The following is a 72,089-nucleotide window of genomic DNA, read 5'->3' as shown; positions in this document are numbered from 1 at the left end:
TGCCGGGCTGGTGCGGACACAAATGGCGTTCTGAGTAGGGGATGCCATTTGCATCCCTATGGTAGCCCTTGATAGGCTACGTAAATATTTATGTAGCCTATCACGGCTAAAGCAGGGATGCAAATGGCATCCCCTATGCCATTTGTGTCCCTGCTTTAGCCATGATAGGTTATGTAAATATATACATAGCCTATCACGGAGCCTGCGTAGGGAGGCAAATGGCGGCTGCTACAATGGCCGCCATTTGCGGCCGCAGCAGCCCGGCATCAACCAGAGCCGCTGCTGCCACCGGAGCTGAAGCTGCAGCCAGAGCCGCAGCCAGGTAGGCTGTGTTTCGTGGGGCTTTCGCGGGGTGGAGGGATGGGGGGCTACGTTCCATCACGGATTTCGGGGGACCGAATGTGCTGGCATTCAGCCTCACTGAGATCCGTGGCGGAATACTCCGCCATGCCTAGAATGGGGTAAATGATCTGCCCATCCCTAGGTGGAGGGCCAATTAAGATGTTCCACCCCAGGAAGCAGATGGATCCGAATCATTTCCTGACAGCTCTTGGGGATTTTCCTGTTGCTTCAACAGGTGATTCTGTCGAAGCCCTGGCCGATCTCTGGAATGGAGAAATGACCAGGGCCATGGACACAATCGCTCCTGAGTGTCCTCCCTCACAAAGTGAAGCCACACCAGCACCCTGGTTTTCTAGGGAGCTTGTGGCGATGAAATGAGCAAGAAGACATGTAGAGCGACGTTGGCAGAAAATTCAGAGTAGAGCCAACTAAACACAGGCTAGAGCATATTTGAAGACCTACTCTGTGGCAATACAGGCAGCAATTTTTTTTCCTGCCACTATTGGGTCTGCAAAGAGACATCTAGTGGAGCTGTTTTGAGTGGTCAGGGGTCTTTTATATACTAGCCCACAAAAGGATAATTTAAACCTCTCAATAGGCCTCTGTGAACAATTTGGTCAGCCCTTTGCAGACAAAATCACTGGGATCCACTCTGATTTGGATGCTGTGGTTGATACAGACCCCGTGGATGTAACTTTGGCTCCTGTTTGTCCAGTGTTATGGGATACTTTTCAGTAGGGATGGTGGAGAATTTCTCCATGAATCTCCGGGAGGCCGAATGCCAATGCATTCGGCCCCCCGAAATTAGTGAAGAAACGGTCTGCCCCCCCCCCCCGGGATGGGACTTACCTTTGGCGAATGTCCCTGGCGCTGGCGGCTCCCGGCGGTGGTTCCCCCCCCAAAGTCAGCCGTGATAGGCTACGTAAGGATTTACTTAGCCTATCACTGCTGACTGCAGGGACGCAAACGGCGGCGGCTATGGCTGCCGCCATTTGCGTCCTGGCAGAAGACAAGATTCGTGGCCAGAGGGACAGGGCGCCTCCCCCCGGCCAGAATTTTGGCCGGAGGGATGGGGTGCCTCCCCCCTGGCCAGAATTTCGGCGGGGAGTGATGGGGTGCCTCCCCCTGCCAAGAATTTTGGGGGGAGGAATGGAGCGCCTCCTCCCCACCGTGAAGCAAGCTGCGGGACCAGGTAAGGGACTTTCGTCCATCCCTACTTTTCAGTTTGTACAGCCTGAGGATGAGGACAGGATCCTGGGAGCGTTGAGAGCCATCACATGTGTTCTAGATCCCTGCCCCTCCTGGCTCATAAAAGCAGCCACAGGTGGACTGGACAAGTGGGTAGTGGGGTGGTTAATGCCTCCCTTGGTCAAGGCAGAGTTCCAGCCTGCCTGAAGGAGGTGGTGTTGAGACCTCTGTTAAAAAGGCCCTCCCTGAACCTCACCATGTTGGATAATTATCAGCCAGTCTCCAATATTCCATTTCTGGGCAAGATATTGGAGCATGTGGTGGCCTCCCAACTCCAGTGATTCCTGGATGAGACAGATTATCTAGATCCATTTCTATCTGGCTTCAGACCTGGTTATGGGACAGAAACAGCTTTGGTCACCTTGGTGGATGACCTACACTGGGAACTAGACAGGGGGAGTGTGTCCCTGTTCATTCTGCTGGACCTCTCAGTGGCTTTAGATACCATCGACCATGGTATCCTTCTGGATGCCTTGCTAGGATGGGACTTGGAGGGACTGTTTTACAGTGGCTCCATTCCTTCTGGGAGGGGCAGACCCAGGACTGGGGGACTTCTGTTCAACTCCCTGGCCACTGGCCTGTGGAGTTCTTCAGGGATCTGTATTCTCTCCCATGCTATTTAACATATACATGAAACTGTTGGGAGAGGTTGTCTGGAGTTTGGGGGTTCAGTGTCACCAGTACGCTGATGACACCCAACTCTACTTTTCCTTTCCATCTAATTCCCAGGAAGCTGTCGCAGTGCTAAACCGGTATCTGTCGGCAGTAATGGACTGGATGTAGGGATGGCGGAGAATTCTGCCACGGATTTCAGTGAGGCCGAATGCACTGGCATTTGGCCCCCCGAAACCCATGGTGGAACAGCCTCCCCCCCCGCCACCCCGTGGAATCCCCCGGGAATGAAACTTACCTGGGTCAGAGGTGGTGGCGGCTTTGGTGGTGGCGGCTGGTTTTTTGGCCGGCTGCTAGGGCCGCCATTTGCATCCTGCCAGGCTGTCATGATAGGCTATGTAAGTATTTACATAGCCTATCACGGCAAAGAGCAGGGACGCAAACGGCGGCTGCTATGCTGTTTGTGCTGCTGCTTTTTCTGTGATAGGCTACGTAAGTATTTATGTAGCCTATCACAGTAAAGGCAGCCATGCAAATGGCAGCCACTACGCAAATGGTGGCCACTACGCAAATGGTGGCACCATTTGCGTTCCTGCTCTTTGCCGTGATAGGCTACGTAAATACTTATGTAGCCTGTCATGGCAGCCTGGCAGGATGCAAATGGCAGCCGCTATGGTGGCTGCCATTTGCGTCCTCAGCAGCCCTGCCACGGCTGGAACTCCAGCTGCGGATGGCCCTGGCCGGTGGCTCCGCGGAGCCGCCACAGAGCAGAGCCAGCCAGGAAGGATTCTGGGGGGAGGGACGGAGCGCCTCCCCCCACCGCGAATCACACCTGCGAAAAGGTAAGTGATGTTCGTACATCCTAACTGGATGAGGGCTTAATCCAGAAGCTTAATTCAGAAAAGACAGAGGTGCTCCTGGTCAGTCAAAAGGTAGATCAGGGAATATGGATTCAGCTTCTGCTGGATGGAGTTACATGCCCCCTGAAGACAGAGGTTCGTAGCTTGGGTGTACTTCTGGATTGAGCCCTGAGCCTGGATGCACAGGTTTCAGTGGTGGCCAGGAGTGCATTTGCACAGTTAAAGCTAGTGCACCAGCTAAGCCCATTCCTTGAGATGTCTGATTTGGCCATAGTAACACATGCCTTAGTTACATCCCATTTGGATTACTGTAATGCTCTCTATGTGGGGCTGCCTCTGAAGAGTACTCGGAAACTTCAGCTGGTTCAAAAAGTTGCTGCCAGACTGTTGATTGGAGCTGGCTAAAGGGTGCATACAACTCCCCTGCTAAAACCACTTCACTGGTTCAAGCACAATTCAAAGTGCTGGTCATGACCTATAAAGCCCTATACAGCTTGGGTCCAGGTTATCTGAAAAGCCATATTCTCCCCTATGAGCCTGCTCATGCCCTGATATCTCCAGGGGAGGCCCTTCTCACATTCCCATCACCATCACAGGCTCGCCTGGGGGGAACGCAGGAGAGGGATGCCTTGGTGGCTGCCCCAAGGCTCTGGAACTCCCTTCCCAGGGAGGTGAGAGTGTCACCCTCCTCGGTATGTTTCTGCAGGCCGGTAAAAACTTCCTTGTTCTGGCAGGCCTTTGGGTATAGCTAGTCTGGACCTGTAAGAATATGATGGATTGATACTATGGTTTATGTTGTTTGTTGTCTTTTAAATTTCTGATATTTTATACAATGTTAATATTATTGATGATTTAATTATATTTTAACTTTTGTATATTTCTACTTATATGTTTTAACTATACAAGTTTTAATGTTGTGAAGCTGCCTTGAGTCCCAGTACTGGGGAAAAGGCACAATACTACTGCTACTACCACCACTAATAGTGGTGGTGGTGGTGATGATGATGTTAAAAGCCAGAGCAAGCAGATAAAAATGGGGATAACAATGCTATAAAACTGGCACCTACCAGTTTCTCGCTGAAGGCCTTTCGGAATAAGAAAGTCAGCACCTGTGTCCTAAATCAGGAGCAGACAGAAAGTAGATCTCCAGATGTTTTGGACTTCCACTCCCAGCATTCCTGACCATTAGCCATGCTGGCAGGGGCTTGTGGGAGTTGAAGGCCAAAGCATCTGATCTACATTCTGCCCACCGCTGGTCTATATGATAATTATAGGGATGGGGGAGAATTTCTCCCTGAAACTTCGGGGGGCTGAGCGCCAACGCATTCGGCCCCCCGAAATCGGCAGTGAAATTCTCTGCCCCCCCCCGAGATGGGACTTAGCTTTCACGAATGTCCCTCCCGGCGGTGGGTCCCGGCGGCGGTTTGTCGGGTCTTCGTCAGGGGCGGGGGCGGCAGCCGGTCTTTCGACCGGCTGCCGCCGCCGCCATTACAAGGAAAGTTAAAAAAAAAAAAAAACCACCCCCGTGATAGGCTACGTGACGATTAACGTAGCCTATCACGGCTAGATTTGCAAAGTCAGCCGTGATAGGCTATGTTAATCGTCACGTAGCCTATCATGGGGGTGTTTTTTTTTTCTTTTTTTTTCACGGCCGGGTAGACGGGGCGCTTCTACCCGGCCTGACTTTCGCCAGCGAGGGATGGGGCGCCTCCCGCCCAGCCTGAATTTCGGCCAGGTGAGGCAGGAAGCCTCCCCCCCCTCGCATGAACTTCGGGGGGAGAAGCGAAGCGCCTCCCCCCCACCGCGAAAAAAGCTGCGGGACAAATAAGTCCCATTCGTACATCCCTAATGATAAAGAGTATGTTCCTCCAGCTGAAATACAGAAATGAATACAGAAATAAATATGTTTTCCCATGCCTGCTTCCATGTTTCTTGTTATTTCTAATTGGGGATGTACAAAAGTCACTTACCTTTCTGTGGATTATGTTGATGGTGGGGGGGGGAGGTGATCCATTCCTCCCCCCTGGAATCCTCCACTGCTGGCTGTGCTCCACGGCAGCTCCGCGGAGCAGCTAGCCAGGCCCAGCCAGGCCAGAGCCATCCGCAGCCGGATTTCCGGCTGCGGAGGCCTCTGGGAAAAAAACCAAACAAACCCGCGTATGCAAATGGTGGTGGCTATGGCCGCCGCCATTTGCGTTCCTTATTTTTGCCGTCTTAATCTACATAAATATTTACATAGACTATGATGGTGAAAAGAAAGGGGAACACAAATAGCGTAGCGGGCGCTATTTGCGCCCCTTTTTGATTCACCGTTTTAGCCTACATAAATATTTACGTAGGCTAAAACGTGGAATCAAAAAGGGATGCAAATAGCGCCCGCTATACTATTTGTCTTCCTCTTTCTTTTTGCCATCATAGTCTACATAAATATTTACATAGACTAAGATGTCCAAAAATAAGGAACGCAAATGGTGGCGGGCATAGCCGCCGCCAGTTGCATACGTGGTTTTTTTTTTTTTAAACCCAGCCCTGATAGGCTACATAAATCTTTACGTAGCCTATCACGTCTTTTTTTTTTTTACAAGACCGCAAATGGCTGCGGCGGCAGCTGGTCAGAAGACCAGCCGCCGCTGCCGCCGCCGCCGTCAAAGCTGCCGCCGGAGCCGCTGCCGCCTGGAACATCCGCCTCAGGTAAGTCTCGTCCTGGGGGGGATCCGTGGGGGGGCGCGGGGTGACAGGCCGTTCCTCCACGGAGTTCAGGGGGCCGAATGCACTAGCATTCAGCCTCACCAAGATCTGTGGCGGAATTCTCTGACATCCCTATTTCTAACCTGATCCCACTGGTTTGAATAAATCCTTTGGAGTGATGGAATGATTCTGTTTCATTTCATACTTTCTACATTCTAAGTGTCTCTGGTACTTAATCTGATTACACACACACAGAAAAAGAAAAGGAAAAATAAACTTTCCAAAATGTTTTTTGTCCCCATCACACCTTGTTTCTCATATGCCTCAGTGTGCAAAGAATTCCAAGAAATTCCAAGTAACATGAATCATATTAACTGGTGAGAGACACCTTTTTAATTTTTTCCCTAGTTTATCACCTGTTTTTGTTTTGTTTTCATTAATGCATCAGAGGTGCCATGGGAAAAAAATTCTCATCCTCATTAGAACTACTCTGAGGATTAACTTGTTAAAGCAACAACTTGAAGAATTGATAATATGTCCTACGCTCAAATGCATTGAGGTGCACAAGGATTCAGTGGATTTTAAGGCTAATGTAGCACCCAGCAAGAGCATTTCCCCCCTCTGATATTGTAGTTAGAGCTGTCCCCACCTGATTTGTGGGTACAAAATTTGGGAGGTTCCAATTTCACTGATTTTCTCTATGGGGAGGAGAAAGTATTGGGTGTAGCGCAACTTCTCCCCCCCCACTTAAAGATCTTGTTTGATAAGCAGCATGGTGGCCATTTTGAATTCTCTACAATGACCTGGACCTGGCATTGTTCTGGGGGCATCGTGGGGAGAAAATGGCAGCTGACACAAAAGAAAATATGAAAAGTATTTGCAGAAAAATCTGAGAAGCGGCCTTCTTTTTCTAGGGGGTTGAGAAAAAGGAAAATCTCTGAGATTTCTAAAAAAAGGTATGTATTTTGAGAAATATACAGATATTGGGCTCAGCTCTAGTTGTGCATTGCAGGGCTTTAAAATAATGATGGAACATGGGTTATACCCAATACAGAAGTTTTTAAAAGAGCAATGGCTCCTTAAAAGCAAGGGGTGAGATCCAACTGAAGTTAGTAGTGCTTTAATACCATTGAAATCAATTGTACACGTTGCTTTCAATGGGACACGTTGCTTTCAATGGGACACGTTGCTTTCAATGGGGTGAAAATGTGATAAACTGTATTTAAACTGTGGCCTAACTACAGCATTGTGGCATTGTGCCCCACAGAGCACATGTTTTGCATGCAAGAAATCTCACATTCAATCCACAGCACTTCTGGTTAAAAGAATCAGATAGGAGGTGATGTGAAAGACCTCTTCCTAAGACCCTGAAGAGCTGCTGCCAGTCAGAGTAGACAATACTGTGCTTAAAGGATCACTGGTTAGACTCTGTGTAAGTTCATGTTACATATGAGCATGACTTTTTATAGCCAACATCCAACTTTATCAGACACAGAAAGTGAAGTGAGATGGCGACGGAAATATATTCACTTCAGTTGGGGGGCATGGAAGGATTTAATGAGGCAAGAGCTAAAGAAAATCCGAATGTGAAATGTCTATTATAATTCAGGCCAGTGCTAGCTCTGGGTTTTTGAGGGAGCGGGCAAGACTCCTTCAATGGTCCCCCTCCCTCAGTGAGGCTCTCTTCACACCATCATTGTTACCAGTGGCTCTTGCTCCTACTCATCCTTCTCATCACTGCTACCACCTCCTTGCTTCATGGGAAAAGGGACAGTGAGCAAGTAGGCCATGGCATCTGCTCCTCCTCCTTCTCACCACCTCCGTTGTCTGGGCCAGAGTAAGAGACAGGTGAACAAGCACATTGCAATGCTGAAGAGGAGGAGCATGTCCAGGGGACTCATCAGTGGGTCCCTGGTGGAGTGTGATTATACCTGATTATGCCTACCCTTGACACTAGACCTGACTCAGGCCAGTAAATCTTATGACCACCCCCCGTTCTGAATGCAACAGACATATGTTGTTGTTTGCTAGGTATTTGTCTAAGAGTTTGCTGAGGAATGTCTTAAGAACATAAGAGCCATGCTGGATAAGACCAAGGACCCATCTAGTCTAGGGATGTCAGAGAATTCTGCCACGGATCTCAGGGAGGCCGAAAGCCAGCACATTCGGCCCCCCGAAATCCGTGGCGGAACGGTCTGCCCCCCCGCTGCCCCCAGGATGAGACTTACCTGGGGCGGATCTTCCTGGCGGCGGCGGTGGCTCCGGCGGTGGTTCGGTGGCGGCGGCTGCGGTGGCTGGTCTTCTGACCGGCTGCCGCCGCTGCCATTTCCAGTTAAAAAAAACACACAACATGATAGGCTATGTAAAGATTTACGTAGCCTATCACAGCTAAGTTTAAAAAAAACCTGTGATAGGCTACGTAAATGTTACGTAGCCTATCACGGCTGACTTAAAAAAAAATAAAAAACAATGTGCGTACACAAATGGCGGCGGCCACGGCCACCGCCACTTGTGTACGCGCCTTTTTTTTTTTAAGTCAGCTGTGATAGGCTATGTAAACATTTATGTAGCCTATCACGGCTGACTGCAGGGACGCAAACGGCAGCAGCTACGGCCGCCGCCATTTGCATCCCTGCTAGCCAGCGGCCGGATGTCCGGCTGCTGGCGGATCTAGCTGGCAGCTCCGCAGAATCGCCGCGGAGCACAGCCGGCTGGCCAGGATTCCGGGGGGGGGGAGGAACGGAGCGCCTCTCCCCCATCCAGGATTCCGGGGGGAGGGACAGTGCGCCTCCCCCCCACCATCAACATAATCCGCAAAAGGTAAGTGCCTTTCCTACATCCCTTATCTTGTCCAGCGTTCTGTTCACACAGTGGCCAACCAGCTGTTGACCAGGACCCCACAAGCAGGTCATGAGTACAAGAGCACCCTCCTGCCCATGTTCCCTAGCAACTGGTGTACATAGGCTCACTGCCTCTGGTTCTGGAGATAGCAAATAACCCTCAAGACTAGTAGCCACTGAGAGCCTTTTCCTCCAGGAATTTGTCCAACCGCGTTTTAAAGCCATCCAAATTGATGGCCATCACTATATCCTGTGGCAACAAGTTCCATAGTTTAACTATGCTCTGTGTGAAGAAGTACTTCCTTTTATCTGTCTTGAATCTCCCACCAATCAGCTTCATAGGATGACCCCGGGTTCTAGTATTTTGAGAGAGGGAGAAAAAAAATCTCCCTATCCACATTCTCCATGCCATGCATAATTTTGTAGACCTCTATCGTGTCTCCCCTTACCCTCCTTTTTTCCAAGCTAAACAATCCCAGCTGCTGTAATGGTGAGGAATGAATCTGAGCATGTGGAGATAGCTAGCAGCTCAGATTCAGAATGGGAACAGCCAGAACAGGGGGTGGCTCCCTGCTTAGTGAGCTCAGATATGGCAAGGCCTTCTTCTCAAGACTTTGGCACACAGATGGCTGGGCCTGGAAGGCCCCCCCCCCTTTCCTCGTCCATGAGAACCCAGGTCTCGGGGGAGGAGGGGAGTGAGGGGCATGACTTGAGGGATGCTAGGGTCCATCTCAGAGCAAAGTGGGAAAAGTTAGAGGCAGAGTTCAGACCAGGAGCTCCAGATTGGCTATGTGTGATAGCCTATGTAGGAGGTAGCAACTGTAAGGGAGGGGCATCCCCCTTAGGGGATGCTAGTCTGGCTGGGAAGTTCTTGTTCAAACTGCTGGCAACTTCTCTAACTTCCACTTTGGCTCCTCTATTGGTATTCATAATTGTGTGGAGTAGCTGTTTCCTTTGTAGCCTGAGTTTCCTAGAATTTGCATTTGTCAGGAACCTGTTCATTAACTAATAGAGTAGTGAGCCTGGAGCCTGGTATCTTGAAGAGTGCTGATTGCAAAGGAGGATGATGAAGGAATGTGACAGTAACTTTCTCTCATAGAGGAGATGCTCCAGCCCCTAGATCATTTTAGTTGCCCTTTTCTGCGCTTTCTCCAGCTCTACAATATATTTTTTTAGATGTGATGACCAGAACTATACACAGTATACCAAGTGTGGTAGCACCATTGATTTTTATATGGGCAGAGTTTGATACTGGCAGTTTTATTCTAAATTCCTTATTCATTCATTCATTTCATTTGATTTCATTTCTATACCACCCAATAGCCGAAGCTCTTGTTAATTATGTTAATTATGCCTAACATGGAGTTTGCCTTTTTTTTTTTTTTACAGCAGCTGCCCACTGGGTTGACATCTTCATTGAGCTGTCCACCACAACCCCAAGATATCTTTTCTGGTTGGTTGCTGCTAGTTCAGATCCCATCAGGCCATACTTGAAGTTGGGATTTTTTTGCCCAAACGTGCAGCACTTTACACTTGCTTACATTGACCTGCATTTGCCATTTATATTTCCATTCTCCAAGTCTGGAGTGATCCTTTTGGAGCTCTTCACAATCCCTTTTTGTTTTAACCATCCTAAATAATTTGGTGTTATCCGCAAACTTGGCTACTTCACGAAAAAGGTGTCCCCAACCAGTCGTGTCCGACTCTAGGGTGTGGTGCTCATCTCCATTTCTAAGCCAAAGAGCCAGCGCTGTCCGAAGACACTTCCGTGGTCATGTGGCCGGCATGACTGAGCACCGAGGTGCACGGAACGCTACTTCACTGCTCACTCCTAATTACAGATCATTTATGAACAGGTTGAAAAGCATTGGTCCTAATACAGATCCCTGTGGGACGCCACTATTGGGAGAATTTACCATTTATTCTGACTCTTTGCTTTCTGATCTTTGCCCAGTTACTGATCCATAAGAGGACCGGTCCTCTTATTCCATGACTGCTAAGTTTGCTCAGGAGTCTTTGGTGGGGGACTTTGGCAAAAGCCTTTTGGAAGCTGAAGTAAACAATGTCTACTGGATCACCTCTGTCTACATGTTTGTCAAAGAACTCTAAAAGGTTAGTGAGACAGGACTTACCTTTCTAGAAGCCATGTTTATTCTTTTTCAGCAGGGCTTGTCCTTCTATATGCTTACTAATTTTAGATTTAAGCCTATAGGCCTGTAGTCCAGCCTTCCTCAACCTTGTACCCTCCTGCAAGGCCTCAGGCCTGAATCAAGCTATCAGTAGTTTTAGAGGGGTTTAGATTATCCATAAAGCTCACTGATTTTGGTCAGTTGGCTGCTGTTTTCCCTAGCAGGCCTCTTGATTTACCAGGATGAGTCAAAGGTCGATGATGCAGCCTCAGCGCATTCCATACTAACAAGCTGGAGTGTCTTATCAGGACGGGCCTGGGAAGTGAGGCTCTTTTGCCTTAAAGCTGAAGTGTCTGTGGTGGGAAAGTTCTGGTTGTTTTCCTTCTGAACAAGCACTGTTAGTCTATGCTGGGAATGTACGCTAATTAACGCTTGCTGTTGTCATGCTGCCTCACTGCTAACATGTATGGTATAAAACCCATTTTACCCCATAGCTCTGGGTTCAGAGAAGCTGTCTGATCCAACCATTGGATCCAGCCTGTGTGCTGATGATACTCAACAAAGTACTCCTTGTAAGTAAACCTGGATCTAATTTATCACTATCTTGGCACCTCTAAATTAAGAGTTCGAAGCCTACTGCAGAGGCAATACACCTCCAGATGATTTTGACTGGGGTCTACAATGGGGACTACAGTTCCCATTGCCCTAGCCAGCAAAATCAATGGGAAGGATGATGGGAGTTGTAATGAGGGATGTATTGATTTTGTAAAGTCCATTTTGTCTGTGTTTTACCGATTGTCAGGTGTCTTTTTGTTCCATTGTTTCTCATTGATGGAATCAGATTTTTTCCCAATTTCCCAAATTTGTGCAAATGCAAATGTACACAAATATGTACTTGTGCTAATTTGCATGTGCAAAAATGTTCAAATCCCCCCAAATGCACATTTCCATGCTTTAGCCAATGGGGGAAAATGTGCATTTTTGGCTGGTGTTCATTTACTTATTCTTCAATGTCTAAATCTGTGTACACTTCCAGAAAGTAAATGAACTGGTCTGCACGTCCACAGAATCTATGTGGCTCAGGAAAAGCTGGTCGGCTGCCGAATCCATGGGTTGGATTCATAGAAATCTGAACTCATTTGATTCTGATGTGGATTTCTCTGACATCCCTAGTTGTAATCCAAAACATCTGGAAGGTACCAGGTTGGGGAAGACTGGGCTGTAAACACAGAGGTGGCTCTTGTGCTATAGATCAAGAGTAGGCAACCTTTCTGGATCCATGGACACACCTGAGAATTAGAGAAACTGTTCTGGGCACCACCACAAATGGACTCACTGCAGATGAAAACATTGGCCTGCAGCCACCTGCCATCTTCATTTCCTAAGAATGTATCCACATGTGGGGAAATAAGAGGGGAGCACCCAGATGCCCTCACTTTGTTTTGAAGCAATCCCAGTAAGACAGTAGGATGAGAAGGGCACCTCAGCAAGTGGTCTTAGGAACACAGGAACATAAGTAGCTGCCTTATACTGAGTCAGACCCTGGGTCCATCTAGTCCAGTATTGTCAACATGGCGGTCAGCAATGGCTTTCCAGGGCTTCAGGCAGGAGTTTTTCCAGCCCTACCTGGAGATCCCGGGCACTGAGCCTGGGACCTCCTGCATGCAAAGCAGGGGCTCAGCCAGTGAGCCACAACCACTTCTTGTCAGCACTCCTTCAGTCTTTCCTCATAGGAAAGGTGCTCCAGCATCTCCCAGTTAAAGCCTGTAGAACCATAAAAAAATGTATGCATGATTTTTACAGCTGTATTATTCACAACGTCTTTGGTGGCTCCTTTACTTTTACATTTCCCCCCAGTAAAATACATGAAGTTTTCTTTTTAAAAGAATCTGCAGTAACACCAAACATTGCTAAATATAGATTCACCCATCCAGTCATTTCCACCTTTGCTCTATAAAAAGAGTTCAGACAAATAGATGTGAAAAATAATCTGGGGGCTATAAAACCCTTAAATGCACTAAAGGTCTATGTAATATAATTACCAATTTTATTGAGCATATCCACATTTTATAAGAGGGAAGGTGGTTCCTGGGCAGCATTTAATAAACTCCCCAAAGATCTGTTCCATTGTATCTTGTGCTCTGCACTGCAGCTCCTCCGTTTTTCTTGATATTTGATTTTTAAGGCATTACTTTCATTTTTCATGGGGGTACACTGGACCAAGCAAAGTAACATCTATGGGTGAATACAGATGGAGCAATTCTGAAATGGTACCTTGCCATATGTGCATGCACCCACTGAATGAGTGGGTCATATATATAATCTTTCCAAGTGGTAAACATTTTTATTGTTCCCCTGCTTTCCTGGATTTCTGATTGGTCATAGAAGTATGGCAAATGTAGGCAGCTGGAGAGCCTACATAGATAAAATTAGATAACTCTTTCTCCCATCCACCTAAGTGATCAAGGCTCCATAACAGACTGCCCCTAGTGGACTATTACCTTGACAAAATATTTTAGTGAAATTATTTTTAAGATATCCCTTACTCCTTAAAACTAGAGATGGGAAATCTACCAAGTCTGGTTTCTCTCTGTTGCACATTTTTCGAATCTTAAATTCAGTTCATCCCAAATATAGTTTTTTAAAAAAAAGTTTGCAAAAATTCATTACGCATTTTTGTTCATATTTCAACAAATAAGTGCTGTTTTGTATGCAATTTTTCCTACTATACAATTTTTCAAGCAATTTTCCTAATTTATTGCATAGTTGAACATTATTTTCACTAATACACATAATTTATTTGCACTTTCCTTTCATGCACTCATTTCTGTATGCATATTTTGATTGGAGAACTCCATTTCAAACCTCAGATAAGTGTAAATTTCGAAGAATAATTGAGTTTCCATGTGTGTATTGGTTTGAAAGTGCAAAATAAGATAAGTTGCATTAAAATGCAAACTAAACAAATTTCTTACCCATCCCTATTTAAAATACCCAGTTTTGTTTGTATTACTGGCAATCTTTTCTAAAAATTAATTTTATCCTTAGAGGAGGGATGAAATGCAGTACCCCTGAGTGAATAACATTTCTTTGAGATACTCTTTGATTACTTCCAGCAGCTGCCAAACTCTCCACTTCACAAACAGATTCATCAACCTCTTTTTCACCCTGGCTTGTCTCCTCAAAGCTATATCGCCTTTCACAATAATCCTTTATTTTTATTTTTGGTCATTCCCTCACCAAAGTCTGACTAGTCCTGTAATTTCATCACCACTTCCAAGAGTTTGCATGCTGTCAGTTCTCCAAGCTTTACTACTAAGCTTCTTCCATTTGTATATAAGCACTTTAGTAACCCATTCCTTTTTATCTTTTCCACATTTTATATTAGTATTTCTAAATCCTAAAGTTAATCTGAGCTTTCTTGAACTCATTCATGCTGAAAGTGGTAGTCTTTCTGATGATCCATTCCTCAGTTCCCTTTTTGTTCCACTTTTAAAAATTATTATTATTGTTGTTGTTCTGAAAACTGAAGTCCTATTCTCCCCTCCTACCCCTCCCCCCCAATCTTTCAGGTCTGTAAATTAACATGATCAATCCCAGAATAGTAGGTTGCTACAAAGTTTCCATTCCCAATTTGCTAATCCAAATCCTTTCCTCTTTGGCACTATCAACAAGAAGTCTGTCTTTTGGGGATGTCTGATAACCTGCTTTAAATGTGCTATGAATGGACTAAGTCCAACTTCTAATGAAGATATAAGATGACAGTCCTTTTTCATGTTTATTAATATTAATATTATCCAACAATAACATCCCCTCTTCAGTAATACCAAACACAGGGTTGGATCCAGATTTAGTCATTCTTAGAGTATACCCATTTAAATCAATGGGACTGAAATTAATCGTAACTAATGTCTCATTGATTCAAATGGGTCTTCTCTACATATGACTAAATCTGGATCCAACCCCATAACTTCCCCTTCGCGGTGATAGTGACTTTCTCCAAGCAGAGATGGCATTTAATGTAATGTGTAATTCGGCCATGTTTGTGTGTTTAATTTATAAATAGCAGCCATGGGGTTGGGGAACAATCAGGATTAGAAGCACAGTGAGTGGGAAGGGTTTTATTTAACACTTTCCCATCTTATTGTGGTACCAAGTAACCCCCCCCCCCCAAAAAAAAACCCCTGCCAATTTGTGTTGGGAGGAAAGCTACCATTGGTGCCTACTGCCTAGCGATGTGCAGGAGGAGGGGAGGAATTGTAAAATTTGTGGTGCAGGAGTAAAAGGCTAAAAAACAAACAATCCCCCCTTTACCTGTGTCATGATCCCAGTCCTGAAGAGGATGTTTTTAGCCCTTTATTCCTGGACTACAGATTTTAAAACTCCTCTTCTTACAGCTGCTATTTAAAGATGACAAAAACAACAGCAGCACATATGAGGCCAAACTATGAGTTGCATCCACACTTAGTCCTTCTTGGAGTAGACCCACTAAAATCAATATGGCTTATTTTAATCAGTTAACTTGTCCCATTGATTTCAATGGGTCTACTCTAAGAAGGACTAAGTCTACATCTAACTCTGTAGTTTGGCCCTCTGTAGTTCTCTCTCTCTTTACATGAGGAAAATGAGACCATAAAAGGTTCAGCAATGTAAATATCAATAATGTAATTCTATACTTCAAATGCGCACACACCATATACTTCTCTGTACAGAAACTGAATTAAGTGGGGATCCATCCTTCCATGGCAGACAAAATGCATAAAATCTAAGATTTGAGCACTTTCCTTATATTATTAGCACCTACTACAAAGGAAAACTTGTGGGAGCAACAACATCATGATGCATACATTGTAAGATCAGAAAAGGCCTCTGCTGTGACAGCTGTATGCCTTGTGAAACCCTCTGTGCTTACACATGGGGGTCTTTTCAGAGCTTGTAATGAATGCACAGAGACGGTGGAGCACATGGCTTGCAATTTGCATGCAAAAAGTTCCTAGGCTAGGGATGTCCATCATGTGCAAATCTAGCCCCTTTCGGGCCCGACAGATTCCTGTTGCCTGCCCAGCTTAGCTTGCATTCGCTAGCTGAGCCATGGGTTTTTCCCAGAAACTGGGAACTTTTTTCATTGTTGTTTTTTCATAAATAGAAATTTGGGCAAATGGCAGCTGAAATTTGCATAATTTGTACAAATTGTAGTTGTAATTTGCTTAATTTGCACAAAGGTCCCCAGGTAAGATATGTCCATCATTTGCAAATCCAGCCCCTTTGGGGCCTGATGGATTCCCACTGCCCGCATGGCTTGGCTTGTGTTCACTAGCTGAGCTATGGATTTCCCCCCAAAACTGGGATTTTTTTTTCATAAATAGATATTTGGGCAAAATGCAGCTGAAATTTGTGTAATTCGTACAAATTTCAGCAGTAATTTGGACACATTTCTATTTACGAAAAAAAAAAACCCTGGGAAATCTTTGAGTTGTCCTGACTTGATGCAGATCAAGTCAGACCAGCTCATGGGTAAATGAGTCAAAGTCGAGGTGGCTGAGCCGATAAAATATTGGTGAGCTTTACCCCGCAAACGGATTACTCCAACATCTCTATCCCAGGTTCAGTCCCTGAAATCTCAAGGTAGGGATGTCAGAGAAATCTAAAACAAATTTGAATGCCTTGAATTTCTGTAAATTCAACCCATGGATTCCTCAGCAGATCAGCATCTGCAGAGTCCATGAACTTGCAGGCCATTTTGTTTTACATTCTGGAATTCTATGCAAATTTAGTCATATGGCAATACAAAAGTTACTGGACAATATACAATTTTATGGCATTTTTCAGAAAAACACACACAAGGCATTTTATACATATCTGATCTCTCTTCAGTGTCTGCCATGTTGCACTATTTTTGTGTGCACTCTGCTCATTGATTGTATGCTGAGCTAAGAAAAATGTGCAAACTGTTACATGCCAGCAAAAGTTATGTAAATAGTGGCAGACCTTGTCTATGTACTTTTCCAAATGGGGTGAAAAAATCCAATTCTGTCAATGACTGGATGATGGAATGAAAGACACTTGACAATCAGCAAAACATGAATGGAATGGATTAAATAACATCTGTACATCCCTATAGGTCTGAGAAAGATACCTGCCTGGATTCCTGGAGAGTTGCTGCCAGTCAGTCTAGATCAGGGGTGTGCAATACTTGGGTCATGGGCCACATGTGTCCCGCCATGGCTATTTGTGCAGCCCCCACCTGGTCCCTGCTGCTGCCGCTGTTGCTACTATCATCACTCACAAAATCCTGGTAATTCTGCTGGAAAACAAGGCACACAGTTTGTTCACACAATCATGGTGAAGTGGCCCTAGGGATCAACTAAAGCTGAAGATGTGGAAGTCATCAATTGTACTGCTGAATATTATGCTTTGAAAGCATCATCCCATTTCCTGGGAATATCTTCTCTCCATTTTAATTTTGTTTGAGACAGCTCAGTTCTGGTGTCTGTGTCTCCTCCTGTGGTCCAAAATGGGTGTATGTACTTCCTTAGTTAATCCTTAGAGGTCTGTCCAGATAATCATATCTGCTAGCTCCATTTCAAAAGTTGAAAGTAGGTGAGTCGCCTAAGAGGATTATGCACTGAATAAATGGGATGACGCTGCAGAAACCAGCTGATTGACACTATTTGAGTAGTAGGGATATTTACCAAACTATCCTCACCTAAATTTCTCTACAGATTTTGTGGTCCCAGGTTACATCATCTGGTTTGTGGAGCAGCACCAATGTTGAATACCATTCTCCCATTTTGATTTCTGATCTTTGTAGGGACAGTTGTGCATGCACTGTTTGTGGCAGCTGTCATTTGCTTCAGCTTGTTCTCTTTTCTCCCTCCCCACCTGCAAAAGAGAACCTTGGTTCACTCATGTGCCTGTGGGATTGTACCATCATGCTGTATATCATCAATGATCACCTGTACACATGAGTCATTTTGAAACAAAAAGAGGTGAGAGCAAATAAAAGGAAATGGAAACGGGGGCAAACTATGCAAGTGCCAGTCTCAGAATTAATTTTAGAAACTGTCCATAGTAAATTGAAAGGATATCTAAGGGCACAATCCCAGGCATGTTCAAACAGAAAAAAAGTTCTACAACTCCCAGCATTCCGTAGCCAGCATGGCTGCTTGGGGAATGCTGGGAGTTGTAGGACTTTTTTCTGTCTAAACATGCACAGGATTGCAGCCTAAGAACACAATGTTTTGGCCCCTAAGTGGTGATGGAGGGTGACATGTTCCTGAGCTCAAAGCTCTAACCTCAGGAAGGAGAAGTGGCTGGGGCAAGGACATGCTGTTGGACAGGGATGGGAGAAATCCACAATGGATTCAAATGAGTTTGGATTTCTATGAATCTGACATGCAGATTCTTCAGAGGACCAACCTTTTCCACACAGATTCCACAGACTTGTGGACTGGGTTTTCACTTTGGGGAGGGATTTGCACTAATTTGCATTACCGCTAATGCACATTAGCACAAGTGCAATGAAACTGTGGTCCCCCCCCCCAATTCTATCAATGAGCAGACAATGGAACAAAAGATGCCTGACAATAACGGAAAACGGACAGAAAGGATTTAATAACATCTGCACATCCCTAAGTGTTTCTCTCCTCAGTCATGCCATGGAAGACTATCCCTTTCTAGCAGAGCACCCCTTATCTCCTACAAAGGGACAGAATACTATGCTGCCATTGCGTTCCTGTCGAGCAGAGTGGGGAGATCAGATCTTAAAAATGGTCTAGAAAGGAAGAAAGTCTAAATCAGCCTCCTCCAACCTGGTGCCTTCCAGTTGTGCTGGACAACTCCCATCTTTTCCAGCCAGCAAGGCAATGGGCATGCCAGCTGGGGAGAATGGGAGTTGTAGTCCAACACATCTGGAGGGCACTAGGTTTGGGGAGGATGCTCTAAACCTATGAGGCAATGTCCCTTCTGCTAAGCACTCTGTCGGGTTTGCGGCACTTAGATGAACAGCAATACTCTCTGAAAAATTATTGCAGCTTAGAACAATTTTTCTTCTATATGAGGGCAAGGATAGGAACAGCTCTTTTACATAAATAGAATGCTGCAGGCACAACTTGTTCCATTTCTCTCTTCCCATTTTACATTATTGATGGCATACTTTTTCATTAGGTATTTTTCTCTACTTATTAGGTATTCGGAAACAAGTCCCTTGTTTAGAAGAAACAATGTGGCCTCAGCAATAGTCCCACATCAACCCCCTCCCTTTCTATATAACTAAGTTCCTGGACAATTCCTTCTTGTCATGCAGAGCCCCTTCACCATGTAGACCATGCCATTCTCTCCATTCCTTAATGGGGGCTGGCAGTGCGTCTTCTCTTCTTTCTGCCAAATCCATTTTTGGCCCCAGTAGGGAAGGAAGATCTAGAAGTATGGGAAACAATTTCCATACCCAGACCTTCCTTATTTGCAAATCCACACTTCCGAGGTTGGATCCAGATTTATACTGGATCAACTGCATTAATGGAGTGGACTTTGATGCCTTCTCCTCCCCACAGCAGCCCCTTCAGCACCCTGAAAATGCTACACAGAGAGTCAGAAGACCCTGCTGAATGGGGTGATACTTGGGGTGGGGGGTGGGAGGAAAGGCTGGATGGAGGGACCTTCTGCAAACAGAGCCCCTCTCATGGAATGTCCCTTCCTCACCTAGAAAGTGGATCCTGGATCTAACCATCACTGTTTATTATTTCACACAGGTTCCAAACGGTCTTGTGCCCCTCACTGGACTAGGCATTTTGGGTTCTACATGAAATAATAAAGAAGGAAAGTTTCCCAATTTTCCCCTAAAGGTACAGGTTTGTAGCTTGGGGGTGGGGGGCTCTTGGATTCAGCATTGTCACTGGAGGGACATGTGGCCTCAGTGGCACAGAGCACCTTTTATCAACTTTTGCTGATATACCAAATATGACCATATCTGGACAGGGATTACTGCAATATGTTCTCCATGGAACTGCCTTTTGTAATGGTCTGGAAACTTCAGCTGTTCCAAAATAAGGCAGCAAAATTGTTAACAGGGACTGGCTGATATGACAGATTTGTCCATCTGGGCTCTGGGCTCTGAGTAAAGATGTTTGAATTTTGTTAAACCTGTTCCATCTTTGTTTCGTGGATTGTCATTGATGGAATCAATTTTTTTTTTGTACGAGAAAATGAGAATTCCATTTGCAAATGTGCACTTGTGCTAATTCATACTTGTGCTAATGCACATTAGTACAAGTACACATTCACGCTAATGCACATTAGCACAAGACTGCATTTGCAAACAAGTGAAATTGCTCAAATCCCTAGTGAAAAAACACTAGTTTTTTCAAATTGCTCAAATCCCTAGTGAAAATATGCAGAATCCATGCAACTCAGAAAAGCCAGTTCACCAGAGAATGTGCAGGTCAGATTCATAGAAATCATTTGAATCTGTTGCAGATTTCTTTGACATCCCTAGCTCTGAGTGCTTAGCTCTTAAAAGTCTGGGTTTGAATCTTCATGTATTCAGCCATGTTTGTGGTTCTGAATTAGGGTTGCTACCTCTTTTTCCTGCCAGCTCCTTGTCTTTCACAGCTATATAGCCGGCATGGTTCTCCCCGTGCTGGAAGGAGTTGTATGTATTGAATTTGGCTTGTACAGACAGCTGAGAATTCCATTTCAGTTAATTTTTGATAAGAATTTTACAAACTTCACAAACTTCTTCATATCATACTTGGGATGGAAAGCACTTGAGACTTGGAAAAACTGAATGTGGGAGAAAGCCAAACTGACAGAATCACCCATCCCTAATTCACGTGCATTCTCTGATACTTTTGTCTCCTTCTTTCCTCCCATCCCTCTCCTTCTCTTTCCATCTCTTGAAATGTAGATCTCTGTCTTTTTTTTTTTTTGCATATGTTTCTCTAAATTAATGCCAAAATATCAATAATAACATCCCTGAGCATGGAAGTGCATCTTTCCAACCCTGTAACATATTTAGACTAGAATCTAGGAGCAGAACCCATTTCTGTTAGGCTGGCCAATTGTACACCACCAAAACAGAGGCCAAAAGAGGACATTGATTTTGTCATGCCCCCAGCTGGAGGATGAACCCTCCTCGGGGGAATTGCTGGAGCTCCCAGAAACTGAGGGTACCCCAGGTCAGTCATTGTCACCAGACCAGGAGGAGCCTGGGGCATTGGCAGGGATGGCTGCAGGTCCATCCCTGTCAGGGGGAGGGGACTCTGCCACTGAGCAAGCCCCTGGGTTCCAGGACCATCATCACCTCGGGTGACAGACCATTAGGGCTCCCATGAGAAGGAGTGATCACATGCAAAGAAGGGCTCCTCAGGAGACAGTGACTCCTCATGAATAGAGATGTCTATTTCTGTGGAATTCAGGTCTTTGGGGGCTTGACAGATTCCCAGTGAGCACTGATTCAGCTCAAACTTGTGGGGTTTTTCCTTAAATCAGGGAACTTTTTCCAGTTGTTTTCATTTACCTAAATAGAAATGTGCACAAATTATGGGGTGCTATTGGCATGACTTACACAAGTTTTGGCTGCAAATTGCACAAAGTACACAAATTATGGCTGGAATTTGCATAAATCATGCAAATTCCAGCCGACAGTATGCATACATTTCTATTTACAAACATTTAAAAAATCCTGGGAAAATCTGCAAGCTGGCCCAACTCAATGCAAATCGAGTTGGGCCAGCTCATGGGGAAATGAGCCAAAGTCCAGGAGGCTGAGCTGATGAAAACTCAGCGAGTTCCACCCCCAGATGGATTCCTCTGACATCCCTACTCATGAGTAGGGCTCTGACCAGAGAGCTCTAATTTACTGCAGTTGAGCCCTGGGTGGGGCTCAGCAGGCTTTGGTGTTAAAGCCTTCAGTGTCTGCCTAGCCATTGTTGGAAACAACACCATTCTTCCAGCTCCTATGCCAGCTACCTTTCCTCCAGGACCTTGTCCTGTGACTGATGTTCTGTGCTTCTGACCCTTGTACTTCTTCTTGATCTTGTCCCTGCTTCTGGACTGTGTAATGTATAGGGATAGACAAAAGTCCCTTACCTGTCCTCAAAGCTTGCTTCACGGTGGGGGGGGAGGTGCTTCGCTTCTCCCCCTGAAGTTCATGCGAGGGGGGGGGAGGCGCCCCACCTCGCCCGGCTGAAATTCAGGCTGGGCGGGAGGCACCCCATCCCTCGCCGGCGAAATTCAGGCCGGGTAGAAGCGCCCCGTCTACTTGGCTGCGAAAAAAACAAAAACAAAAAAAACCACCCCCGTGATAGGCTACGTAACGATTAACATAGCCTATCACGGCTAGATTTCCAAAGTCAGCCGTGATAGGCTATGTAAATTGTCACGTAGCCTATCACGGGTGACTTTGGGGGAAAAAAAAAAGCGCGTATGCAAATGGCGGCTCCCATAGGGAGCCGCCATTTGTGTTCCTTATTTGGTCCCTGTAGTCTACGTAAAGATTTACGTAGACTACGGCGAAAATAAGGGCAACGCAAATAGCGTTGCCCTTATTTTCGCCGTAGTCTACGTAAATCTTTACGTAGACTTCCCGTGCCCAAATAAGGAACGCAAATGGCGGCTCCCTAAGGGGGCCGCCATTTGCGTACGTGCTTTTTTTTCCCCCCAAAGTCACCAGTGATAGGCTACGTGATGATTTACGTAGCCTATCACAGCTGACTTTGGAGATCTAGCTGTGATAGGCTACGTTAATCGTTACGTAGCCTATCACGGGGTGGTGTTGTTTTTTTTTACTGCACTTGTAATGGCGGCGGCGGCAGCTGGTCGAAAGACCGGCTGCTGCCCCCGACCCTTACGAAGACTCGACGAACTGCCGCCGGGACCCGCTGCTGGGAGGGACATTCGTGAAAGGTAAGTCCCATCCCGGGGGGAGGGCGGGGGGGCGGAGAATTTCACCGCCGATTTCGGGGGGCCGAATGCGTTGGCACTCGGCCCCCTGAAGTTTCGGGGAGAAATTCTCCCCCATCCCTAGTAATGTATCTGACTGCCTAGCTGTATTTTGACCTCTACCTGCTGTGTCAACCACTCCTGCCTTATCCTCACCCCACTTATCTGATGGCTTGCCTGTGGTTTGGCCTTTGCCTGATATTTTGACCACTCCTGCCTAGCATGAACCCCATTGGACTGAATCCTGTGTCCTTGAACATTTGCAGGCTTCAGTGCCTTGCTTCTTGGTCAGCCCTGCACTCAGAGTCTGCTGCAGTCAACTTAGGACAGATCTGTACACAATGTTCATGTGCTGATCTATATGAACAGATGCAAATTTAGAAATAGTTGCAATAATTGAAATAAAAATGCAATGCTTGCCACAATTGTGGGGGAGGCTGTGACCGGGTGCCCTGTGTGCCTGCTCCGTCCTGTGTCCAGGTGCTAACTGTTGATGGGCAATGTCAACCTTGCCCCTTGTTCTCCCTTCTTATGGTTCTTTCTCGTTCAAAACAGGTTTGGAGAGGAGAGCCCTTCAAATGTAGGATGCCTTCAAATAGAGGACTGTCCTCCGTAAAGTAGAACACATGGCCACCCTGGTTTCTGTTCACTGATTGGCTGTCCCATCTCAAAGGCATTGGGGTGAGTGTATTTGTCTCAAATGTGCGAATAGTGCTTTGACTATCAGTATAAGCATAAGCACCAAATCAGCCTGGATAAAATTCTTGGTGTATTACTGGACAAATCTCTCTCTCTTTCCCCTGCTCCCCCCCATACCACCCTCTCATCAAGCACTTTTTCTATCCATGCTGATGTCTCCCATATTCTTTCCTGGAAAAAGACGGCTCGGCAAACAGTACATTTATTCTATTAGCATGATTATTCCACATTTTAGTGAGCTCCAGCATAATGGGAATGAGCCTGTTCATCGGCTGATAAGTGTATATTAATCCATTACAACTTACAGTTATATAAATTATAAATTTCCCCAACTATAAATACCATTTTATAAAAATGCAATTATGCAATTAACCACCCTTTCTTTTTTTCACCCTTGTGCTAAAAGCTCTGAGTGCAGCTCTGTTCAAATTCTGTATCTGTGAGCTTCCCTCCTCCTGCTCGCCATGCCACAAGCTACCAGAAAGGACTGAAGTGCCTTCTTTTGAGAAGTGGCCATTGATTAAGGTCACCTTGACAAAATATCTGGCTCCTCAGAGCCGTTTCGCTCATACCTTTGAAGCATGTGTGTCTTCAGTTAGCCATCATGAATGTATTTATCTAGCCATCACACTTGTATCCCTTTCCTAGGGGTGTATGAACCCCACTCACTGGTCCAGTTTGGGGTATCCACGGGGGGGGGAGGAGGCGATCCGTCTGTCCCCACGGAATCCTCCCAGTCCAGCTCCGCTCTGTGGAGGGTCTGTGGAGCTGCCGGCCAGGCCTGTCCGCAGCCGGACTTCCACCCGCTGCTGGTCTGCAGACGCAAAGGGTGTCCGATGTAGCAGACACCATTTGCATCCCTGCTCTTTTTGTGAAAGGCTACGAAAATATTTTTTACGTAAATATTAGCGGATGGCTGCAGACTGAAGAGGGCAGACCTGGACCCGGCCGGCGGCAGGTAGGGTCTGTCCTGACAGAACTTCGTGGGGTGGTGAGGGGGGGAGTAGTCTGTTCCTCCACGGACTCCGGGGAGCCAGATTCTAAAGATTCTCCGCCATCCCTACCCTTCCCAGACTTCTTCCAAAGAGATCAGGATAACGTGCCTGGGATTCATGGATGGTGCCAGGGCACTCTGGGCAAAATGCCCGCTGGTGGGTTCCCTCATACATCAGTGCCCCCACCCCTGGAGGCTTACACGCTAGTGGAGGGCAGCAGCAATCATCTAAAGCAGCAGGTGTTGGCCAGTGGAGGCTGGTGACTCTGATATCAGTGGAGCTGTGCATCCACTCTGGGTTTCGGACAGAACCAGCCAGGACTCTAAAGGAACTACCCAAGGTGCCAAAACTACTTGAAGCATAGGGTTCAGCACCTTGGATAGCTCCTTTAGTGTTCTGCCTGGTTCTGACTGAAACCCAGAATGGACTTCCAACCTCACCAAAATCAGAGCCACCAGCCTCCACTGCTTCAAAATATGGTACGATTTGTGGTGTTTGGTGCAGGTGCTTAAGGTTACAGTCCTATCCACAGGTGGGCCAGCGGTGGTCCTTGGCTGAATTTCAAAAGCTATCTGGAAATGACCATTTCAGAATTCTGGCCCGTGGAGGCTGGTGGCTCTGATTTTGGTGCGGTTGGTGTGTGTGTGTGTGTGTGTGAATTTCAATCAACCAACCAACCAAACAAAAAATAACTATATATATATATATATATATATATATATATATATATATATATATATATATATATATAACATATTCTAGAAACAATATTCTACACAGAGTAAAAAAAAAAAAAAAGGAAAAAAATAGGTTACACATAAACTTCAGTAAAAGCAGACCAAATATCCACATATAAGTCCTTTTGCAAGTTAGGCCTATATACCACTCTTTCAAATGTTGCTAGTGTTCTTAAGTCTTCCATTGCATTGCATTGCTGGTACAAAATGCGGTGGCTCGCCTGATTAAAGGCAGCCGCTGCCGAGATCACATCACTCCAGTGCTGAAGGAGCTGCACTGGTTACCAGTTGTTTTCTGGGCCAAATTCAAGGTGTTGGTTTTGACCTTTAAAACCTTATACGGTTCTGGCCCAGCCTATCTCAAGGAGCACTTCCAGCAACACCAGATAGGCCGCTCAACAAGATCAGCCTCGGATGGCCTTCTCTCTGTCCCATCAGCCAGGACAGCTAGGCTGGTGAGGATGAGGGAGAGGGCCTTCTCTGTGGTGGCCCCCATTCTGTGGAACTCCCTCCCTAGGGAACTCCGCCATGCCCCCTCTTTAATGAGCTTCCGCCACACATTAAAAACATGGTTGTTCAGGCAGGCATTTGGGGTGGGCTAGGGTAATTTTAGAAATGTGATGTTTTTAATGTTGAATTTTATTGTATGAACTGTTTTTATTGTTGTACATCACCCAGAGTGGCTAGGTGACCGGCCAGATGGGCGATTAATACATTTAATGAATAAATAAATAAATAAATAAAATTACAGGAGGTGAGCTTTTATCCTTCCAGTATCATAGTATCAGTCTTTTAGCAACCAAAAGGATGTGAAAGATCCATTCATGCTGACCATGTGTTACATTCCAAGAAGCAGGTAACTAATTTAAAAGAATATTTATATCAGTAAATATTAAAGAGCCTTCCAATACAAAATTTATTCATTTAATAACCTCCTCCCAAAAGGAGGCAACCATTGGGCATTTCCAAAACATATGAATAGGAGAAGCATTGACTGCATTACACCACCACCAACTAGCCAAATTTGACAAACCTTTATTAAAAAGACTTTATGGTGTCCAATAGACCTGAAACAAAAGTTTTTGCTGAATAAGGTCCATAGAGATATCTGATACAGATGCCAAAACAGCCGTCCATTGATCAAACAAAATTGTTGTTGTTGTTGTTGTTGTTGTTCAGTCGTTAAGTCATGTCCGACTCTTTGTGACCCCATGGACCATAGCACGCCAGGCCCTCCTGTCCTCCGTTCTCTCCCAGAGTGTGCTCAAGTTCATATTCATTGCATCAGTGATGCTATCTAGCCATCTCATCCTCTGCTGTCCCCTTCTCCTTTTGCCTTCAGTCTTTCCCAGCATCAGGGTCTTTTCCAGAGAGTTTTCTCTTCGCATTAGGTGGCCAAAATATTTGAGCTTCAGCTTCAGTATCTGTCCTTCCAATGAGCACTCAGGGTTGATTTCCTTTAGGATGGACTGATTTGACCTCTTTGCAGTCCAGGGGACTCGTAAGAGTCTTCTCCAGCACCACAGTTCGAACGCATCAATTTTTTGGTGCTAAGCCTTCCTTATAGTCCAGCTCCCACAGCCATACATTACTACTGGGAAAACCATAGCTTTGATTAGACGGACCTTTGTCAGCAAGGTGATGTCTCTGCTTCTTACTATGCTGTCTAGGTTTGCCATAGCTTTCCTCCCAAGGAGCAAGCATCTTTTAATTTCATGGCTACAGTCACCGTCTGCGGTGATCTTGGAGCCCAAGAAAATAAAATCTGTCACGGCTTCCATTTCTTCCCCTTCTATATGCCAGGAAGTGATGGGGCCAGATGCCATGATCTTAGTTTTTTTAATGTTGAGTTCCAGACCAGCTTTTGCACTCTCCACCAATTCCCTCTTCCATTCCTGCTATAAACCACTTGTATCATATTTATTTGAAAATAACAAGAACTCATCATCAACCTCCACTAATTGATCCAGGGTAAACCGTAAAGATCATTTTATCTGTCCAGGTCCACCATAAAAAAGTTTTCTTTCCAGTTCTTAAATCTGGATTTTCCCATAAAGTCAATTTAGCATTGGAAAATGGATCAAACTGTGATTGACCTGACATTATATTATTGTTGTTGTTCAGTCGTTCAGTCGTGTCCGACTCTTCGTGACCCCATGGACCATAGCACTCCAGGCCTTCCTGTCCTGCGCTCTCTCCCAGAGCATGCTCAAGTTCATATCCATGTGACATTATATGCCACACTTCAATAACTGCTAAAATTGTGGGGGGAGCTCTGTGTGCCTTAAAATGCTGAGAACCTAATGCAATCCATTTAAAGAGAGGCTCCAGACAAGAAGATTCCAGCACTGACCAAGTTGGGAAATCTAATCTAAGTGGAAAAGACCAAAGTTGAGTACAAGTCAGCAAATGGACCCAATGGTTCATAGCTAGATCTGGAAAACCGAACCCGCCTTTGTTATTTGGAAGTTGCATCCTTTTCCAAGATATTCTTGGCAGAAAGGAACCCCCAAAGAATTTACTAAACAAAGCATTAAGTTTTTGGAAATACTTACCAGGTATAAGTATGGGGATCCCATGTATAACATAAATAATTTGAGGTATGATGGTATTCATCTTAACTGCAGTCACCATACCCCATAAACTCAACTTTAAAGATGCCTATCTATCTATCTATCTATCTATCTATCTATCTATCTATCTATCTATCTATCATCTATCTATCCCTAGTGAAATAAACTTGTTTAAATTTAACCTAATCATTTGAGATATATCTCAAGGGATAATTATTCCCAAGTAAGTAATAAACTCTGGGCACCATCGAAATTGCCAATTGGCTAATACCCTAGAGTATACCCTATTTCCAATTGGCATTATTTCTGACTTTGACTGAATAGCTGGACAATTCACCAAAGGTATTAATCAATTTCACCAGTGCTGGAACCGACAACTGGAGTCTCAAGATAAACAACAAAAGATCATCAGCATAAAGGCTAATTTTAAATTCTAAACCAAATGGACAAATCCTTGGATACTACTATTTAGTCTAATAGTACATTCCAGGGGTTCCAACCATAAGTTGAATATCAATGGGGAGAGTGGACACCCTCATCTGGTGCCCTACCCAAGTAAAATAAAAAAAGCTGCAAATAAGCTGTTAAGTCATTACTCTCACTCTTGGAGTTAGGGGTGTATGAAACCCCACTTACCTTGCTTCGCTGGGGTCCACAGGGGGGAAGCAATCAGGTCATCCCCCTGGAATCCTCGATGGGGGAGAGGCGATCTGTTCCTCCCCCCCAGAATCCTCCCTGGCCAGCTCTGCTCTGCAGCATATCTGCAGAGCCACCGGCTGGGCCGATCTGCAGCCAGGCTGCTGCAGACGCAAATGGTGTCCTGCATAGGGGATGCCATTTGCATCACTGCTGTAGCTGTGATAGGCTAGGTATATATTTATGTAGCCTACCATGGCTAAAGTGGGGATGCAAATTGTGTCCCCTACACAGGACGCCATTCACGGCCACACACTAGAGCAGCAGCCAGCAGAGGCCAAATCTGGACTGCCGGAGGCAGGTAGGATCTGATCTGTGGGGACTTCATGGGGTGGGGGTGGGGATTGCTCCATTCCACCACAGACTCTGCAGGGCTGGATTCGAAAGAATCCAGTCTCAATGGAGTCTGTGGCGGAATTCTCTGCCATCCCTACTTGGAGTTGAGTATAAGATTTTAATCCATTTCAAAAATTCTATAGGAAAACCAAAATTAATGAATGTAATAGAAATAAATTTCCAATGGATTTTGTCAAAGGGCTTTTCTGCATCTGAGGAAATGATGGCCGCCTGGTCAATTCTTTCAGAGTTTAAAACAACTAGATCAACAACTAATGTAAGATTATCAGTCCCCTGTCTATTTTTAATAAATCCCACCTGATCTGGTCTAACCAATGTAGCCATGACTTGTTGCAATCTATCAGCCAAGATTGCTGTTAATATTTTGATATCTACATTAATTAATGATATAGGTAGATAGCACAATGGGTATGGTCCTTGCCTGGCTTAGGAATCACAGTATATAAGCGTCATTTAACAATGAAGAAAGGGAGCCCACCTCAAAAATATGGTTACAAAGGCGATACAGCTTTGGAGCTAAAAATCTAGAAAATGTTTTATACCACTCAATTGGGAATTCGTATGGTCCATGTCATTTCCCAGTATTCATTTTCATTATTGCATTCATAATTTCCTCTGAACGCAGAGGAGCTAAAAGGAGCTGTTGTTGGGAAGAATCTAAACATGGAAGATTAATCTGAGGGAAAAAAGCATCCACATCTTGCTCTGGTATCTATTCCCAGTATTATACAGATCGGAATAAAACTTTAAAAATTGTGAGTTTATGTCTGTGGGAGAAGTATATACTTTGCCACACTGATATTGAATAGCTGAAATAACATTTGGATGTTGGTGCTGTTCAAGACAATGTGCAAGGATCTTACTAGGACGTTCACCATTTTCCCAATATTTCTGTCTTAAGTCAGAGCAAATTCCTTCTGTTGTGAAAGAATATTATTGAGCTCATGCTTAGTATTCTGTAGCTCTTGATAAAGTTGTGTTGTAGGGGAAGTGGCAAACTGAGTTATAAGCCATTTCAGCTTCTTGTGTAAAAGCGTCTGTTGAGTTTTTAAAAGCTTCTTTTGATAAGAAGCATAAGAGATAATTTGGCCCCTTATAAAAGCTTTACTACTACTAGTCTCCCATTCAATGGTGCACGAACCTGCTGTACCCTCATTAATATTAAAGTACTGTTAATTCAGCTAACATCTGAGTTTTAAACTTCTCATCATTGAGAAGAGAAACATTACAACGCCAAAGACCAGGGACCTCAGGAGTATCAGAAAATTGCAGTTCCGAACATACTGGGGCCTGATCTGACACTACCAATGTATCAATCTTGCAATCTTTGATTTGACACACTAAAGATGTAGAAATTAAAAAAGTAGTCTAATCTAAAACAGTTATGATGAACTGGTGAAATAAAAGTATACTCTCTATCAGCAGGATGTTAAATTTTGCAAGTGATAATTTCAGACCTCTGGCCAGTGGAGGCTGGCGGCTCTGATTTTGGTGGGGCTGTGAATCCATTCTGGGTTGCAGTCAGAACCTGCCAAAACTCCAAAGGAGATATCCAAGGTGCTGAATCCTAGCCCCCAAATTTCAGAGCTGTGGATAGCTCCTTTAGAGTTCTTCTGGCTGGTTCTGACTGAAACCCAGAATAGATTCACAGCCCCACAGAAACTGGAGCCACCAGCCTCCACTGCTGGGCACCACATGCTGCTTTAATGACTTACAGTGCTCCCAGCCTAGCATTGCTCAAGAGCATAGGACAGCCTGACGACTGTGTTGGATTTCAGAGAAGCTCTTGGGGGCTGCATTCCAGTGGTGGGCCAATGGCAAAGGAAGCAGGACCAAACCACCAGCATAGCTGAAAGCTCTCGCTGCCAATAACTAAGCTTTAGCAGAGGCATTTCAACCTTTTAGAAGGGAGAAAACCATGCAAAACATGGGAAACCACCAAACAATCAACAGTCAGGGGAAGGGGGTGGGGCCAGGGGAGTGGGCGTGGTCATATGGAGAACCCCAGAGGGTCAGATCTGGAGCTCAGGTGGGCTGCATTTGGCTTGTAGGCCTGAGGCTCTGCATGCCTGGCACAGAAGGTAATTAAAATGGTGTGCACTTTGAGGACTCAGGAACCCTGTGTTGGGGCCCCAGGGTCGTGGCCCTAGCAGCTGCCTGAAGGTTCCAGGGGCTGACGCCAACCAGAACCTGATGGCATCATCCTATTTTATCCTTGTCCCTTGGAAGTAGGGTGTTCTGAAAGATGCTGACTTGCCTGACAGCACCCAGTGAACTTCATAGCTGAGAGAGATAAATTGAACCTGGGTGTCCTTGGCCCAGCGAAGATGAAGGCCATCTAAGTTGCCTATTCACTACTGGGCCAGGTTTAAGGTATTAATACTAGTGTACAAAGCCCTAACCAACTTGGGGCCAGGATACCCAAGAGAGTGCCTCCTCCCTTACCAACCTGCTTGGTCACTGAGGTTATCAGAGAGCATGTCCCTGGTGGTTCCACATAGACCCATGGCCCAGCTGGAGTCCACCAGGAAAAGAACCTTCAGTGTGGTGGCCCCTTTCCTATGGAATTTCCTGCCTTTGGAGGTCAGGCAGGTGCCAACGTCGTGTTCCTTGCGGTGCCTCCTGAAGACACTATTATTTCGGGAGGCCTTCCTTGCGTGACCAGCTGCAGTTTATTAAATTCGACCTAATTGGAATTTGTCTTAAAAATATTTTAACTGTTTTAACCTGGTGTTTTATTCTTTTACCTTTGTTGTTCATCTCTCTGAAATCTTCTGGCATGGAGCAGTATATACCTATTGTAAAAAACAAACAAACAAAAACCTTCTTGGGGCAGGGAGTTCCACATACAGGGTCCTGCCACAGAAAAGGCCCTCTCTTGCATTTCCACCAACTGTATCTCAGAAGGACTTGGCATGTTCAATGAGGGCCGTATCCACAGATCTTTAAAAATGGGCCTGATTCACATGGGAGGAGACTGTCCCTCAAGTAGCTTGGTCCTGAGCTGTTTAGGGCAGCCTTCCCCAGCCTGGTGCCCTCCAGCTATTTTAGAGGGCAACTCCCTGCAGCCCCAAGCCAGCATGGCCAATGGTCAGGGTTGATAAGAGCTTTAGTAGTTCTAAATCTTTGGAGACCATGAGATTGAGGAAGGCTGGCTTAGGGCTTTAAAGGAAAGAAGCAGCCACTTGAATGACACACATGCTGTTTGGGTTACACATATGATAATAGAATCATGGAATAGTAGGGTTGGAAGGGGCCAACAAGACCATCGAGTCCAACCTCCTGCTCAATGCAGGAATCCAAGTCAGAGCATCCCTGACAGATGGCTGTCCACCCTCATCTTGAATGCCTTCAGTGTGGGAGAGCCCACTACCTCCCTAGGTCATTGGTTCCATTGCTGTATTGCTCTAACAGTCAAGAAGTTTCTCCTGATGTTCAGCCGGAATCTGGCTTCCTGTAACTTGAGCCCATTATTCCATGTGCTGCACTCTGGGATGATCGAGAAGAGATCCTGGCCTCCCTCTCTGTGACAACCTTTCAAGTTGAGCGCTATCATATCTCCCCTCAGTCTTCTCTTCTCAAGGCTAATCATGTCACGAATTTATCCAAATGGATTCTGTGCCTCTTTGTTTTATTATGAACGTGCCAGTACAGAAGGGTGGAGTGGGAGGAGATGCAAAGGAACAGAAAGGATTGCAATGTATTGCGAAGTGTGCATGCTCAGATTCTGGAATCAATGTTTGGAGTTCCCCTCACTAAACCAGAAACCAGGAAGAGTAGAACGCAGGGAATAGTGAACCTGTGGCCCCATAAATGAACATAATGAGGGAAAACCACTTATTGCCACCCCAAATACTGCAAATCACTGCCACCTTTTGTTATATGCATGTCTCAAAAAGAGGGGGAAAGTGAAATGTTTGTATCTGTGTTAAATCTCACCATTACATGATCCTGGCTGTGGGCCTCTCAACGATGCTTCCCACTGGGCCTTGTAAACTGTGATTGTATAGTAGGCCCCAGAACAGTTCAGTGTATCTCTGCAGGGCCAGAACCATGTTTGAAGGAACCCTGGTCAAGCTGCCCTCTGGGTCCCCACCCCAATGAAATTAAAATAGTGTTGGTGTTTGCAGCTGCTTCACTCAGTGCTTCTCTAGTGAGTACCATGCTGGAGGGGGGACACCTTTTTTTTTCTAACAGTAGTTAATATCAGTCCCAGTGCCCCCCCGGGGGGGGGCTCTGGAATTTGCCCCACCATACTGGGTGCAGACTCTGTACCTGTGCATGTGTATACACTCGCCCTCTTACTGCCACGGGGCAGTGAATATTATAGAGTATAATCACCCACGAAGGAGCTGACCCCTGGGTACCGATGGTCTGAAAGAGAAGGGGCCAGGAGGATGGCTGATGCTGTGCCATGGATGGATGGGGGGAAATCCAGGAAAAGAGAGAGGTACAGAGTCATGTAGGCAGCACTGTGTCTCCACAGACAGTCACTCAGGGACAGTCCCCTCCCTAGCTGCCGCCCTGGACATCTTTCACCTATGGCCATCCCTGGAATGCTGTCTGGAGAAGCAAGTAGGCTTCTGGAGATAGGGATGGATGAAACCATCAGTTTCACTTTCTCCCTCATTCCTTTAAAAAAAAAAAAACCTCAAAATTTTCTGTCATGAATATGAAGAAATGTGTGAATTTTGGTAAATTCTGATCAGGAATAGTTTGAAACAAAATTCTCAGCCATCTGTAACAGCCAAAATCAATAGGTACAGCCATTCTGACCCTGAAGAAATTTCTGAATTTTGGTAAGTTCTTATCAAACAACAAACCAATAGGGATGTATGAAATTGGCCTTACCTGGCTCCGCCGGGTTCTGCTGGGGGGGGAGGTGCTCCATCCCTCCCCCTGGAATCCTCGCCAGCTGGCTCCGCTCTGCGGGGATTCCGTGGAGCCACTGGCCGGCTCCGCCAGCAGCCGGATATCCGGCCGCTGGCTAGCAGGGACGCAAATGGCGGCGGCTGTAGCTGCCACCATTTGCGACCCTGTAGTCAGCCGTGATAGGCTATGTAAATCTTTACGTAGCCTATCATGACTGACTTTAAAAACAACAACAACTGCGCGTACGCAAATGGCGGCTATGGCCGCCGCCATTTGCGTTCCTTATTTTGGCCTATCTTAATCTACGTAAATATTTACGTAGACTAAGACGGCAAAAATAAGGGGAACACAAATAGCGTAGTGGATGCTATTTGCGTTCCCCTTATTTTCGCTGTCTTAGTCTACGTAAATATTTATGTAGACTAAGACGGGCCAAAATAAGGAATGCAAATGGCGGCAGCTGTAGCCGCCGCCATTTGCATATGCGCGTTTTTGTTTTTTTTAAAGTCAGACGTGATAGGCTAACTAAAGATTTACGTAGCCTATCACGTCTTTTTTTTTTTTTAACACTGGAAATGGTGGCGGTGGCAGCCGGTCAGAAGACCGGCCGCTGCTGCCGCCGCTGGAGCCACCACCAGAGCCGCCACCGCCCGGAAGATCCACCCCAGGTAAGTCTCATCCCGGGGGGGATCCGCAGGGGGGGTGTGTGGGGGGCAGGTCATTCCACCATGGAGTTTGGGGGGCCGAATGCACTGGCATTCGGCCTCACCGAGATCCGTGGCGGAATTTTCTGCCATCCCTACAAACCAATAGGTACAGCCGTTTCCATCAAGGAGCAGACTATTTTGACCTACTTGACCTGTAGCCATTAAAGATGAGAAGCCTGTCAGAAAGAAGAGGTGGCAACCCTGATTAGGGGTGTACGAAATACTCACCCCGTTCTGGTTCAGGTGTCCGCAGGGTGGGGGGAGGCGATCCGTCCCTCCCCCGGAATCCTCCCCAGCTGGCTCCGCTCCAGGGTGAGTCCGGGAAGCCACCGGCTGGGCCCGTCCTCAGCCTGGCCAATCTGCAGCTGGACTTCCGTCCGCTGCCAGGCTGCAGACGCAAATGGTGTCCGGCATAGCTGACGACGTTTGTGTCCCTGCTCTTTTCAGTGATCGGCTATGTAAATATTTATGTAGCCTATCACAAAAAGAATAGTGACACAAATGGCGCCCACTATGCCATTTGTGTCCCTGCTCTTTTCGGTGATAGGCTACGTAAATATTTATGTAGCCTATCACTGAAAAGAGCAGGGACGCAAATGGCATCGGCTACGCTGGATGCCATTTGCGTCTGCAATCCAGGGCAGTGGACGGATGGCAACGGCTGGGACCGGCCGGCAGCAGGTAGGGTCTGTCTGGGAAGAATTTCGGTGTGGGGGGGGAGTAGTCCATTCAGCCACGGACTCTGGGGGGTTGGATTCTAAAGAATCCGGCCTCATTGGAGTCCATGGCAGATTTCTCCACCATCCCTAACCCTGATTCACCACCACAAGAATGAGTCACCACCACAAGAATACACAGGGATTCAAACCCAGACATTTCAGAGGTAAACAATCAAAGCCCTGGACCTGGATGGATGAAACTGTCAGTTTCAGTTTCTTTCACATTTGGATTTTTTGCATGACAAGGTCCTTCCATCCTGAACACCAAGAAACTTGTACATTTTGGGAAATTCTTATCAAATTGGAACTGAAACTGATTTCTCACCCAAGCCTACCTGAGAGTATAGAACTTGACCATGGCTGAGCTACTCCAGTCATTTCACAATGACTTCCAGCTTCCCCCACCCCCTTGCTGCCAGCAGTCCTAAATCATCCTTTTTTTTTTTTTTGAGCTTCCTCCTATTTCAAATGAAGATTGACATTATGAACTTGGTTGCAGGTCTCTCGGAGGCATATTTCATTTCCAAAATGTATACCACTACGTGCTTGAGAGAGCACAAAAAGGGGGCGATGTTTCATTCTAATAGATTTCTTAGCCGTTCAAGTGCTTAACTCTGATGGGTTTTTCCAGAGCTGAGCCATGATTGTACCAAGGCTGGTCAGAGTAGTAGATGATTTTTGTTTTTGTATTTGGTCCTATGACCCGTATGCTATAATAGTCCATAAATGTGACATTCTTCTGTGTATGTTTGATACAATGGTGCCCAACCTTGTGTGCTGAGCAATTTAGCAAACCCAATTGTTTTCAAGTTGCTGTTTACTGTGTTTGCTTGCATTAGGATTGACTGGATATCTGGGCTTGTGACATGGATGGTGTTAAGGTTTCCCTTATGACATGGACCCCCTGAGTAACCCCTTAAGGACCTCTTGCCTCCTTAAGAGTTCCACCTTCCTTCTTTCAGACTTCCCCTTCCCAGTAACGTGGGATTTAGGCTGTAGACGTGGGATGACTGACCCTCTAGACACAGGGGTTAACCACAACAGTTTACTAGTAAATTTAAAGCAGCAAATTACAAGTAAGGGTATTTACACAACAGAGCTGAGTGATACAAAAGGCATTACAAGAAAATACAATTTGCAAAATGCAAGTTCCTTTCCCCTAGCTGTCCTTAGACTTTTCTGGGTTGCTCACTCTTCATATTCTGCTCTCACTTCAGGCTCTGGCTGTCTGTGCTCTTACTGGGTCTCTCACTCTCTTGATATACCCTTCTTCTCCCTCAAAACTGAAAGTATAGCTTCAAATCTGAAGAAATAGAACTTAAGTGGAGAAATTAAACTGATGCTTAACTGGAGAAATGAAATTAGTCCTCTCAGGGTTACTTGCTCCCGACAGAAAACTCCAGGCCTCTAAGTCTGACCCCTTTTTTCCCTTCACCAAAACACCTCAAACCTTCACACCTCGCAATAATGAAAATGGACCCAAAATGTTTGAAAGAGGCAATTATTGCATTCACTGTATCTGTTAGGGAAACATCACAGTCTGATCACTTTGCCCACATAATTTATTCTGCTTGAATTTGACCTCTGTGTCAAAGGTAGGGTTGTGTGAATCAATCAAAAGCCAAGTTTGCTCAAGTTCTCTGAATTCCATCTCAAAGCTCATTCTGACATGATTCTGTATCAGGCAGCAAGCTTTGGTTTGTCTTTTCACATGAAAATCCATGCATCTTTTCATGTGTCTTTTTCCAAATGTATGCATTCATTTGTGCACAGTCTTTGAAATGAATGTATTCCTCTCCTGTTGCTTAAAGCATATTTGTGTGAAGAGGTGGCAAGAATACACAGAAGAACTATACAGGAAAGAGCTGAATGTCCCTGATAGCCATGATAGTGCGGTCACTGAACTTGAGCCGGACATCCTAGAGAGTGAAGTCAAGTGGGCCTTAGGAAGCATTAGTAACAACAAAGCTAGCGGAGATGACAGTATTCCAGCCGAGTTATTTAAAATCCTAAAAGATGATGCTGTTAAAGTGCTTCATTCAATATGCCAACAAATCTGGAACACTCAACAGTGGCCACAAGACTGGAAAAGGTCAGTTTACATTCCAATTCCAAAGAAGGGCAACGCCAAAGAGTGTTCAAACTACTGCACAATTGCGCTCATTTCACATGCCAGCAAGGTGATGCTCAAAATCCTACAAGCTAGGCTTCAGCAGTATGCGAACCGAGAACTACCGGAAGTACAAGCTGGGTTTAGAAGAGGCAGAGGAACTAGAGCTCAAATCGCCAACATTCGCTGCATCATGGAGAAAGCAAGAGAATTCCAGAAAAACGTCTATTTCTGCTTCATTGACTACGCTAAAGCCTTTGATTGTGTGGATCACAACAAACTGTGGCAAATTCTTAAAGTGATGGGAGTACCAGACCACCTTACCTGTCTCCTGAGAAACCTGTACGAGGGTCAAGAAGCAACAGTAAGAACCAGACATGGAACAACCGAGTGGTTCAAAATTGGGAAAGGAGTACGACAAGGCTGCATATTGTCACCCTGCTTATTTAACCTATATGCAGAGTACATCATGAGAAATGCCGGGTTGGATGAATCAGAGGTCGGAATTAAGATTGCTGGGAGAATTATCAACAACCTCTGATATGCAGACGATACCACCCTAATGGCAGAAAGCGAAGAGGATCTCAAGAGCCTCTTGTTGAGGGTGAAAGAGGAGAGTGCAAAAGCTGGTTTGAAACTCAACATTAAAAAAACTAAGATCATGGCATCTGGCCCCATCACTTCCTGGCATATAGAAGGGGAAGAAATGGAAGCAGTGACAGATTTTACTTTCTTGGGCTCCAAGATCACCGCAGACGGTGACTGTAGCCATGAAATTAAAAGACGCTTGCTCCTTGGGAGGAAAGCTATGGCCAACCTAGACAGCATAGTAAGAAGCAGAGACATCCCCTTGCCGACAAAGGTCCGTCTAATCAAAGCTATGGTTTTCCCAGTAGTAATGTATGGCTGTGAGAGCTGGACTATAAGGAAGGCTGAGCGCCGAAGAATTGATGGTTTCGAACTGTGGTGCTGGAGAAGACTCTTACGAGTCCCCTGGACTGCAAGGAGGTCAAATCAGTCCATCCTAAAGGAAATCAACCCTGACTGCTCATTGGAAGGACAGATACTGAAGCTGAAGCTCCAATATTTTGGCCACCTAATGCGAAGAGAAAACTCCCTGGAAAAGACCCTGATGCTGGGAAAGACTGAAGGCAAAAGGAGAAGGGGACGGCAGAGGATGAGATGGCTAGATAGCATCACGGATGCAATGAATATGAACTTGAGCACGCTCCGGGAGAGTGCGCAGGACAGGAAGGCCTGGCGTGCTATGGTCCATGGGGTCACGAAGAGTCGGACACGACTGAACGACTGAACAACAACAGACTTATACACAAAAAGTGCTGTGGATCACCCATATACCCTAGTTTCGCAATGCTATTTTGCATATAAGTCTATGGGCAAGCGGAGATGATCACCATGCTTTTTAAAAACATGGTGATTGGGATAGAGACAAACAGGCCCAGGTAATTTGCGGGCTGCTTACTGAGTGTGGAGGGGAGGCTCGAGTTCAGCCTGGAGGGCAAGTGAGTGGGGGGAGAGCTCAGCTGGCCCCTAGAGAACCCGAACTGGGATGGGTTCTCACATCCCTAACCACAGATTCTGTCCAAGTCTGTGTTCAGTCCAGAGTGTGCAAACTGGATAAAATTCTGATCAAAAATGAACTGAAACAAATTCCTCATACATCCCTATTGTTGTTGTTGTTCAGTCGTTAAGCCATGTCCGACTCTTCGTGACCCCATGTACCATAGCACGTCAGGCCTTCCTGTCCTCCGCTCTTTCCTTGAGTGTGCTCAAGTTCATATTCATTGCATCGGTGATTCTATCTAGCCATCTCATCCTCTGCCGTCCCCTTCTTCTTTTGCCTTCAATCTTCGCCAGCATCAGGGTCTTTTCCAGGGAGTTTTCTCTTCGCATTAGGTGGCCAAAATATTTGAGCTTCAGCTTCAGTATCTGTCCTTCCAATGAGCACTCAGGGTTGATTTCCTTTAGGATGGACTGATTTGACCTCCTTGCAGTCCAGGGAACTCATAAGAGTGTTCTCCAGCACCACAGTTTGAAGGCATCAGTTCTTTGGCGCTCAGCCTTATAGTCCAGCTCTCACTGCCATACGTTACTACTGGGGAAACCATAGCTTTGATTATACGGACCTTTGTCAGCAAGGTGATGTCTCTGCTTCTTCCTATGCTGTCTAGGTTGGCCATAGCTTTCCTCCCAAGGGGCAAGCGTCTTTTAATTTCATGGCTACAGTCACCATCTGCGGTGATCTTGGAGCCCAAGAAAATAAAATCTGTCACGGCTTCCATTTCTTCCCCTTCTATATGCCAGGAAGTGATGGGGCCAGATGCCATGATCTTAGTTTTTTTAATGTTGAGTTTCAAACCAGCTTTTGCACTTTCCACTTTCATCCTCAACAAGAGGCTCTTTAGATCCTCTTTGCTTTCCGCCATTGGGGTGGTATCATCTGCCTATCTGAGGTTGTTGATAATTAAGGTCCTGTGCAATACTTAGGGCAAGACTGGGCAACTTGTGATCCCCCAAATGGCCTTCAACACCAGTTAACACCTAGATTCTTTGGATTCCTGCATTGAGCAGGGGGTTGGACTCGATGGTCTTATAGGCCCCTTCCAACCCTACTATTCTATGATTCTATTCTACCTATCAGTTCTAGCCAACATAGACAATGGTGAGCGATGATGGGAGTGGTAGCTGGAGAGCCACAAGTTGCTCACCCCTAATTTAGGTCATTTTCCTGATATGTCCCCCTACCCCTGTTCCTCGTGGTGTGCACAGATACACCCATAGGCAGCACACCAGGACAGTGTGAGTAATAAGAAGCCTCTACCTGCTTCACATAACCATCATTCAGTGGTGGCCGTCCACTAGGTCAATTTGTTTGAGATCTGGAGCTAGATGGAAATATGGAAAGCACACAAAGAATACCAATTCCCTGGTCTTCCCCTTGCACACTGTGTGTGCTCCCATGCATGTGCCCTGAGGGGGGGGAAAGGACTCTGTTGGACCATGTGGGGATCCCTCTATACCTAGGCAATGTGCTTATAGGAAGAACAGTCATACTCAGTGTGCAATGGGATTAACCGAGTTCACATATGCTAAGATCACAACTGGGCTGTTGATGGATACTGCAAACCTATTAGCACACTTCCCTGAGAGTGACCCCTTTTGAACTTATTGGGACTTACTTTTAGTAGACTGGCATAGGGCGGGGCTGAAAACCTCACTGAGGAAGAAGAAATGTCAGGCTGCAAAAGGGGTCAAGCATCGATGTGCATGCCCTCAAAGGAAGATCAACAGTTGCAGTGTGAACTGTCAAATCTTACGTTTCAATGCGAAACAGGTTCATTCTTCCAGTCATTCATTATATTTCTAGGGATGTACGAATTGTGTACCTTCTGTGCCGCTTGACTTCCGCAGTTTGCAGCCAGTGCTCCGTACCGTCATTCGCAAGCTCCCAGAATTCTCCTCTTTTTTTTCCTGCTCCGAAAATTACGAAGATAAATCCATGCTGACAGCCGTAATTCTGCATAACTTACATAAGAAAGGCTATGTTTGGTAGATATTTATGTATTTTTTCTAGGGGTGCACGAAACCCACTTACCTGGTCTTGCAGCTTTTCGCGGTGGGGGGGAGGCGCTTCGCTGCTCTCCCCCCAAAGTTCAGGCTGGGGGGGGAGGCTTCCCACCTCGCCCGGCCGAAATTCAGGCCGGGGAGGAGGCGCCTCGCCTCGCCCGGCCGCGAAATTAAAAATTAAAAAAAAAACAAACGCCCCCATGATAGGCTACGTGACGATTAACGTAGCCTATCACGGCTAGATCTGCAAAGTTAGCCATGATAGGCTACGTAAATTGTCACGTAGCCTATCACGGGTGACTTAAAAAAAAAAAATCTTTACGTAGACTACGGCGAAAATAAGGGCAACGCAAATAGCGTTGCCCTTATTTTCGCCGTAGTCTATGTAATCTTTACGTAGACTACAGCGACCAAATAAGGAACGGGAATGGCGGCTCCCTATGGGGGCCGCCATTATCCGTACATACTTTTTTTTTTTTAAAGTCACCCGTGATAGGCTACGTGACGATTTACGTAGCCTATCATGGCTGACTTTGCAAATCTAGCCGTGATAGGCTACGTTAATCGTCATGTAGCCTATCACGGGGGCGGGTGTTTTTTTTTAGTTTTATTGGAATGGCGGCGGCGGCAGCCTGTCAAAAGATTGGCTGCCGCCCCCGCCCATGACGAAGACCCGACGAACCGCCGCCGGGACCCGCTGCTGGGAGGGACATTCGGGAAAGGTAAGTCCCATCCCGGGGGGGGTGCGGGGGGCGGGGGGGGGTGCGGAGAATTTCTCCCCGAAACTTGTTCGGGGGGCCGAACACGTTGGCGCTTGGCCACCCGAAGTTTCGGGGAGAAATTCTCCGCCAACCCTAATTTTTCCCCCTGCCCTGAGACGTGCAGTAATTACTTTCAGCCAAAACACTTCCTCCTCCTCGGGGCTTCCCAAAACAAGGCTGCCCTAGGTGTGCCTGAGCGATGCACTCTTTGTTTAATGCAACGCTGTTTGAAAGAAAGAAAGAAAGAAAGAAAGAAAGAAAGAAAGAAAGAAAGAAAGAACCTTTTAAAATGACCATGCTGGTCTGGAGCCCTGCATGAGTATTATTTCCCCGCTAGGCTTTCTATTTCCACATCCAGCCTTGTTGGTGACATGGTGAGGTTAAAATGGAGAGGAGAACCAACTCTGTGCATGTCTACTCAGAAGTAAGTCTTACTGAGTTCAATGCAACTTACTCCTACACATGTCAGCACCCCACTTGCCCCCAGCTCAGCTTTGTATTTCCACATCCAGCTCATTAGCAAACCTCCTGTTAATTATCTCACTGGGTGACTTTGGGCTGGACTCTAACCACTACATCATACTTCTGTTATGAAACTCATGAAGAAAAAGAGACAGTATAATGGAAAGTTCTTTCTGAAGTAGTTACACTTCACTTGTACAAATGCAGCATGAAGGGAAAGATCAGCAACCTTCTCTTTGTTTGAATAAAAAGCACACTCTGTACATGCTCAGGGAATGGACAAAATGAGGAATAAACATACCAGGGAATATGAAGAACTATATTCTTCTATTGTGTGTGTGTGTGTGTGTGTGTGTGTGTGTAATCTCCCTCAATCCAGCTGTTCCCTGGAAACCCCCCCCCCCATTCACCCAAGGGTCTTCTGAGATAACTAACAGGAGGTTTGATAATGATCTGGATGTGGAAATACAAAGCTGAGCAGAGAGGAGAACCAACTCTGTGCATGTCTACTCAGAAGTAAGTCTTAGTAAATTCAATGCAACTTACTCCTACACATGTCAGCACCCCACTTGCTCCCAGCTCAATGTAATAGCCTACGTAATTACGTAACTCACCGTAATAGCCTACGTAAATATTTACGTAGGCTAAAACGGGGGGGGGGGGGAAGTAACGCAAATGGCACCCACTACACTATTTGCGTTCCCCTTTTTTTCGCCGTAATAGCCTACGTAAATATTTACGTAGGCTAAAATGGCTAAAAATAGGGAAGACAAATGGCGGCCACCGTAGCTGCTGCTATTTGCGTACGCTGTGTTTTTTTGGCTTGCCGTGATAGGCTATGTAAATACTTACGTAGCCTATCATGGCAGCTTCGCAGGACGCAAATGGCGGCCGCTACGGTGGCTGCCATTTGTGTCTGCAGCAGCCCGTCCATGGCTGGAACTCTGGCTGCGGATGGCCCTGGCCGGCGGCTCTGCGGAGCCGGCCCAGGGAGGATTCTGGGGGGAGGAATGGAGCACCTCCCCCCCACTGTGAATCCAAGCTGCGAAAAGGTAAGTGGCTTTCATACATCCCTACGTGGTGGCGACAAAGAAAAGGGGAGCAGCGGTGGATGCACCAGATCACGCAAGGGTTAAATTCAGCACATGCAAAGAAATGGCATTGTTTAGATGCAGACGGCACATGCTCGCAAGCAGTTCTGAACTGATTCGTAAATTCATAATTAGGGATGTCAGAGAAATCCGCCACAGACCCCAATGATTCTGTCTCCGGAGTCCATGGCGGAATGGCACAACTCACCTCTGCCTACCTCCGGAACCATCTGGGGCTTTTCCTCCTCACGGCGATTCTGCCTATCACGGGAAAAACCACAGACGCAAATGGCATAGTGCATGCCATTTGCTGCCATAAAGCCCTTAGTTTAAGCTAAATGTAGCCATTTATAGCTGCATTTAGCTTAATCTAAGAGCTTTATGGCTGCAAATGGCATAGCAGATGCCATTTGTGTCCGGAGTGAGCCCTCAGCCAGCAATATGGCATGGCAATGGCGGCCTTATTGCTGGCACTACAGAGCTGGCTGGCGGCTCCGCGGAATCACCACAGAGCAGAGCTGGCTGAAGAGGATTCTGGGAGGAGGACTGGATCGGATTTGTGGGTGGATTCCCCCCCCCTCCCAGAGAAGCAGGTAGGGAATCAGCCCATCCCTATTCATAATTCATCAGAAATTACAAAGGGGAGTATTACAAATGGAGAAGTTTTGACTAATAAGCCAATTAATTTCAAAATTTGGCAGCATCACTAGTGGTGATGCCATACTTTCCCAGGTATGTCTGGCTAGCACCAGCTCGTTTATCATTTAGGCAACACGTTAGGAACTGTTAATTATCTGGGCTTTTAATGGATGGTTAATTGTTTTGCTGCTTGGTTTTAAATATGATTTAGATTACTGCTGCTGTAGATTTTAAAATTGGTTTTATCGTGGATTTTATTATCACTTTATACTGCGAGCCATTTGGAGTATTTTAAACAAAAAATCAGGCCTGCTTTACTAGAACCTTTTGTGATGTGAGATTCTCTCTCTCTCTCTCTGTTTGCCTATCTGTCTATCTATCTATCTATCTATCTATCTATCTATCTATCTATCTATCTATCTATCTCTATCACAATCAGCCAAAATTGGTGGAATCTTTTCCTGGTCCAACTACTGATGCTCATAGCAAAACACAGATTTGCATTTTCCTACAGGCATTTTTTTAAAACACGCCTACATATTCTGGTGGAGCAGCTGTGTGTTGTTTGGGTGGCAAAGATCCATACCAGATGGGTGTGCTTTTTCAGAGCTCAGGGATCTGTTTAGCATTTATGGCCAGCCTACAAAAAAATATCTTTCAGAAAGGCAACACATCTGCTACTGGAGAAAAAAGGATGTTGTGTGGTTGGTGTTCACCTGTGGGGCATGCTCTAAGCAAGTCAACATGGTAACTGTGAATGAGATGCACGTTTTGAGCATGATACATGGGTCGATCACTTGACTGCATTGTATTCTAGCCCCCAAGAGATCAAGTGACGGAAGAAGCAGAAATATTCACAGACACCTTTGAAACAATTATCTTACATTAAAAAAAAAAAAAATTGTAGTAGTACAACTATGCCTTAAAGCAGGCAACTTAAATATGAAATGCAACCCACTATGAAACTCCTTCTGTTAATCCACCTTTTTAATCAGGTTAGGAGTGGATGGATCTGTCAATTTTAGTCTAGCTGAGATTGTAGGTTTTTTTAGGTGAATTTCATTCTGTCCCATTTAGCATTTTTTTAAAAATCCAAATGGAAATTCATACTTTTTGTGTGTGCATTTTCCCTACTGCATGCATCAATGCACACATCTTTGTGCACATTTTTAAATGTATGAATTCCGCTCCAACCAAATACTTTACATTACTGAAATGAAGTTTAGTATATACTTTTCTCAAAGATATGCATTTTGTGTACCCTTTCTCCTAATATACACATTTTTATGTGGATTTTCCCAGAGATAAGCACTGGAAAACTCCAAAAATGCAGATTTCAAGACACAACTCAGCTCACTAGGTGCAAATTGGGTAAATCCATACAAAAAACACTCAATGGGCTGAATTTCTCACCCATCTCTAAATCAGGTGCAGATAAACCAAAACCTTAAGAGATGAGAGGGTAAGAAAGGAAACATTGCATGGGGAGAATCAAAAGAGACATTTGAAGCAAAAGGCATTATAGGAAGAGAGATCAAATATTATTCTCTATTTAAACATTGCTATCTGAAAAATTACTAGGGTTCTTCAGTCATCGATCCAATTATGTATATCTGGGGCGGGGGGGGGATGATTTCAGATGATGCAGAACAAACTTTTGGACAGCAAAAAACTTCTATACAATGAAAGTTGATGAATTAGTGGTGGGCAAACTCTCCTCAGCTCACTTTGGAATTGGCTCAATATTTATGAGCTCTCTTGGAGAGCATTTAGAAAAAGTGCATCTGTTTCCCAAGAGTTCTCTCAAGCTTGAAATGTTGGTGCATCTATGCTGATGGGGCTGCAAGCATGCAAGTTACCATATTGCTCCTGTTTAGATTCACCTGTTCTGTATCCATCCACCAGCCTCAACCATGGTAGAGAGCCACTTCGACATTCAACTGCCACCCTCAACTAGGGATGGCACAAGCATCTGGCTGGGGCCCGAAGCCCAGCAATTTCTCACTGGCTTGGCCCTTGGATGCCAGTCCATGCATGGCCACCCACGCTTGCCCGACTTGGTGCAAGCCAAGTCAGGCAAGTGCACGGCTGCCTGCTCCCTCACCGAGCCCCCTGTCCCTGTCCCTGCTACTGCCACTGTGGTATCAGGGAAGGGAGGAGGAGAGGGGGAAGCACCTCCCTTCTCCTCCTCCATCCCTGCTGCCATGGTGACAGGGACAGGCTCTGGTCATTTTATGTAAGTGTCTGACACTTACGTAACATGACTGGCCTGTCCCCATTGCTGCCGCCATCACCACTGCCACAGTAGCAGGGATGGGAGGAGGAGAGGGGAGGTGCTTCCCTTCTCCTCCTCCTGTCCCTGCTATCATGCTGGTGGTGGCAGCTGGGGCAGGGCCTGGTTGTTTTATGTGTCTCCTTCAGACACTAATGTGAAATGACCAGGGCCTGTCCCTGCTGCCACTTCTGCCACAGTTGCAGGGATGGGAGGAGGAAAGGGGCACAGGGCTCCCTTCTCCCCATCCCATCCTTGCTATTGCAGCTAACTGAGTGCCAGTCATTTGGCACAAGTGTTCCCTTCTCCCTGAAGGGAGAAGGAAACACTTGCGCCAAAGAGCCAGCATTGGCTAGTTCCAGTTGTTTTGTGGAAATGTTTCCTTCAGGGAGAAGGAAACATTTTTGCAAAACAACTGGGGCTGGGGAGCTGCAAGCCCTTGATGGGCACCCACAGACTGTCTGGCAGTTTGCCCTGTGTGTACTCCAGAGTGGGGCAAGAGGTGGGAGTCCAGCTCACAAGGGGGATGCAGGGGAGTTCGCCCATCTTTATCTTGAACAAATACAATTTGGAATAGGAGAGAGTGTTAGATCTGAATTGGGGACAAGATCCATATTCAGGTTTGCAAGAAACCAGCAAGAGAATTGACCCAAACAAAGGTACAAAGTGAAAAGGCCTGCATGGGCAGATGGTCTGGTTATACTTTTATATCGATGTATCAATGATACTTTTGTTGAGAGTAAGGCATTAATGGGTACACATTAAAGAATTTCTGCATATGTCTACAAAGCAGCTGCTTTAGCACACCTGGTCTGCTGAATACTGACTGGGCATGTGCAAAATCTCATTTAATATGCTGCGCTAGAGAAGTACTGGGAAAAATGATGCTAAGTTCATAACAAAGCTGTGCCTTTTTGATCTGGAGAGATTTCTGTACAAAACCAGGTAACTTTGAATTATATCTTCACTATAACCTAGGGATGTACGAAAGTCACTTACCTTTCTGCGGATTATGTTGATGGGGGGGGGAGGCATTCCGTCCCTCACCCCGGAATCCTCGACGGGGGGGGGGAGGCGATCCATTCCTCCCCCCCGAAATCCTCTACGGCCGGCTGTGCTCTGCGGCAGCTCCGCGGAGCAGCCGGCCAGGCCCAGCCCAGGCCAGAGCCATCCGCAGCCGGATTTCCGGCCGCAGAGGGCTCTGGGGAAAACAACAAACTGCATATGCAAATGGCGGCGGCTATGGCTGCTGCCATTTGCATTCCTTATTTTTGGCCGTCTTAAATATTTACGTAGACTATGATGGCGAAAATAAAGTGGAATGCAAATAGCGTAGCGGGCTCTATTTGTGTCCCTTTTTCATTCACCGTTTTAGCCTATGTAAATATTTATGTAGACTAAGACAGCCAAAAATAAGGAATGCAAATGGCGGCGGCCGTAGCCGCCGCCATTTGCGTACATGGTTTTTTTTTTTTTTAACCCAGCCATGATAGGCTACGTAAATCTTTACATAGCCTATCACGTCGGGTTTTTTTTTTTTTTTTTAACAAGACTGCAAATGGAGGCTGTGGCAGCCGGTCGGAAGACCAGCCGCTGCAGCCGCCGCAGCCGCCGCCGCCGCCCGGAAGATCCGCCCCAGGTAAGTCTCGTCCCGGGAGGGATCCACAGGGGGGTGGGGGGGGCAGGCCGTTCCGCCATGGAGTTTGGGGGGCTGAATGCACTGGCATTCGGCCTCACTGAGATCCGTGGCAGAATTCTCTGCCATCCCTATTTTTCTTTTAAATATATTTTTATGGGGGGGTCTTGTGTGCAAGTGTACATTTCTGGAAGTCCGCTTGTCCACTAGGTAGCTCCACAGAGGCATATTCCCTCTGTAAATATCCTTGTCATTTTTATCCTCTCCACACACTACTTTGTTTAGCCCAGTAGAGCCATGTTCCCTAAGTGTCAAAGAACTTGTCAATTTCACCCTCCACTTTCACATTTGCTCAAGACCTTTGATCTCTATATCAGTTACCCCATTTGCACAAATTTAAAGACCTGAAGGGAAAAAAAAAACTATATTTGTGCAAATTGCTGCTGCCGTTATTGGGGGAACTCACTACAGATGGAGTAAATGCCAGTGGGGGGAAACAAACAAAATCCACCAGGGCCAAACCACTAAAATCTATTGAGACTTCACCCCAAATAGGGATTTCCGAATCCCCTACCTGCCAGGCTGGGGAGGGGGGGGTCCACAGCAGGGGTGGGGGAGGTGATCCGTTCCTCCCCCCAGAATCCTCTTCGGCCGGCTCCACTCCGTAGTGAGTCCGCGAAGCCGCCGGCCAGCTCCGAAGTGTCAGCGATATGGCCACCATGCCATATTGCTGGCTGAATGGGACTACTGAATGCAGCTGCAAATGATGTCCGGGATGCCATTTGTGGCCATAAAGGCCTTAGTTTAAGGTAAATGCAGCTGTAAATGGCTGCATTTACCTTAAACTAAGGCCTTTACGGCCACAAATGGCATCCTGGACGCCATTTGCATCTGTGCTTTTCATTAACGCGATAGGCTACGCAAATATTTGCATAGCCTAACACATAAAAGCAGGGATGCAGGGCTGAAGAGGATTCTGCAGGGTGAAGAGGATTCCGCATGGAGGCAGAGGTAAGTCTTCTAAAGAATCCGGCCCCCCGGAGTCCGGGGCAGAATTCTCTGCCATCCCTACCCCCAAACAGAATTCTCATACTTCCCTACCTGAAGCTATGTGTCAAGGAAAATTTGCTTGAGTGGAGTAAAACTTCTGAGGAATTTCAGAGGAAGTAAAAAGAACATAGATAAGACTAAAAAAATATTTTGCAGAAGATTCTGTGAAGTCCTAAGAAGAAAAATGGCCACTGGGTGAGGGCTATGTAGATCTCTCCTAATCTCTCCTACTCCTTCTCTTTAGGACATACACATACACACACACACACACACACACACACACACAGTAAATAAATGCTGAGCATGAAACACTGTTACCGAATCCAAATTCCTAGGGATGCGAGGGGCTCAAAATCTCCATCAATGCTCAGCCTGTTTCTGCTGAGGTTTCCAAAGAGCATATTCATTTGTGCTACTGGCTTTGCAGTTTGAAGAATTCATTGCTCCCCAACACTTTTAGTGCTTGACACCACATCCACTGATTATCCAATAGCTATTGTTTCAGTTGCTAACCATCTGCTTCAAATGCAAACTATCAAACTGGATGAAAATGCTCCCTTGCAAATCTGAAAATTCCCAATTCAACCAGTTCTTCCAATTATATATAAAGATGGTTGATATTATAGACCTAGAACTATGCACTTGGCATAGTATACAGTTTGGGCCAATTTGTACATCACATGTTCAAAAGTCCTGAACAAACTGAAATGAATTTCTCATGCATCCCTATAAGCAGTATATCAATATTGCTTATAGGGATGTATTTTTTTTGGTGTTGATCTCTGCAAGTATTTTCTGTGTATGCCATGGATTTAATCACCTCCACTGTAATTTTTGTATTGATGCAATTTCACTGCTAGTGTTTTGGAAAGGCTACTTTAAGTGGGCACTAATTCTAGAGCACGCACTTCAGAGCTGGCAGAAGCAGAATAACTGATCCTGGCAGTGAGTCCTTATTCTGTTAAGTCTCAGAGACCGTTAGCTATCCAAACAGCTGTTCTACAGAATACAGTGTGTGTGTGTGTGTGTGTGTGTGTGTGTGTATACACACACATCCATATACATATGGTATTAGCTATGTGGTTTCCTTTAGTTTTAGGATGGCGATAGATTTGATCATTGCAAGGTTTGTTCTGTCAATTCAGAGCTATATTTTGAATATTTGACCCTTTGGATATTTTAGAAACATTAAATGAACGCCGCTGTCCTCCGCCCCGGATAGGGTCAAGAGACATCTTAAATTGCAACCCAGGCATTATTACAAGGCACAAGAAATACAGCAGAAGTTGCAAAGATTGTAAGTACCAACACTTTCACCTTGCCTCTCTTTGACACACTTGTGTGAATTACTGTTGGCTTTCTGTTTGTTTTTCATTTGTTGAGTGATGCTGAGCTCCCAGGCTATGAGCCTGTAACCATGGGCCTGTTAATTACACCAACCCAGCTGCCAAGGTGTGTCATTAATATGACGGTGTCCTCAAGTGTCCTCAAGTACAGGCATGTGGTCTGGACATTTTGTTCAAAGCTGCTGCCAGGCTACACTCCCAGTCCTTAGCCACTTCCTTTATCCTCACAGGTTGCATTTGAGCCCATAGAGTACCAAAGCAGCTCTGATTCTGGGGAAGACAGGTAACTCGTGGGGGAGGAACTTTCTCAGACTTCAGTGGTGCAGCTGGAGGGGGAACCCCTGCTTCTCACATCCCTGGGAGTGACAGCAAACCAGGCGTGGAAAGGGAAGGACAACCTGAACGTTCAGGCATGAGCCACAGATCACAGGGGCCGAGCTTTGGCTCTCAGCACCATTGGCTCGACGTCAACAGCTGCACCCAGAAGCATCCTGGGAGAGGGGGAGATCTTCCCCTCCCACCCCTTAAGTTCAGAGAATTGCCGCCCTTTTCCAAAATGGAGATCAACTGACATACTTTCCCTTTGAACCCCTAGATGGCTGTTCCTTTGTAGTTTCTCTGAGTCTCAAACAATTACCATCTGCATGCCTCATTAGGGTAAATGGAATTAAAGCCTTGGAAAGCAGCCCTTTTGTCTGAGTGTTGATTTTTGGCTATTAGAGTATTCAGTAGGCAACAGGGGAACCTTGACAGTGTGGAAAAGTGTTGGTATGTTCTTTTTTTGTATTTTGGATCAGTGAAGTGTGTTTGTTGCATGTATTCTATTGTTCATGTGAAGTGATGGAAGGTTCTGTAGAGCTGTGTCAGATTGTTACACCACATGAGTTCTTCTTTTCTTTTCTTTTTTCTAAGAAAAGTAAGTTGCAACTAGGGATGTTGGAGGAATCTGGTTGGGGGCTAGAGCTTGATGAACTTTTGCCAACTCTGCCCCCCCCCCAGGACTCCATTCCATCTTTCACCATCTGGTCTGACTCAGTGTGCAACGACTTGGACCAGCTTGCAGAATTTCCATAATCTTTTGCATTTTTTTGCACAAATTGTGGCCAAAAATCATGCAAATTAGCATCATCTGCACAAATTACAACTGCAGTCTGCACAGATGATGCAAATTTGCCAAAATTGTGACTGAAATTTGCTCAATGGCACCCACGAGCACCATGTTGGGGATCCGATTGAGCAAATGGTGCCTGTGGGTTCCTCATTGGGGAAATGGCAATTTTAGAAAAACTCTCCAGTTAAATTCTGGGATTTGGGGAAAATGCCCATGGTTCAGCTCGCAAATGCAAGCTGAGCTGGGGGCTCTGGGGAAATCCAGCGAGCCCCCAAAGGCTAGATTTGTCCACGATTAGGGATGTACTGATTGTGTAAAATCTGCTCTGTTTGTATTTCATGGATTGTCAGGTGCCTTTTCTTCCATTGTCCGCCCATAGATGGATGCAAATATATATTTTTTGTCATGCAGAAAAATCTGCAAATAATTACATATTTATCTAAGTATTTACATAATTTACCTTAGTACATAACATTTAGCATATTGCCCCCTGTTTCATTCAACATTTCCTCAGCTGAAACGTACTTATTTTTCTATGAATTTATATGCAGAAATTTCAGGATTTTTTTTAAAAAAATCATCTGAAAGTCCACCGACTCTGCACAGCCTGAGGCGGTCACTCTGCAGTGGATTCCACAGGTTGGATTCTTAGAAATCTGAGCTCATTTTAGTCTGTTGTGAATTTTTCCAGCATCCTTACCCATGATGGCTATCCTTAGTTATAATGGGAGATATTTATGTACATTGTCACTTAAGCTATATTTCTTGTGTTTCATAATATTGCAAGTAGGGACAGGAGAATGAGTGAAATTTGAGCTCATCACAGTTCCTTGAGTTTCACCTCATTCCTGAATGTGAGTTTTCTTGTTGTTTGAATGGGAAAAGTGTGCATTTTGGTGTGCATTTCTTAAAAGTGTGCACCCAAATATCTACTATTTCTCATTGACTAAATCATGGGAAATGCATTTTTTTTCAACATGTGCAATTTTAAAGTGCACATTTTTCTAACAAATACATTTTGTGAAGGCAATCACCAGCTCAGGGATATACAAACTTTGCCCACCAAATGCAGCCACATTTGCATTTGAGGGGTGCAAACGGGGCAACTGAATCCAAACAACATTCTTGTACATCTCTAGTTGCAACCTAATATGGAGTTGAAGTGAGCAGTGTCCCTTCTTTTTTGGTTGAGTGCGTTGTCCTTTGTATTTATCTGGAAGGTGTGTTGATTTTACAGCCTCTTAGAAGTAGGGATGTCAGAGAATTCCACTACGGATCTCAGTGAGGCTGAATGCCAGTGCATTCGGCCCCCTGAAATCCATGGCAGAACGAAGCACCCCCCCACAAAAGGTGCGCGAAATGGAGCACTTACCTGCTGCCTTCCACACTGATTTGCGAATGGCGGCCGCATCTGCGGCCACCATTCACTTCATCATAGCCGTGATAGGCTAAGTAAATAATTACATCGCCTATCACGGCAAGCAAAAACAACAACAACAGCAGACGAAAAGGTAAGTGACTTTCGTACATCCCTACTTAGAAGGCAGTCTATGTAAGCAAATAATAGCTGTTGAAACTAAGGGAGGGGTCTTCTCAGTTCTTGCTATTCCTAGTCAAGCCACATATACCAATTTATATTTTGGTATATGAACAAAATGCCGAACAGGATTAGGGAAGAGCAAGATCATTGATTGGACAAGTGCCCCTGGAGCCTGACATCTCAGAATCTCATTTTGCAAAGTTCTTTGATATTTCTGCATTCAGTTGAAACACCTCTGGTCTCAGAAAACAACGGAGATAGGGAGAGTCACCACATGAGCTACTGAAGTTTTTTCAGTGAGAAAGAAGCAACACTGGTGGGGGACTAATGGATTGTGTTGTCTCCTGAATTCTTAGGACAAGGAGAACCAAAACTGCTGTAGTCATCACTGTTGGGGTGGATCACTTTTCTGGATAATGGTTTGCAACTGGTTTAGGATGGGGTTCCACTCCCTGTGAAGAATCAGGGATGCAGGTTATGGGTATGACTGGACCCAGCATTCCCTATGAAGGCACAGGTGACCTCAATGGCTAGAAGGACCAACCTAAGCAAGCCAGCTTAGGCTGGTTTGCCAGCTCCAACCCTATCTGGAGAAAGCAGACTTGGCCTCAGTTACACATGCACTGGTTTGCATCCAGACTACTGCAAAGTTCCCTACATAGGGCTGCCTTCAAAGACAGTCCTTAACTTCAACTGTTGCAAAAATTCAGTTGCCAGAATGCCTGTGGAGCTAGGTAGTTTGATCGTATCACCCTAAGTCCGCCTCATTGCACTGCTAACCCATTTGTTTACAGGATGAATTTAGTGCTAGAACTAACTAACCTATAAAGTAGGGCTGAGCCAAAAATTTCTCACACATGTTTTCCCCAACCATTCTCATTCAATTTGATAGAAAAGAAATTACTTTCAAAAATAAATTCGAATGAGAAGAAAAATTCAGAGTAATTCTCGTGGGTTGGGTTCAGGTTTCTTGTGCTTACTTTACTTAGGATGTGGCCAAGGATCCTGTCACAAGGGTCCTGTCTTTAATTGTGCAGTGATCTCTAGGGATGTACGAAAGTCACTTAACTTTCCGCAGATTCTGTTCATGGTGGGGGGGAGGTGTTCCGTCCCTTACCCCGGCATCCTCAATGGCTGGCTGTGCTCGGCGGTGGCTCCACGGAGCAGCTGGCCAGGCCCAGGCTAGGGCCGTCCGCAGCCGGATTTCTGGCCATGGAAGGCTCTGGGTAAAAACAAAAACGCGTATGCAAATGGCGGTGGCTACGGCTGCCGCCATTTGCGTTCCTTATTTTTCGCCGTCTTAGTCTACGTAAATATTTACGTCGACTATGACGGCAAAAATAAAGGGGAACGCAAATAGCGTAGTGGGTGCTATTTGCATCCCTTTTTGATTCGCCATTTTAGCCTACATAAATATTTACATCTGGGTAAAAAAAATAAAAACCACGTACGCACTACGCCCACTATGCTATAACTATGCTATAAATACTACGCTATAACTATGCTATAAATAACGCCCACTACGCTACTTGCGTTCCTTATTTTTCGCCGTCTTAGTCTACGTAAATATTTATGTTTGGGTAAAAAAACCCACAAATGCGTACGCCCTATGCCCACTACGCTATAACTATGCCATAACTACGCTATAAATAACGCCCACTACGCTATTTGCTTTCCTTATTTTTCGCCGTCTTAGTCTACGTAAATATTTACGTCGACTATGACGGCAAAAATAAAGGGGAACGCAAATAGCGTAGTGGGTGCTATTTGCGTCCCTTTTTGATTCGCCGTTTTAGCCTACGTAAATATTTACGTCTGGGTAAAAAAAATAAAAACCACGTACGCACTATGCCCACTACGCTATAACTATGCTATAAACTATGCTAGAACTACGCTATAAATAACACCTACTACTCTATTTGCGTTCCTTATTTTTCGCCGTCTTAGTCTACGTAAATATTTACGTAGACTATGATGGCGAAAATAAAGGGGAACGCAAATAGCGTAGTGGGTGCTATTTGCATCCCTTTTCGATTCACCGTTTTAGCCTATGTAAATATTTACGTAGGTGCTATGACGTAGGCTAAAATGACGAATCAAAAAGGGACGCAAATAGCGCCCACTATGCTATTTGCGTTCCCCTTTATTTTCGCTGGCATAGTCTACGTAAATATTTATGTAGACCAAGATGGCGAAAAATAAGGAATGCAAATGGCAGCGGCCGTAGCCGCTGCCATTTGCGTACGCGTTTTTTTTTTTTTAACCGGGATGTGATAGGCTATGTTAGTCTTTATGTAGCCTATCATGTCTCTGTAAAAAAACAACAAAACAAAATGACAAGACTGCAAATGGCAGCGGCGGCAGCCAGTCGGAAGACCAGCCTTTGCCACCGAAGCCGCCGCCAGAGCCGCCAGAGCCCGGAACATCCGCCCCAGGTAAATCTCGTCCCGGGGGGGATCCGTGAGGGGGCGGGGGGTGGCAGGCCATTCCACCACAGATTTCGGGGGGCTGAATGCACTGGCATTCGGCCTCACCAAGATCCGTGGTGGAATTCTCTGATATCCCTGGTGATCTCTCTGGCAGCCTGTAGCCTCCATGGCTTCCTACACTTCAATTAAATCCCAGGGGAAGACATCATGATGTAACTGCTCCCTTAGGGCTTTTTCAGATCAGGAAGTGCAGGCAGCCTGGGAGGCTACAGAGCATTGGAGAGATGTGTAATAGAAAGAAAAGACACACAGACAGCACCCTCGGCTTCCTCACAGTGGTTAGGGAAGCTCAAAATCACTGGAAACATCAGTTATTCAAAACCCTGAAAAGGAGGCAGAACAATCGAAGCCTATTTCATGGGGAAGAAAACTTTCAGGAAATTAGAGGACAGATTTTGACACAGTACTAGCTCTTCCCTGGAGCTGGACACAACATTACCCCCCTCACGCCTGTGTTGTGGTGGGTGCAAAATGGAGACCAGCCTGCCAATACAGTTGATGCTGTCACCACTTGCAGTGGCAACACAAAGAAACCCCAAACCTTAGGAAACAAGAAAGAAGCTGTGTTACAATCCCTGCCAATGGTGAGCCTTACCTACGAGAAACTGTTGAGAATTCCTCCTCTCCCTGAATAAATCTGGAGAAATCACCCCATAATTTATCTGCCCACAGACAGGGTAGGGATGGCACAGGCATCTGGCTGGGGCTCAAAGCTCAGTGAGAAATCAGTGGAGCAGCCCCCTGGAGGCAGTCCCCTGACCCCTGTGCTTGCCCAATTTGGCACATGCTGAGCTGGGCAAGTGCATGGTAGCCTGCCCCGAACCGCCATTTTGCATAAAAACAGCAGCTCATCTTTTTTCATAAATATCCATTTACCTAAATGGTGGCCGTAAAGGAGCCATTTATGCAACATTACAGGTGTAAATAGACCATTTACACCTGTAATTGTGCATAAATGGCCCTTTTACTGCAGCCATTTGCACAAATGGTTACTTACAGAAAAGATGAGCCACCATTTTTACACAAAATGGTGGCTCAGCAAGCCAACAGGTGGCTGCACTTTGCTCACTGGGCACTCATGGACTGCATGGTGAGCAGGGGAGAGCGGCCAGCAAGGGTCTGGCGAGCAGTGTGCGAGGCGGGCAGAGGTGAATCTGTCCATCCCTAAATTAGAGTGGACAATTTCAAGGGGTAACTTATGCACAGCTCTATGTTAAAGCCCTGAATCAACATTTTTGAAGGGCCACCTATACTCTTACGAAGCTGCCCAGGCCTTAAGATTAGCCTCAGTGGCCCTGCTCTTTAGCCCACCGATTAGGCTAATCAGATTAGCAGAAACAAGGGACAGGGCCTTTTTAGGGATGGCCCCACAATTGTGGAATTCCCTTCCCTGGAAATTTTGCTTAGCCCCCTCTCTTCCAGTCTTTATTCTACCAAACATTATATATTGGTTTTATAGCTGGACCCCTAGATGTGAGTTCATATGATGCTGTTTGATTTTAAAATTATTATAATATGTTTGTTCAGTTGTTTTGTTTTTACCATTTTGTATCATAAGCAACCTTAATGAGAGTTTGCCCTAAAAGGCAGGGTAGAAATAAATAAAAAGATGGATTAAAAATCATCATCATCATCATCATCATCATCATCATCATCTGACCAGAAATGAACTGCACTTATAACTTGAAAACTACACTGACTGGTAAAAATCAGCAAACAAAGTTCTACAGGCTATTGAGATAAGACAGTCAGTAAGGTGTACTGCAGAGGCAGACAACCTTGTGCCCTCCTGATATTTTTGACTGCAACTCCCATAAGCCCCTGCCAGCATGGCCATGGGAATTTATAGTCCAACACATCTGCAGAGCACCAATTACCTACCCCTTTGTGTCCTGGACAGAGTATTGACCTTAGATGGGGAAGATGTGGCTTAATGGCTCTGCTCAGCCACCCGCAGAGCTTCATGGGTAGCCTTGTCCAGTCAGTAATTCTCAGCCAAACTTATTTCACAGGGCTGTTATGAGGCTTAAAGGGGGCTCCTTTACCCCATGGAAGCAGAACCTCAAGCTTGGGGCAAATCTGGCCATCCTGGGGTCCCAGCGTGGGCCTCTGGGGTTGTCTAGAAAGCCATGTTCCTTTTCCAGCTTTTGTTCAGTTTTTTTCTCCATTCTGAAAGGCAGTGGAGGCTGCGGGCTCTGATGTCAGTGGGGTGGTGAATCTGCTCTGGGTTTCAGTCAGAGCCAGTGAGAACTCTACAGGAGCTATCCAAGGTGCTTCTGCAACTTGGATAGCTCCTTTAGAGTTCTCACTGTCTCTGACTGAAACGCAGAGCGGATTCACCACCCGCCTGACATTGGAGCCCCCAGACTCCACTGCTAAAAGGTTGAAATCTTCTCCTGAGGCTTAGTTAGTACCAGTAAGGGTTTGAAGCTAAATTATGCTAGTATTTTACTCCTTTTCCCACCTCCTTTTCCTTTGGTCCCACCCACTTTGGCTTGGATTTCCTACCATTGGAATGTGGCCTCCAAGAGCTTCTCTGAAATGGAATTCTGCCCTCAGGCTGAAAGGGGTTCAGCACCCCGATTAACACCACCCTGAGCTCCTTGGAGGAAAGGTGGGATAAAAAGGCACATATGTGAATGGAAGTAAGTATTTTTAAGAGCTAGTATCTATAGACCAAGCTATTTATTAAATTCATGGGATTAGGGGCTGATAACATTTACATACAATACCTTACTTGTCTGGACACATAAGGTTGGGTGCAGACTTGGTCATACTTAGAGATTACCTATTGAAATCAATGGGGCTTCAGTTAGTCATGACTTACACTTAAGTCCTATTGGTTTCAGTTCGTCTACTCTTAAGTATAGCTAAGTCTGCATCCAACCCATAGGAAGAAATGAAACACTTGCAAGCATTCCGATTTTTGACTGGCATTAAGTGCAAACTTTTCATTAAATTCTACTTAAGACATAATAATAAGAAAAGCTTCCTTAACCAGGCCTAAATAGGAAATAAATATATCCCATGTGAATTGAATTGTTGAAGGTTCACTGAGCTGTAGTGATTATTTTGACAGTTGTACACATTTTTTTTTCTGTTTACTAAATCAGAAGTGACATTGGACAATGTTGTGATGTTAAAAAAAAAAAAAAGTTGCCTAAAGCCTTAAAGTGACAGTATAGTGACAATTTCATTTCTTTCCCTCAGGTGTTGCTGTATTTCATTGCAACTGTACAGTCCAATTTCTTCTCCTTTCTCTGTTTTGCATTTGACAACGAAGGGAAAGCACATATTTTGCAATAGAGTGTGCACACAAATTTGTTGTACAGCAAATGTCTGAAACCGGAAACTACTTAGAGATATTTTTAAATATTTACGGTGATAAATAAATGGTATGTAAATCTATTGAATGAATGAATGAATGAATGAATAAATAAATAAAGTTTTCCAGTGTGTAGCTGTGTTACTATTGCAGCAAAAACAACAAAGAGTCTTGTGGCACCTTCAAGATGAACACATTTATTCTAGCATAAGCTTTCGTTGGTCTTTGTTAGTCTTTAAGGTACCACAAGACTGTTGTTTTGGATGAATGTTACCATTCATATGTGAATGCTGGCAGTGGGAAAGTGTGTGTGCATGTATGTGTATATATATGCATGCGTGCATGCGTGCGCATGCATTATATATATTGCACACACGCACGCACACGCATATATATATATATATATATATATATATATGACAACCCACCCCTGCCAGTTTAAGATCCCAGTGAAGGCTATCTCATGTTAGCTCAAGCTCCATAAACCAGAAGATTGGAAGCTAAGGGTAATGCCTTAATAGATGTACCTGGGGAACAGTAATGTTGTTATGCAAGTGTTTCACAAATTGTGCTTGCTTACAACCTACCCTCAATGCATCCACACTTTTCCTGGGACTTTCAGGTCCAAATTCCACTGAAGAGCATGGAGTGCCTGGGACCAGCAAAGATGTCCCATATGGTCCTGGTCCTGTATTGCCTTAGTTATAAAGCATCTGGGCCTTACTGAAGGACACCTGGGACTGGATCCTGACTTAGTTATACTTAAGGTAGACCTATTGAACTCAAGGCGATAGTCATGATTTACTTAAGTTCTTTTGATTTCAGTGGGATTATTCTAAGTATGACTAGAACTGGATCCAACCCACAAGGGAAAAAGATGGCATCTGCTTTCTATTACCTTCTTTACTTTGAATGACCTCCTTTCTTCCTTTGCATATATAACAATGCCTCCCCTTCCTTCCTTCCTTCCTTCCTTCCTTCCTTCCTTCCGGCTTCTACTTCAGTTTTCATCGTAATCATCTGGTTTCAATTTAATAAATAAAACACAGATGGATTCAGCATCTGTGGGGTTCCCCCCCCATATCCTCTCTGACTGTTATTGCTAGTCAGTGACTCATTACTTGAAGCTGAACCCTTACTACATCCACGCAGCCAGTTAGAAGACGCACACTCTCTGGGTCACATCATTAGAGAAGCTTTAATCCTTTAGAACAATTTTTCAATACTCTTTACTCCAGGGACTTACTTGTACAAATCCTCTTTACACAAGACAAGAATAACACAGGAAGAAACTATTTTGTCTCTGATCTCTGCCAAGGAGGAGTGCAGACGTGAGTCCTCAGGGGGCTTCCTCTCACTTAAACTAACCAGGAGGGGATTAATAAAAGAGATCTTGACTGCATGGTATACAGCCAGCTTCAGAGCTACAATTGTCCTGATCAATGGACAGTAGAACAACAGAATCGTAACCTCTGCTGTTTTGAAGGGAAGGAAAATGAACAGTTCCCTTCTTTTCTACTGCAGGCCAAGAAAGTAAAATAAGTCATCCTATTGTCCTGGAAGGTAGGGGCTTAATTATTCTTCATGGTGTCACACTTTTAAAAAGGAAAATGCTCTATCCATTTCTACAACATTACATTGAACTGAAGTCTGAAGTTGTTAGAGTTCTCAAGGTTCCAAGCTGCATGTTGCTTTGCAGTTAGCAGCTATGTATATCCCCTCCTTTTTTTACTTTAAATGAATCATAGGGGCCCCAATGCAGATTGGAATCATAGTACAGGTGGTAGGGTGGCTTTCACTGTTTGCCCCGCATTGTGGTCCTGAACCAGATCATGACCACCACCACCACCCCTGTGCCTGCAATTTACATTGCCAAAAAGTTACCCATTTGTTTTGCACACTCAGTGCTATTGATGAGCACATCAGGGCAAACATGCAAAATACTTGAAGGATCAGCACTATGGATAAGCAGAAGTGTGGTTTATATAAAACTCATGTACACAGCATAAACATCATCACCATGCACCAGGAATGAAAAGTCTCTAGAAGTGCCACCCAGAGCCCCCTTCACAGATGTGTTTTGGACTACAGCAGAACCCAGGTAGACTGGATCATAATTCAAACGTTGTCTGCAAGTGGCAGATTCTTCAAGCCTAGGCCAATTGTCCAGGTTTTGCAGGGTTTGTCACAACTCTACAACATTTCCCTTACTGTTTTTATGTAACAGAACATGGGAAAAGCATGAGCCCCTTAACAGAGAATACAAGTAGACAAATAGCCCAATAAATATAGCTTGGTATTTCAGCTGTCACACTCTAATTTTAACTGGACTTTTCCCTGGGGGGAATGGGGGCGAAACATCTCAACAAACAGCAGCAGTTGTTCACGATTGAAGAGGGTCAGCCATCTATAGTTGCTATGGCGAAAGCAGTAGTTTTTGTATTTGCTAGCCTCCTACAACAACTTGACTTTCCCCTACAGTGGTTCATAGAAGTCTTAGATCATTGAACAGGAAGCTAGACAAAGGCTTGCTACAATAGCACAGTCTCTTCTGAGAATAAATCCATCCATCCATCCATCGATCCATTCATCCATCCTACCTGCCAGGATTGGGCCCAGGGCCTTTGTGGAGTCCAACAGTTCTGAATCAGATTCAGAGACAGAGACAGACTTAGGAGGACAAGAGCTGGACAAGAATCTTCCCACAGGCACGGTAAGCAATGGGGCCAGGCAGGCACAGGTACTGCTTCTCCCTTCTGTGGGAGCAGCAACTCACAGAGGGGGAGGGACAAGACTTGGCAGATGTAAAAGCCTGCCGCTGCTCAAAGATGGTGGAGTATCTGAGGGAATTGAGACACTCTGCCAGACTATCAACTCCCCTGTAGGGGCTGACGAAAGTCACTTACCTGTCGTCAAAGGCCGTTCGCGGTGGGGGGGAGGCGCTTCGCTGCTCCCCCCACGAAGTTCAGGCCGGGGGGGGAGGCTTCCCGCCTTGCCCGGCAGAAATTCAGGCCAGGGGGGAGGCTTCCCGCCTCGCCCGGCCGAAATTCAGGCCGGGGAGGAGGCGCCTCGCCTCGCCCGGCCGCGAACGCGAAAGTAAAAAAAAAAAAACGCCCCCTGATAGGCTACGTGACGATTCACGTAGCCTATCACGGCTAGATCTGCAAAGTCAGCCGTGATAGGCTATGTGAATCGTCACGTAGCCTATCACGGGTGACTTAAAAAAAAAAGAGCGCGTACGCGAATGGCGGCCCCCATAGGGAGCCGCCATTCGTGTTCCTTATTTAGTCGCTGTAGTCTACGTAAATGTTTACGTAGACTACGGCGAAAATAAGGGCAACGCAAATAGCGTTGCCCTTATTTTCACCGTAGTCTACGTAAACATTTACGTAGACTACAGCGACCAAATAAGGAAGGGGAATGGCGGCTCCCTATGGGGGCCGCCATTATCCGTACACTCTTTTTTTTTTTTTTAAAGTCACCCATGATAGGCTACATGACGATTCACGTAGCCTATCACGGCTGACTTTGCAAATCTAGCCGTGATAGGCTACGTGAATCGTCACGTAGTCTATCAGGGGGCGTTTTTTTTCTTTTTCTTTCATTGCAATGGCTCCCGCCTCGCTCGAACACCCGCCGAACCGCCGGCCGGATCAGTCACCAGGAGGGACATACGGTGAAGGTAAGTCCTGTCCCGGGGGGGGTGCGGGGTGCGGGGGGGTGCGGAGGATTTCTCCCCGAAACTTGTTCGGGGGGCCGAACACGTTGGCGCTCGGCCCCCTGAAGTTTCGAGGAGAAATTCTCCACCATCCCTACTCCCCTGAGTCAACGGAGAGTGGACCCTCTCTGAGAGAAGGGACTGAGGAAGCCCTTCGAGTTCTATGTAAGTAGTCGCCAAATGTTAGTTTAGTGGCAACTCTCTTACACCATTGAATTCTTCCTCTATTAGAGAATAGGTTCTCTCTAATTAGGCCCAGGGCAGTTAAGGGCAAGTACTGAGTCTGTATTGTCTGAAACACTTGCTGTTAAGTGTTAAAGGACTGTTGACTGCTATATTAAAAGACTACTGACTTGATGTTGGGTCTCTGCCTGGTGATTCCACAGAAGGAGGGCTGGTAGTTCTGACACTACCCTTCCCCATTTCTCATCATCTCTAGCCATCAGGACCATTGATTGGGGATTATGGAAGTTGTAGTCCAACACATTTTTGTAAGCACTAAGATGGGGAAGGCTGATGTACATGCACAAACACATGCACACACACAGAGCCTTAGTAATAATCATGATAAGGCACTTGACTGCAGCAATGGATACTAATGTTTATAATAAATATTCACTATGAAATACTAAATAAATCTGCCTTTTTGTAATCAGCAAAAACTCAGGCTTTGTGGAACATGATTCTCCAGTAAATAATTTCATGAGATCTAATCTACTAGTCTCTCCTAAACATTATATTATTTTATGAGCTTCAGTGTGGTCTTATCTAGAGAAAGCTGACCTAGCCATAGTGACACATGCCTTGGTTACATCCAGGTTGGATTATTGTAATGTCCTCTACATGGAGGTGCCTTTGAAGATGGCTTCGAAACTGTAACAGGTACAGAATGTGGCAGCTAGGGATGGGCGGATTCCCTACCTGTCATTCTGGGGGGGGGAATCCGCCTGTAGGGGGAGGTGATCCATCCCTCCCCCCAGAATCTGTCCAGGCCAGTTCCCAATGGGGCCTATGGCAGAATGGAGCACTCTTCTGCGCCTCCCCCTGGAATCCGTCCTGGTCGGATCCATCGCTGCGTCGGTCCTGTGGAGCCGGCTGCCAGCTCCGCATCACTGGCGAATGTCGATACGGCCGGCAGCCATTGCCATGCCGTATCGCTGTGTTAAGTCTCCGGATGTGAACAGGGATGCAAATGGCATCCACTATGCCATTTGTGTCCTTGTTTTTCACGTGATAGGCTACGCAAATATTTGCGTAGCCTATCACATCAAAAAACAGGGATGCAAATGGCATAGTGGACACCATTTGCGGCCGTAAAGCTGGTAGATTAACCTAAATGCAGCCGTAAATGTCTGCATTTAGGCTAATCTACCAGCTTTAAGGCAGCAAATGGCGTCCACTATGCTATTTGTGTCTGAAGACTTAGCAAAGCGTTATGGCATGGCAATGGCTGCCGGACATATCACCAGCGATGCAGAGCAGGCGGCCAGCTCTGCAGGATTGACACAGCGACGGATCCAACCTGCACGGATTCCGGGGGGGAGGTGGAGGTGAGTGCTCCATTCCACCATGGGCCCAAATGGGACTGGATTCTTGGAATCCGGCCTCATTGGGGTCCGTGGTGGAATTGTCCCCCATTTCTAGTGGCAGGTAGATCGATTGTGAGAGTTAGGTGCTCAGGTCATATTGCACGTATCCTGTATTGGTTACATTGTCTATCTATGTAATTCCTGGGCTCAGTTGAAGGTGTTGGTTTGGGCCTTTAAAGCCCTCAATGGTTTGGGGGCCACATTTTCTGAAGGACCGCCTACATCTGTAGGAGCCTGCCCACGCATTAATCCTCTCTACCAAACCTATGGACTGCTACATATCTATCAGTGCTACAGTGTCCAATCTCAGTTTTGCAATCAACATTTTATCAGGGCCTCTGTGAACGAGCATAGATAATTTTCTTAAGTGATATCAACTATTCACACTTTGAGATTCCCAGTGTAACAGATAAGTATCAATTTACAAGTGTGTGAACTCTAGGTACATTGTACTTGTGCCAGGCAAAGAACAATGGACCCTAATACTGGTAAACCCTGATAAAACACACACACAAAATTTAATAAGATAGTTAAGAATTCCATCCTCCCACAACACGCCCATACACCAGAAATAAAATGTATTTGACAAGTAGAGATAGGTTGTTTGTTTATTCTGCTTTGTCAATGTGAAGTGTCTTCCAAATGTTATTTCTCTTATTGCCTAGGCACCAATTTGAGTTAATGCATTTGGATTTAAATTGTGCAAATTCATTTGATTCTTTTCCTTTTAAACAGACATTTGAAAAAAACAACCCAGGATATTATGGAAAATAAAATACTCATTTTTTGAAGGTGTTGACTGGATGGCAATTACTGAACATGCACTGAGCAGTAAATAGAAAGGACGCAATAGAGACTAAAAGAACATACATTGTGATGGACAAAATGATTACAGGAAAAATGATGACCACTTTGATTGTGCTGTTGTTTGGCTCTCAAGGAAGTGATGGAACTAGACACTGTTTACATCATGTTCCATTTATTCTTCAAGCTCACAAAGCAGACTAAGGACAATTTTCCATTGCCCGTGTCATTTCAGTGCCAACAGACAAGTTAACAAACTTACATAACAAGTACAACCAAGTTGGGCCCTTATCTATGCAGTTAATACACAGGTGTAGCGATGTTGTGGGCACCTGAATGGGTTTGGGAATCCATTGGGTCCCCTCCTCCCATGACCCCTGGACTGTTCCTGCTGAGATGCTGTCCTCACTTGCCCCCCGCTTGTGCCTGCTCATGCCCAGACTCACCACGATCCCGTCCGGTGAGTGCCCATCATTTTCCCTCCTTTGACTTCTATGTAAAAAAGGAAGTTAAAAAATGCACACATTTAAATTTAAATGGGGCTGGGAAAGCTTAATATGTGCAATATTAGAGGTATAATCCCCCTGGGCAAACAAATATTCAAATTTATTAGAAATTTGAAGAACTGCAGGAGGAAGCCTGCAAGAGAAATCAAACAGGCTAGACCCGGTAGGTGTGAAGGAACTTGATTCCTGAGGCAGCTGGATTAATAACTAGGTCCATGACCAGGAGGGATGTTAGAAAATTCCGCCACGGATTCCAGGGGGGGCGAATTCCAGAGTCCCCTATGCCATTTGCGTTCCCATTTTATCCATGATAGGCTACGTAAATATTTACATAGCCTATCATGGCTAAAGCGGGAAAGCAAATGGCATAGGGGACGCCATTTGCATTCCTGCTTTAGCCGTGATAGGCTATGTAAATATTTACGTAGCCTATCATGGGCTACTATAGGGACGCAAATGGCATCCCCTACTCAGGACGCCATTTGTGTCCGCACCAGCCTGGCAGCAGCTGGAGGCCCCGCTGCAGGTTGGACAGGATTCTGGATCGCTGGGGGCAAGTGGGGTGCTGACTTGTGTAGGAGTAAGTTGCATTAAACTCAGTAAGACTTACTTCTGAGTAGACATGCACAGAGTTGGTTCTCCTCTCTGCTCAGCTTTGTATTTCCACATCCAGTTCATTATCAAACCTCCTGTTAGTTATCTCAGAAGACCCTTGGGTGAAGGGGGGGGGGTTTCCAGGGAACAGCTGGATGGAGGGAGATTCCCCCCACACACACACATAATGGAAGAATATAGTTCTTCATATTCCCTGATATGTTTATTCCTCATTTTGTCCATTCCCTGAGCATGTGCAGAGTGTGCTTTTTATTCAAACAAAGAGAAGGTTGCTGATCTTTCCCTTCATGCTGCATTTGTACAAGTGAAGTGTGACTGCTTCAGAAATAATTTATCCGTTATACGGTCTCTTTTTCTTCATGAGTTTCATAACAGAAGTATGGTGTAGTGGTTAGAGTCCAGCCCAAAGTCACTCAGTGAGATAACTAATAGGTTTGATAATGAGCTGGATGTGGAAATACAAAGCTGAGCTGGGGGCAAGTGGGGTGCTGACATGTGTAGGAGTAAGTCGCATTGAACTGAGTAAAACTTATTTCTGAGTAGACATGCACAGAGTTGGTTCTCCTCTCCATTTTAGCCTCACAATGTCAACCACAAAGCTGGATGTGGAAGCAGAAAGCTTAGCAGGGAGCATAATACCTCATGTGGGGCTCCAGACCGGCATGGTCATTTTAAAAGGTTTTTTTCTTTCTTTCAGACAGCATTGCTTTAAACAAAGAGTGCATCACTCAGGCACAACTAGGGCAGCCTTGTTTTGGGAAGCCCCGAGGAGGAGGAAGTGTTTTGGCTGAAAGTAAACACAGACAGAGGATTTCAGTTGAAAAAGAACACCCACGAACAAGGCGGTGAGCACAATTCATTTTTTTAAAAAAACAACTTACGTATTTATTATCGGAATATACTACCTTGCATTTTTATTTATGAAAATTTCGCGACTCTGTGTGGATGACAAAAAAAAAAAGCCACATGACTGCTGGCTCCGCAGGACCTCGTGGTGCCATTCCGCAGAGGATTCCGTGGCACGGACTGAAGGGAATTCGATCCCATTTCAGTCCGTGGCGGAATTCTCTGACATCCCTACTTCCCATGCCAAGACCCCGAAGATGGCTCATATTAGGCTGGCTTGTTTTGCCACATAGTGGAGTATTATTGGAGTAATGAGTTAATATACATAATATGTGTAGTGCTTTGCCTGCTATATTGCAGAGTGGACGTATCGCTTTGCTTGACCACAACATGAGCACACACACACACAGACACATACACATACACATAAGAGCAAAAGAAATGCAAATACAGAACTACCTACAAGTAAAGAAAAGGGTTTTATGTAAAATATATATATATATATATATATATATAAGGAAAACATAAAGTTCAAGAAATACAGGATGGTGGTGGGTGAGATAAGAGCCAAGAGCAAGGAAATAATAGAAAAAAATCCCTATTTTAAAAATTTGTGTTTTTGAGAATCAAGCTAAAAAAAACACACACCAGACAGTTCACTTCAGAATGGAGGGCAGGGGGAGCCAAACAATAAGGGAAGGCACAGGTAGGCTGCTGTAGTAATATTTATTTATTTTAGAATTTAGACACAAAGAAAAAAAACTGTAAATGGTTGAATCATAATTAAAGGGGGGTGGGGTGAAGGAACAAACCAAGAAGTAAATGTTTATTTTAAAAAACTAGAAAAGACAGAGCTGAATGGAGAAGGACTAGGAGGAAGGAATAAGAAGCTGCAGTGACACAGCCCACAGATCTAATCAAACTTAAAAAACAAACACAGCTCTCTCCCGAGTCCCAGCTGACCACCTTGTGCAATGAAGAATGGAATGGGGTGGCAGGGAGAGGAGAGGAACAAGCCATGAAGAAGCTAACTAGTAATTGTTTTAAAAAAATCTAGAAAAGACAGATTGGAATGGAGAAGGAAGGAATATAAGAAGCAGCAATGAAACCACGCACATGCTCCAGTTGTAGCTGAAAAAAACACAGCCCTCTCCCAACCAACCACCTTGTGCAATGAACAAATGTAGGCTGTGGTCAAACTATATATACCCCCCTCCTCCACCACTGTCTCTGATTGGAGACTGTTGGCTGAGGTTCAGTCCTAGAGTTCCCATTCCCCAAAGCACACTCCCTCCTCCTCCCCCTCCTCTCACTTTCCCCCCTTCCTCCCTCCTCCTCTCACCTTCCCTCCTCTTCCTCCTCTTCATCCTCCTCCCTATCTGTGTGATCTTTCAGAAGTTACATTTTGGAGACAGCCTGTCTGGGCTGCTCAGAAGGCATAAGAAGAGCTATGAATCTTCAAGGTGGACAAGGCCCATCATGGAGGAGCTGCTTTGCTTCGGAGCACCTCAGCGTTGGTCTGATCCACTTCATATCATGCCAAGGCACCTCCGAATCAGCCCGCTTCACCTCGGTATTCAGACTTCGTACTGAAGCAGTGCACAGTATAGAAATGCAATAAATTACACACACAGACATCTATACACACGCACACATATAATGTCTGTCTGTCTGTCTGTCTGTCTATCAGAAAGAGGAATTGCACATATCAGAAAACTGCCCAAACTGCAATATTGTGGCACAATGCAATGCCAACCTATTGTGTATTTACTTGCCCACCACATGTAAAATATTGAAAGGCATTTAAAGATTATATAGCTTGCCCAGTTTTTTTTTAATTTGCAGAAATTGACATTTGCGCAAATTACAGAAATCATGCCCCCAATTCATCAAAATTATGCAAATTGCAGCTGTAGTTTGTGCAAATGTCTATTTACACACACACACACACACACACATATGGAAAATCCACCAGCTGGCCTAACTTACTCTGGACCGAATGGAATGGAAGACAGAATGGAGTCTGAGTGGCCAAGCCGACGAAAGCTTGCCAAACTCCACTCCCAAAATGTTTTCCTCTGACATCCCTAGCCTGAAAAAGAAATAATTAAAAAGTTGCTCCAACTGTAAAAGTTTCTAGTCACACACATTTGCGACTTACAAGTTATTTTTATGAGGTAGCAATGATTTGGTACTATGTTAAATGTCTGCCTCTTACTGTTTTAATGCCCTCCCCTTCACTTCCCAAAGTTGGTAAAGTTTTATCCATGCTGTGGTGTGTTTATGCAGTTCCTCATATATTAAGATAACCTAGCCTACTCAGGTCATTACAGAACATCTTATAGGATGGAAATAAAGCAGGTTTGACACAACTGAAAGCAAAGGGAGTCAAAGTTCAGGAAGAGCTGGTACGCCCCTGTAACGGGTTAGAAGCAGTACTTTGAAGCTGCTATCCTGTTTTCCAAAGCCAATGTTTTCATTTTTTGTTTTTTGTTTGTTTGTTTTCAAAAAAGAGAGAGATACCCAGCCTGATCCTCAGAGCATGATATTTTTAGGGATGGGGGAGAATTTCTCCCCGAAACTTTGGGGGGCCGAGCGCCAACGCATTCGGTCCTCTGAAGGTTGTTCGGGGAGAAATTCTCTGCCCCCCCGCCCCCCCCGGGATGGGACTTACCTTTCACGAATGTCCCTCCCGGCGGCGGATCCCAGCGGCGGTTTGGCAGGTCTTCGTCAGGGGTGGGGGCGGCAGCCGGTCTTTCGACCGGCTGCCACCACCGCCATTACAAGCAAAGTAAAGAAAAAAAAAACGCCCCTGTGATAGGCTACGTAACGATTAACGTAGCCTATCACGGCTAGATTTGCAAAGTCAGCCGTGATAGGCTACGTTAATCGTCACGTAGCCTATCATGGGTGACTTAAAAAAAAAACCACAGTGCGTACGGGTAATGGCGGCCCCCATAGGGCGCCGCCATTCACGTTCCTTATTTGGTCCCTGTAGTCTACGTAAAGATTTACGTAGACTACGGCGAAAATAAGGACAACGCAAGTAGCGTTGCCCTTATTTTCGCCGTAGTCTACGTAAATCTTTACGTAGACTACAGGGACCAAATAAGGAACGCGAATGGCGGCTCCCTATGGGGGCCGCCATTTGCATACGCGCTTTTTTTTTTTTTCCAAAGTCACCCGTGATAGGCTACGTGACGATTTACGTAGCCTATCACGGGTGACTTTGCAGATCTAGCCGTGATAGGCTACGTTAATCATTACGCAGCCTATCACAGGTGCGTTTTTTTTTTTTTGAAGTTCGCGGCCAGGGAGATGGGGCGCTTCTCCCCGGCCTGAATTTCGGCCGGGCGAGGCGGGAAGCCTCCCCCCTGACCTGAATTTTGGCTGGGCGAGGAGGGAAGCCTCCCCCCCCAGCCTGAAATTCTGGGGGAGCAGCGAAGCGCCTCCCCCCCACCGCGAAGCAAGCTGCGAGACCAGGTAAGTGACTTTCGTGCACCCCTAGATATTTTCCTCGTTCAATTCATTATTATCTGCTCAATGTAAATTTACCGGTATTTCATTTAACTAGAGAGCAACAGTGTGTGTGTGTGTGTGTGTGTGTGTGTGTGTGTATCTATCTATCTGTATATAAAACTGTGCTGATTAAATCAAATAAACATGAGAAATTTTGCCCCATCCCACAGACCCAATTGGAATCCCCCAATCTCTTATACCAATGGTGGGCAACTTGTGGCTTTCCAGACATTGTTGGACCACAATTCCTATTATCCCAGTCTCATGTCCTTCCACTGCAGTCCCTCATGTCTCTTACTAGCTGATCTTAACCATATTTATTTCACTGGGACTTCAACTGTAATCTTATACCTACTTACATGGGGGTAAGCTCCAATGGACTGAATCTAGCCTTAGTCATACTTAGGGTTGAAATCAATGGGGCTTACATTAGTCATGATTACGTTAAGTCCCACTGATATCAGTGAGTTTACTCTAAGTACGACTCAGTCTGGATGCAACCTTACTTCTGAGAGAAGATACATGTAAGATTTACAGTCTGCAATCCTGTGCCCACTTACTTGAAAGCAAGCCCCACTGAGCAACCTGAGATTGACTTCTGAGTAGGGATGTCGGAGAATTTCTCCACGAATCTCTGGGAGGCCGAATGCCAACGCATTCGGCCCCTCGAAATTGGTGGAGAAATTCTCCGACACCCCCCCGCCCCCCCCTCCGGAATGGGACTTACCTTTGGCGAATGTCCCTGGTGCTGGCGGCTCCCGGCAGCTCCCGGCAGCGGTTCAGCGGCGGCAGCGGAGGCTGGTCTTCCAACCGGCTACCGCCGCCGCCATTTCCCAGTAAAAACAACAACAACAACAACAACAAACGTGATAGGCTACGTAAAGATTTACGTAGCCTATCATGGCTAGATTTTAAAAAAAACACCGTGATAGGCTACGTAAATCTTTACGTAGCCTATCACGGCTGACTTTTTGGGGGAAAAAAAGCGCATATGCAAATGGCGGCACACATGGGCTTATTGGGAAAGGGAGGCCTAATTTAGTCTGCCCTGCTTGCTACTCAGTTTATATTTTCCTAGCTTTTTAGCAATTTTCACAGCATATTAGCACTCTAGTCTTTTAGCTCTGGTGTTTTAAATCTGTATTTTAAATCTGCATTGCTGCTAGGTTTTATTCTGGTTGTACCGTTATATTGCAGTTTTAAGCTTTCATATTTTATATTGTTTTATGCCGCACTTTGTGGTTTTAATCTTTGTGAAACACCCAGAGAGCTCCAGCTATGGGTGGTATAGAAATGAAATGAAAGAAAGAAAGAAATAACATTATAGGTCCTTTCTTTCTGACTGGAGATATGCATGTACATCCCCAGATGCTGTTGGAGTGTGTAATTGGGCTGGAACCTTAACTCCTTGTCTGGGACTTGCTTGATTCCAGGAGGATTTCAGTGGTGTGATTCAGCAAAGATCTCCTGGGTTCAACATGTCACATTTTTATTATTTCATAGAAACAAGCTCCTTTGGTCTCCACAACCAGCCCCTAGCTGAGGTGTCATGGTGCCTGAGGCAAGAACATGCTCCGCCACTGCCTCACACCCCTTCCCCACTGCGTGCCCCTTCCTCCCTCTCACCGCTGCCACTGCACACACCCTTCCTGGCTGTGGGGCTCTCGCAAGAGCTCAGCTGGCTGGCCTGATCCCACAGCAGCAAAGCTAAGGAGAAGGTGGGCATGACGAGGGATGTTAGAGAAATCCGCTGCGGATCAAATGAGGCTGGATTCTTTGGAATACAGCCACCAGAATCCATGGCAGGATGGCCCCACTTACCTCCGCTCCAGGAGGATTCCATGTTGAATGGCTCTCAGCTGCTTGCTTAACTGGAGCCATTTGCCTCCACTCCGATCGCCATTTTTAAAATAAAAAAATGGTGATTGGCAGGATGTGCCCATAGACTTATACACAAAATAGAGCCGTGAATCTTGCGTATAAGTCTATGTGTCCATAGACTTATATACAAGATTCACGGCTCTATTTTTCATATAAGTCTATGGGCACATCTTGCCA

At 45.5% G+C, this 72,089-nt stretch overlaps 1 long non-coding RNA gene across 1 annotated transcript; it reads right to left on the bottom strand.

Annotated features, from left to right (window-relative positions):
* Positions 1 to 25,984: 25,984 nt before the first annotated feature.
* LOC146345145 (uncharacterized) lies at positions 25,985 to 61,495 on the bottom strand. Its single transcript, XR_014791889.1, has 4 exons — positions 61,341 to 61,495; positions 40,532 to 40,616; positions 31,464 to 31,511; positions 25,985 to 26,684 (listed from the first exon to the last, which is right to left on the bottom strand). It is a non-coding gene; the product is annotated as an uncharacterized LOC146345145 (long non-coding RNA).
* Positions 61,496 to 72,089: the final 10,594 nt, after the last annotated feature.

The sequence above is a fragment of the Heloderma suspectum genome, chromosome 5, assembly GCF_057233095.1.
Source record: "Heloderma suspectum isolate Gila_16-S chromosome 5, 16-S_ref, whole genome shotgun sequence".
Lineage (NCBI taxonomy): Eukaryota > Metazoa > Chordata > Lepidosauria > Squamata > Helodermatidae > Heloderma > Heloderma suspectum.
The sequence above is the reverse complement of the archived record's forward strand: the minus strand, read 5'-3'. Positions and strand labels throughout refer to the sequence as shown.